At 48.0% G+C, this 72,089-nt stretch overlaps 1 protein-coding gene across 5 annotated transcripts; it reads right to left on the bottom strand.

The window, feature by feature from the left end:
- Nucleotides 1–19,329: 19,329 nt before the first annotated feature.
- Nucleotides 19,330–58,891, bottom strand: FGFR4 (fibroblast growth factor receptor 4). 5 transcript variants are annotated; one of them, XM_086931775.1, is made up of 18 exons: nt 58,264–58,891; nt 51,994–52,139; nt 43,008–43,259; nt 41,906–42,004; nt 41,037–41,203; nt 38,257–38,380; nt 30,916–31,106; nt 30,257–30,395; nt 29,611–29,804; nt 28,722–28,867; nt 28,486–28,607; nt 27,215–27,325; nt 25,916–26,106; nt 24,523–24,645; nt 24,126–24,196; nt 21,967–22,104; nt 21,495–21,600; nt 19,330–20,402 (listed from the first exon to the last, which is right to left on the bottom strand). In XM_086931775.1, the coding sequence occupies exons 2-18, from the start codon at nt 52,127–52,129 to the stop codon at nt 20,250–20,252; spliced, it is 2,463 nt and encodes an 820-aa protein (XP_086787901.1). In that variant the 5' UTR covers nt 52,130–52,139; nt 58,264–58,891; the 3' UTR covers nt 19,330–20,249. The 5 variants fall into 5 exon arrangements, with proteins under 5 accessions (XP_086787901.1, XP_086787903.1, XP_086787899.1 ...); XM_086931777.1 differs by having other exon boundaries at nt 29,611–29,801; nt 58,264–58,859; XM_086931773.1 differs by lacking the exon at nt 58,264–58,891 and adding an exon at nt 53,262–53,683.
- Between the last annotated feature and the right edge of the window lie 13,198 nt (nt 58,892–72,089).

The raw sequence follows: 72,089 nt of genomic DNA, 5'->3' as shown, positions 1-72,089 counted from the left end.
TATGGGAATCAGATACGAGTCAGGTAGCAACCATTTGTCTGTGTCTTTTGTCCGCCAGCAGCCTTCGTCATCTTTCAATCCCACCCGTGTCCATTCAGTCAGTTCGTGTTGTGTGCTAGCCATTTGAATGTCTCTGATAGTGTCCCTCGCGTCAGTCCATTTTTCTGCTTGTGACCTGGTCACGTACATGCGTGTTGTCGTCCTATTTTCAGCTGTCGCTCGGGCAGTGAGGTCGGCTAGTGCATTTCCCTGTCCAATAATGTCTGTCACCTTTTTGTGTGCCTGGCATTTGATGACTGCAAGCTTTTTGGGGAGAAGGACGGCTTCGATCAAGGCGGAGACTAGGTCCCCGTGCAAAATGGGGGTGCCGTGTGAGTTCAAGAATCCCCTCTCCCTCCAAAGGAGCCCGAAATGGTGAACCACCCCGAAGGCATACTGGCTGTCGGTGTAAATGTTTGCTGTGGTACCTGCTGCTAGAATACAGGCTCGTGTCAGGGCAATCAGTTCCGCTGCCTGGGCAGATCGTTGCGTTATGCGGGCTGTCTCGACTACAGTTCGAGCCGTGGTGACTGCATAGGCGGCCGAAGTGGTGCCATCGGGGAGCTTGATGCAAGAACCGTCCACCCACAGCTCTCCGTCGGGGTCGGGGAAAGCCGTGTCTCTGAGGTCAACCCTACTTCTGGTCTGTTCGTCTGTGAGGGTCACACAGTCGTGTACAGGGTGCGCATTGGGATCGTTTTCTGGTAAGGGCAGCAGGGTTGCTGGGTTCAGTGTGGTGCATCTCTTCAGTGTGATGTGGGGTGCGAGCAGAGTCAGTTCGTACCCTGTCAGTCGTGCACTTGTCAGGTGTTGCGTTTTGGTTTGGTTTAGGAGGGTGTCAACTGCATGGGGTACCAGTACTGTGAGGGGATTCGAGAGCACGATCCCCTCACTCTGTCGGATAGAGATCGCGGCAGCAGCTACGGCTCGAAGGCAAGCAGGCAGGGCTCTGGCTACGGGGTCAAGAGTGGCTGAGAAGTAAGCGCATGGTCGTTGCTTTGGGCCAATGGACTGGGTCAGGACAGATAAAGCGCACCCCTCCCTCTCATGGGTGTAAAGGGAGAAGGGTTTTGTGTAATCGGGGGTACCCAACACAGGGGCTGAGCAGAGGGCATCTCGTAGTTGCACGAAAGAAGCCTGACACTCAGGGGTCCAAGGGAGTGGGAGAGGGACGTCCTTTGCTAACAATGAAAGCAGTGGTTTTACTACGAGGCTAAAGTTGGGCAGCCACTGTCGGCAGAAGGAGGTGAGGCCTAGTAGGGAGCGGACCTGTTTCTGGGTCTTAGGGACGGGGGTGTCGAGAATGGTTTGGATCCGGTCAGGAGTTAGTTTCCTTCCGTCTTTGGACAAAAGGTGGCCTAGGTAAGTGACCTGGGGTTGGCAGAATTGCAACTTCTTCTTAGAGACCTTGTGGCCATTTCCTGCAAGGAAATGCAGGAGTTGAATGGTGGCTGTGACAGCTAGTGGAGTGGTGTCGGCTGCCAAGAGGATGTCGTCGACATATTGTACTAATACCACTCCATCGGGTAACTGGACTTGATCCAGTTGTCTCTTGAGGGCCTGGCTGTAGATGCTAGGGCTTTCTGTGTAGCCCTGGGGTGCTCGGCAGAACCTATATGAGCGGGCTTTTAGGGTGAAGCCGAAGAGATATCGGCTGTCTGGGTGGATGGGGATAGAAAAGAATGCATTTTTGAGGTCAATGACAGTGAAGGTGGTGGCAGTGGAGGGAATCAAAGTCAGGATGGTGGTAATGTCTGAGACCACAGGGTACTGGGGTACCACCACTTTGTTGATCTCTCGAAGGTCAATGATGAAGCGGTATGCTTTCTCATCTCCTTCTCCCTGTTTCTTAATGATGGGCAAGATTGGGCTGTTGCAAATGTTGCTAACTACTTCCTCTACCACTCCAGCGTCTATCAGTGATTGGATGATTTCTACCAATGCCTTCTCGCCCTCGGGTGATATTCGATATTGTGGAAGTTTTGGGAGTGTTGCATCTGGTCGAACAGTGATGTGTACTGGGTCGATCATCATGCGCCCTACATCCGAATCCGTTTTGGCCCACAGATACGGAGGCAGAGTGTCGAGCAGGGAAGTGTCGGCGTCGGTGATGGAAAACATGTGTCTGGGGGGGCACTGTCTAAGCAGAACAGGATTGTCGTAAAGAAAAACTCGGACTCCATCTTGAGAACATCTAATCGTTGCTCGGAAGTGTTTCAATAGGTCGAGTCCCATAATTGCGTCAGGGCTATTGGAGGAGAGTAAAAACGTGGTGTCAGTGGTGTTGTTTTCTAAGTCAAAGAGGATTGGGGCGGACAAAGGGTTAGTGGAGGGCGTCCCATCGAAACCTGTCGATGTTATTAGTAAGCCAGACAAGGGTGCCCTTGGAATCAGTCGTTTAGATAATGCACTACGTGTTGCGCCAGTGTCTACCAGGAATGGTGACTTTGTACCCAAGACCTTAGCAGTGACATAAGGGCCTTGCTGGTCAACATGGAGCTCGACTGGATCCCTCCCTTGCCCTAGGCAGTCCTATGCAAAGTCATGAACGTCATCGTAGTCAGATTGCTGGCATTGGTTTTGTCGGGGTCGATCAAATGTGTTTGGTCTACTGGATCTATCATTAGTTGCGTTGTTTGGGGGCCCTCGCTGTGGTCCCCTATTTCTTGGTTCGTTTGCTGAATCTCTAGGATCCCTATTTCTGGTAAGTTCCAAAAGAACCGGGCACTGTGATTTCCAGTGGCCCGATCCTTTACAGAAGGCACACTGGTCTTCCCTAATGTCTGTACGTCCAATGTGGGGAGTTGAAGCACGGTCTTTGGGAGGTGCCGTTTTAGGGACGTTCATCTGATGGTTTCCCCGGTATTGGTCTCGTCCCAGAGTAACCCCTTGCAGTTGTGCTATCATCACCCTCTCCTTTAATTCTTTCTTCTTTCTCTCTGTAGTTCTGTCGTTTTCGTTTTTCTGATGTTCATAATATTGGGCCATCTGAAGGATAGCCGTAGGTTTGGAGGCTGCCCAACTACTTTCACTGGCCTGCAGTTTCTGCGAGACCTCAGGTGATAAGCCCTTAACGTAATTCTGGACAAACAGATGGTGTCCGGTTGCAGTGGTCAGGTCCTGGCCGCTGTAATCGGAGAACACCGTTTCAAACCGGGAGAAGTATTCCGATACATCTTCCTGGGGTTTCTGGCGACAAGCCGTTACTATCGACCAGTCCACTTTCTTTTCTGGGATCATGGTTTTTAATTTCTGCACAATTTTATCCGGGAGGTCCAAAATGGCTTTTAAAGGCTTTTGTCCGGGTTCTCGTTGTCTATCTATGCCATCAAGTTGTGACCAGTTATGTCCAAACAGCTCAGTGTGGTCGACTTTCCGGATTTGCTTCCACACATCAGCTGGCAGACATAACCCGAAAAACAAGTCGATGTCGGCTAGAGTCATAATCGTCGATCCTAGGGCCGTACCCAACTCAGTATAGAAGGCGGTGGGGTTTTTACGTAGGTCTGGCAGAGATTTCCGGAAGGTCAGAATCTCTTGCCGGTCCCATGGTTGGTAGACCCAATTGTACACTACCCTTCCCTTTGCGTCTTTGTTGTTTGCATCATCGTGAGTCCCTTCACCTCGTGGAGGAACCCAGTAAGGGGCAGCCTCTCGTATCGGCATCATAGTGTTAGGTCGTTCAGTTTGTGGGTTGATTGCTACGGAGGTAGTGGATTCGGTTTTTGGCTTTTGTTCAGTGAGGTGGCGGAAAACCTCAAGCGTACGCGTAAGGAGGTCCGTCACATCACTCTCACTCTCATCCCCGATATCAACCTTCCGGTACAGAGTCGTTAGGCTCTGTGGACCTTTCTCTTGATATCGGTCCTCGTATGCGTTTAAGACGTGGTAACACAGTTGTACAGTAAAGTGTCGTCTGTGACTCCCAGTATAAGAATTAAACACATCCATGACGGATTCTTCATCCTCCCTCTTCTCTACCAGTATCTTCGCTATCTTATCGACCCCTGCTCGTTCATGTTTGCTTAGTCTATATGCTCTAACAGGACCAACCCTTCGGGCTTCTGGGTCGCCCGGCGTTGTCGTTTGCGTAACATTTAATACGAGGAGTTCAGCCGGCACGGAGGCCATGGGGGCTGAAGCCGCGGGGCTGCTCTCGCTGGTACCTGGGGATAGTGGGTGTTGGGCTGAGGGTTGGGAAGGGGCATATGGAGGGGGCATGTGGATGATCGGAGGACCTAGCAGCAGATCATCGTTGGTTCGCTGTTTCGAGTGCAAATCAGGGTAGAGCGTGGAGGGAGTTCTAACCAGGCACTGGCTTGATGTTTCTATTTCTAGCTTCTGTTTGGTATCCTCTCTTTCTTTTATCTCTTTCTCTAATTTCTGGGCTGCTAGGTGGGCTGCTTTCCGCAGCTCTTTTCCCAACCTACTCTCAGTTCTCTTTTTGCGTTGTTCGGCTTCTTTTCGCCACATGCCGAAGCTGTCAAGCATAGTGGACGTCGTCTTGTTTTTACCAAGAGCTGTTTCTAGTGTGATTATTCTATCGTCTTCGAAGGATCCTATCAGTGGCCACTGACTTTCTCGATCCTTTTTCGTGTATTTATGCCACAGTTGGCTATAGGCTATAGCGACTAATCCATGCTTTGTGAACATGTCCTTATTAGGGGTGCCTTCCAGCGGAGCCGGATGGTTCATCTCTAATAAGCGGTCCGGGTTAAACAGGCTACTGACCAGTGGGGAGAAGACAGGCATGACGGATCACAATGGGATAATAATCAGCACTACCTATCTTATCACTGCGCGCAAAGACTAGACAGAATATTTCTATTCTACGTTGTTTGCACGTAGTGAATACCTCATGAACCAATTCTGAGCAATCGATCAACGTTAGGTCAAAAATAAAAAAATCAATATGGTCAATGGGGAGAATAAGTAGGCTCGCAAAGGTTCGCGTCACCTACCCTTTCACTATCTGCAAAGAGGGGACCTAATCTTCCCTGTTTTCAGACAGAGAATCTCCAGAAAACAATCTATAACAGTTAATCAATGTTAGGTCAAAAATAAAAAATCAATATGGTCAATGGGGAGAATAAGTAGGCTCGCAAAGGTTCGCGTCACCTACCCTTTCACTATCTGCAAAGAGGGGACCTAATCTTCCCTGTTTGTAGACAGAGAATCTCCAGAAAACGATCTATAACAATTAATCAATGGGGGGGGGGGGCAATTGTTCAATGGGGAGGGGGAAAATAGGTCCGACGGGTGCGTACCTATCCTTCGCTGTTTATAAAGGGAGAGCCTGTTGTTTCTCCGTTTGCAGACAGCGAATCTCCAATAAATTAACAAAGAGTAATACTAGTATTTTCACAACAATTATCAATTACTTCCAATTATCTATCACTATCGCAATTTCGTCGTGTTTACACGACCTTACCCGGACCGCATGGACAGTTTCTCGTCTTCCGAATCCAGCGCCCGATCGTCCTCTTCTCTTCGTACTTCTCGTGGCACTCCTGATGGTTCCCAGTCAGGACCGCAGATCACTCGAGAGAGGTCTGTTCGGAACTAGTGAAGTTCGGATGATCGGCTGTCAGACGAGGGTCTATCGGACAGGGTACCTTCCGATCGTTGCAGTCGTTCACTCTGTCGTCAGGACCTCTCCCACTGGATCCACGAGTCGCTGATGGGCCCCACGTTTGGGACGCCAATTGTTAAAAAGGGTTCCAAAGACAACCGGTAACCAAAGACCCTTTTATGTTGCCCGGCGGTATCGCCTCTATGACCCACCAATATTAATCAATGAAGAAGCAGGCGCTGGAGACTGGAAGGCGGGAAACGAGGATTTTATTCTCTCCGGAGGAGAACACATCAATTCAGACAGCAAGTATCGTCACGAGGTGCTCTAACCACATCTCTGAGGCCGGGCCTCTTATACTAGATTTTACGACCTTTATTGCACATAACACATTCTCGTAATATTTTAATACTTGAAAGAACATCCTCGGAATCTCCCCTTCAGACCCGTTCCCACATACATTTACAGTTGGATTCCCCACCCCGGTCACAACAGGTGATGGTTGTCGCACAGCAGGGCATTCCGCCGATTCACGGAATGCATGGGGTTTGGTCGGATCTCATGGGGTGGGGGCTTTGATCGGTTCGGGGGTCTTTTGATGGGGAGGGGAAACTTCCTACTGTACGAGGTAATAAACAGTATCCGCAGAGCCAGGTGGCGGCCTGGGAACAGGGAAGACAAACGGGGACACAGGAAAAGGGTTTTGCATAAAAAAGGGATTGAGGCCATGAAAGGAATGAGGGGAGGTGTCGCGCTGGGAACAGGATGGGATTCAGTGGTGGAGCTGCGCTGAAGAGGGGTTTATGACCCAAGGCATGAGAGAGCGGGGGTTTGTCAGTGTGCGGGGGATGCTTGCGAGGTTAAAGGGAGAGAGAGACGCGCTGGCTATCAGTGAGGGGCAGGGAGGCCATGGTGCTCAAAATGGCTGCCGCTTACGCGCACGAATGGGCCTGGAAAGGGGCAAGATGGCGCCGATAATGTTGACGTTTTGCAGTCTAATCTTTAACACGCTAACCCTGGAACCGCTGGCTAATCGCATAAGACACACTCCCTTGCTCAAGGGGATACAATGGAAGGAGGGATGGGAAGACCGCCTGTCCCTCTATGCGGACGACATGCTGGTGTATTTAACGGATCCCGAGCATGGAATACCAGCTCTTTTGAACTTGTGCGACGAGCATGGCAAGGTTTCTGGTTACACCATAAATTGGAGCAAATCGGAGATGTACGTACTGACAGGCCAGATCCCGACGCTCGGACCGGACTGCCCTTTGAGACTGGCTGGTTCCTCCTTTAAATATTTAGGGATCTATGTTACGAGGGACCCACTAGAATATAAGAGACAAAATTTAGTGCCACCACTGGAGCGCCTCAAGCAAGACGCCAACTTCTGGGCGGGGTTGCCACGGACTATGCTGGGGAAAGCAGCATTGTACAAAATGAAATCGCTGCCCCGTTTTCTGTATATCCTGGATAATACGCCCTTTTCGGTGGCAGCGGGATACTTCAAGAAGGTTGCAGCGGTGGTTTCGGGGCTATTGTGGGGCAATCGGCCGGCACGTATAGCTCAAGCTAAACTCTGTAGGGGCTGGTATGACGGGGGCATTGCACTGCCGAATCTGCACTTGTACTACTGGGCAGCACAACTTAGGCCCATTAACCAATGGCTGCACGCCCCGCAGTCTGATCCGGCATTTCAAGCAGACAGGGCGCAGCTGGGCACTAACAACATACTTGCCCCACTCTATGACCGGAGAAAACTGAGACTCCTCTCAGGGCCCACTAAACTCACTGTCGAAACCTGGCACGCGGCGACAGCTGCGTTAGGCTGGAAGGGGAAAATCACCAAACTCACCCCGCTCTGGGATGCACGCGCCTTGGGCACCTTGAGAAATAGCAAGGGTTTCTCCCTCTGGGATTCCATCGGCATATCCACGGTGGGTGACATGTGGGAACGGGGTGACGTTATTTCATTCACCCGCCTGAGGGAAATATATGACTTGGGGCCACACGAATCATACCGATACGTGCAGATCCGTCATGCCCTGCTCTCGGCCATCCCCTCTGGGTCGACTCTTCCTGAGTCCTCCCCGCTAGAGGATCGCCTCCTGACTGACTTTATGGTGGAAAGAGCAACTTCACGGACATACCGTAAGCTCATGAACAACTCGCCAGATCCTTTGGCTCCCCTGAAGGAGAGGTGGGAACAGGAGGTGGGCGCCCTAGATGAACACGAGTGGAATGAGGCTCTGGCGTCTCCAAAGGAGGTGGGCATCTCGGCTAGACTGAGACTTGTCCAGCTGAAGGTTCTTCATAGGGTATACTACACAAGAACACTGCTATACCGCATCCACAGAACACCACACCCTTTTTGTCTGCGTGGCTGTGGGGAAGAGGGCACCTTTTTCCATACGTTTTGGGACTGCCCACACATACAAAATTACTGGCGGCAGGTTCTGCGTACTGTATCCCAGGCACTAGAGATCTCGATCCTCCCAGAGCCAAGGCGGTGTCTCCTAAACGTGTGGGAACCGACAGATCTGCCCAGACATGGTCGACTTTGGGTAACGTTGGGAATGATTGTGGCAAAGCGGGATATTGCACAGCGTTGGGGGGCGGTGGAACTTCCAACAAAGTCACAGTGGTGCATGAATATGGACAGAACAATGATAACTGAAAGGGCGGTGTACTTGAGCCGTGCATGTCCAGGCAAGTGGAATAAGGTGTGGTCCCCATGGAATGTGTACCGTGGCGACATCTGCGATCCGCTGCCAGAAGATGATCCGTTGGAATCGGATGATGAGGGAGGGTTGGAATGAAGGGGGGAAGAAGAGATGGGGACAACATTTGGATAGAGGTGTGGGGGGTGGAAAGCCCTTCCCAGTTACGCATGAGATCCCTAGATAACACATGTCAACCTATACTGTCCTAAGGATCTTTCATACAGCTAACCTGCAATGTTATCTCAATGATCGCAATGTGATTTCCTGTTTGTTTTTTTGGTTCTTTTAAAAAAAAAAAAAAATGAAAACCTCATTTATTTTGAAATGTGATTTTGACTAATGACCTTCAATTAGTTTCGTGATGAGCCTTTTCACTACTGTAGCTTCTTTAATGTATGGACTTCATTTCCGCATGGCTGTCACTGCTATTTCTTCTATTTTAGCGGCCGGCCCCTCGGGGTTGTAGGCGACTTGCTGTGTAATTGTATTAAAGGTACAATAAAGGTTTTAAAAAAAAAAAAAAAAAGAGAAGGGACGTTCATGTAGCCTCTTTGCAGGAGACCCATTTGATTGGCAGTGAGGTTGACAAATTGCGTTGGAGATGGAGGGGTCGAATATACACTACTACCTTTTTGGCGTATGCCAGAGGGGCGTTGATATGGGTACCTTTGACCACATCTGCACCAAGATTGATAGTGAGGTTAGATACGTATTAGTAACTGGGAGACTGGCAGGGAGAGAGGTGATGCTGGGCAGTATATATACACCCAACATAGAGCAGGTGATGTTTCTTAATGCCCTTTCGACTCGGATGGCGGGCATTCAGTGATTGGGGGGGATTTCAATTGCATTGCGGATGTCGTGATGGACCGCTCCCACACGCCTCTCCCAGGAGCACAGGCCCACCGTGTAGCAGCATGGTTCTGGGGTTGGATAGAACACTGAGACCTTGTAGATGTTTGGAGGGTACAACAAGGAATGGATCGCAAGACCTCTGCAACTCTCTCGCCACGTTTTTTCACTGTAAGATCATCAACATACACGACAGCTTCGGCGCCCAGAACCCTTACCCTGCCACCAAACCTACGCCCCCCACCACTACCCTTTGTGCCTGGACCTAGGTCAGCACGGAAGACACCACCCACACGATGAACTCCATCCACTCGGGCTCCCCTACCGACCCCTGCCCACACCACATCTTCAACAAGGCCGACTCCATCATCGCACCCAAAGTCCGGGACATCATCAACTCCTTCGCATCCTCCACCTTCCTGGAGAGCTGGAAGCATGCAGAGATCAGCGCCCTCCTGAAGAAATCCACCGCAGACCCCACAGACCTCAAGAACTTCCGCCCCATCTCGCTTCTCCCCTTCCCCGCTAGTCATCGAGAAAACCGTCAACACACAGCTGACAGCCTTCCTCGAGACGACTGGCTCCCTCGACCCATCGCAATCCGGATTCTGAGCGAACCACAGCACTGAGACCGCCCTCATCGCAGCCACCGACGACATCAGGACCCTGCTTGACAACGGAGAAACTGCCGCCCTCATCCTCCTCGACCTCCCGGCTGCTTTCGACACGGTCAGCCACCGCACCCTAGCAACCCGCCTCCACCACGCCGGGATCCAAGGAAAGGCCCTGGAAAGGATCACCTCCTTCCTCGCCGACAGAACCTAAAGAGTATGTCTCACGCCCTTCCTCGCAGAAGCCACCAAGATCATCTGCGGCGTACCGCAAGGCTCCTCGCTCAGCCCCACCCTCTTCAATGTCTACATGAGCCCCCTCGCAGCCATCGCACGTAAGCACAACCTCAACATCATCTCCTACGCCGATGATACCCAGCTGATCCTTTCCCTCACCAACGATCCCGCCTCCACCAAAGCCAGCTTTCAGGACGGCATGAAAGACATCGCGGACTGGATGAAGCTCAACCGTCTGAAACTGAACTCAGACAAGACAGAAGTCCTCATCCTCTGCCCGTCCACCTCCGCCTGGGACGACTCCTGGTGGACCCCTGCCCTGGGCTCCCCACCCAAGCCCACGGACCATGCACGCAACCTGGGCTTCATCAAGTCAACGCTGTTACTTCCTCCTGCTTCAACACCCTCCGCATGCTCCGTAAAATTTTCTGCTGGATCCCCACTGAAAGCAGGAAAACGGTCACCCAGGCCCTCGTCACGAGCCATCTGGACTACGGGAACGCCCTCTACACGGGGACCACGGCCAAACTACAGAAAATACTCCAGCGCATCCAGAATGCTTCAGCTCGACTCGTCCTGGACATCCCCCGACACAGCCACATCTCCGCCCACCTGAGGGACCTGCACTGGCTCCCAGTCAGCAAGAGGATCACGTTCAAACTCCTCACCCACGCACACAAGGCTCTCCACGACTTAGGCCCCGAGTACCTCAACAAACGCCTCACGTTCTACACGCCAACCCGCCAGCTCCGCTCCGCTCCGCTAGCCTCGCCCTCGCCACCGTCCCACGGGTCCGCAGAGCCACCACCGGAGGAAGATCCTTCTCCTACCTGGCGGAAAAGACTTGGAACACCCTCCCCACCCACCTGCGACTCACCCAGGACCATCTCTCCTTCAGGAAGCTCCTCAAGACCTGGCTTTTCGAGCAGTAGCGGCCCCCCCTTCCCAGCGCCTTGAGACCCTAGCGAGTGAGTAGCGCGCTTTATAAATATGATTGATTGATTGATGACAAGGAATACTCATTCTTCTCCCCAATGCACCAGGTCCACACCAGATTAGACACTTTCCTGTGTGCACCGGACTTTAGCGCCTCTGTTACACAAACACAATATCTGGGTAGGACCATTTCGGACCACAGTCCCCTGTTTACAATGCATCAGCCCCTAGGGAAACGTCCCCAATCCCACTATGGAGATTGAACCCCCAGACACTGGAGGCTGCACCTTTCCGAGATTCTCTTGGGACCCTTATTGACACATACGTTCCGATAAATGCCAACTCAGCGTCCTCAGTGTTAATGGAATGGGAGTCTTTTAAGATGGTGGTGAGGGTGCACTGCCTAGGTCAGTCAATTGGAGCTCAGAGGAAAATTAGGCAGGAGCTATTGGATCTAGAGTCCAATTAGATAATGCCCAAGGACGGGATGCCACCTCTGCAGCGCAATTTCAGGAGGCTCATGTGAGCTACAAAGATATACTAGAAATGCTGAGGTGCCACAGCTACAGGGAATATTTAGATTAAGTACAGAGGGAGGAAGGGAAGGTGGTTGCCTGCTGGCATGGCTGATCAAGCCTGAGAGTAGGGGGTCGCCGATCACACAGATTCGGATGACTACAGGTGAACTGGTTTACGACCCTGATGCCATCAATAACCTGTTTCAGGTGTAATATGAACGGCTGTATACCGGCAGAATTTTATGTGACATACGTGGACCACGCCTAGTGACCCTGTATGCAGCCTTCCCAAATCCACTCAGAGTGCGCTGGTGATTCCCCTTCTCAAGACTAAAGAAAACGTTGCTCCAGTTACAGAGTATAGACCACTGTCCATGCTTAATCTGGATTTTAATATTCTTAGCAAAATATTAGTGCTCCAACTACTCCTGCATAAGCACTCCATCATACACCCTGACCAAAACAGTTTTATTCCCTCCTGGAACACATCATACAACCTCCGCAGGCTGTTCTCAGTTCTTCTCCACAACTAAACGAAAGCTACGCCTTCGGCAGCAGTGCTCTCGGTCGATTTGGAGAAGGCCTTTGATACGGTCGGATGGGACTACCTCTTTGAGGCAATGATACTGCTCGGACTGGGGGAGGATTGGCAGAAATGGGTGGAACTCCTTTACTCATCCCCCACGGCAAGGGTTCATACCTGGAAGACCGTGTCTTCTCAATACTCTATACAATGAGGAACCCGTCAGGGGTGTCCTCATTCGCCCCTATTGATCGCCATGGCATTTAAACCACTTGCAGCGTTGATACGGAAGTGCTGGAAGGGTATAGATCTCCAACTAGATAGACGGATGCACACTATCTCCTTGTATGCGGACGACCTGTTGGTTTATCTGAGGACAGGGGTAACGGGCACTGTGACAGCCCTTTCACTCTTCAAGCGGTTTGAGGCTATCTCGGGCCAGCGGGTTAATAAGAAGAAAATGTATCTCTTTCCATTGACTGGACAGTCCCCTCGTCCGGTTGGGTTATTGGCTGACATTTACGGGGCTCCACATTCACTTAAATATCTGGGTATTCATGTCTTCCATTCTGTGGAAGACCTGAAAGAAGGGAATTTGGGAAGGGCGCTGAGGTCCCTCCGAGCTTTCTGGCGCACCCTCCAGCTACCCATTATGGCGCAGATCTCCTTGACTAAGATGGTTATGTTGCCAACACTATTATTTTTTTGTGTGAATTTGCCGACCATGACGCCCCGAGGATGGTTCAGATCGGTAAACTCGCTATTGCGAGACCTAATATAGGGGGGGATGACAGACGAAGTTTCCCTTCGGACGTTACAGCATCCCATGACAGAAGGCGGGCTGGGTGTGCCTGATTTTAAGCTGTATATGTTGGTCGCCCAACTGCAATGGCTAGCACAATGGGTGGAGGGGTTGATGGAACCAAACGATAGGCCTGAAATACTGATATCAAAATTGTTGAGACCGACAGTGGTCGCTCCATACCGGTCTGCGCTACAGCTCACAGCCCTGAAAACTTGGAGGTGCTGCGAGCACTGATTGGGCGTGGTACACCCCCAAGCTGCCCATGGTTGGGCTCCCACATGGGCATCCTGTGACTACATTCACGGCTGAGAAATTGACAACATAGAGGGAGGTAGGCCTAGACACCGTGGGCGACTGTTACCAAGATGGCTCCCTGGTCCCGTTTGCTGATTTGATAGTTGTGGTCTTCCCCTGGGACAGTTTGTACACTATGAGGCCTTGGTCCGTACCTTTGAACAGCTGTGGGGCAGGGACAGGGAGGAGCTGGTGACACACCCAGTACTATACACGCTGAATATTATGGGTACCGTGTGCACCAAGTGAAATGGCACCATGAGGCCCTGGTCTCTGCGTCCGTCACTCCACTGGGGGAGCTCCGGGGGAAGTGGGAGAGGGAGATAGGTAGAGTGTTTACCAAAGCAGAATGGAGTATGTTCCTTCGGTCCCCAAGACGATATCCTGGAACACTAGGCTCAAGTACACGCAATTCAATTAAATACATATGGTCTGTATGACTCTCCACCGACTCAACGTTATGTATGGGGGAGAAGTGAGGAACTGCCCGAGGTGTAAGCAGGCAGACGCGCGCTTCCTGCACATGACTTGGAGCTGCAACATCATCCGTACGTACTGGGAGGGGATTCTAGCCAAGATCAAGGAGGTACTGGGGAGGGTTTTGGACCCCACAATAGAAACCTGCTTACTTGGCCTTTTCCCACGACCAACTAAACGTAAGGTGTTTGCCTATCTCATGTGTTCCCCTAGTACTTCTATCTACATGAAAGATTTTTGGAAAGACCAAACCAACATAGCATGTCCCGTACCAGTGATCTGGCAGCTTATAATAAGCCTTATTCCCACATATAAAATATTTCCCAGGAAAAATTGGATCTTTACCACCTTTAAATCCCCAACCCCCTATTATATGATATGTGACTTCACATTGACTCGCTCCCACAAAATAATTATCATACAAAGTATTATCTCAAAAAATACAGAATTTCCCTAAAGATGGAGTGTCTATGTTTATAGCAACATTCATATTCTGACCATTCAATTTTCATCCTCAAATTGCCAAAACTTCGATTTAGTATGTTTCATCCTCTCATTTCTTTTCTACATGGCCCTCCTTTCTTCAACCATATCTAAAAATGCTTTTTTTTTCATTCCTCATTCTACAAGTCAGATTATGACTAAAGACATACTCATGTGTTAATTCGTGTGTTACTAAGAAAAATTCTCCCATTACCTTGGCTGGCCTAACCTTATTTAGCGCATTATCAACTTTCAGTTTTGCAAAAATATCATCAGAATTTGAATAATAATATTCTAATTTCCCTGTATTATAAAACAAACTTGCTATTACACTACAAGTCGCCTCATATGTATCTCTATATGCTCCATCGCATATCCCATTCCTACTCGTGCACTCAGGTTGTATTGAGCTGTTGTGTTTGTACTAGTTGATTCAATGCCCATTAGATTCCCCATGTTCTGATTTGTTATCTTTGCCTCAAATTGTAAAGCGCTCTGATATCCTTCGGGATCAAGTTTGCGCTAAATAAAAGTTTATAAATAAAAATAAATAAATTGAGTTGGGCGGTGGTGGAGAGCAGATCCTTAAGTTGGGAGGATGCGAAGTGCATTCAGAAGAGACCTATAGCAAACCTTTGCAGAGAGGCTCTGTCGACCTGGGAGAATTCAGAGCAGGAGACAGGAGAGGACACCGAGAGAGACAGTGGGTGACCCTTGTTTTATTATAATAGATGGCCCACCTTGGATAGGAAAGGACACGCGCAAATGCATACTAAAGGGACTATACAGACCCTTGATTGAGAAGCGGCAATGGAGCTAGAAAGGGATTAATAAGAGAAAAGAGATCCCCCCTGGGAAGTAAACAAGGTCTGGCATTTGTAGCTCACAGTTATCATTGAGTGATAACATCCCTGGAGTGTGATGCTCCAAGAACCTCCTACGCACAAAGTTTTGTTATCTGTTTAAGTGTTTTAACCCCTCCCATGCTGATGACGAGCTCAGCTCGTCATGAGCCACGGTTCTCGTGTGCTCATGACGAGCTCAGCTCGTCATGACCGTTAGAACGCTCAGGTGCGGGGCTAAAACCCCTGCTGTGGTGGGCGTTCTAAGGAACGGGCGTGGTCATGACGAGCTCAGCTCGTCATGAGCACACGAGAAGCATGGCTCATGACGAGCTGAGCTTGTCATGAGCACCGGGGCGCTGTGCGCGCCCCCTCTCCCCCCCAGCACAGCGGGGAATCGGCCCGCAGCCAAGGGGTTAAAATAGGAACTGGAATTGATGACATTACCAAGCCCAGTCTACGGCTGGAAGCCACTTACCTAAATGGGACCGGGAAGTAGAGATAAACATTTCCCATAGTACTGGATGTAATGAGCGATAATTGGTAGATATGAGCCAGGGAAGGTGAAATACACCTGGAACAATAATGACTTGTGCTACGATGTATTACCTAACATATTTGGAAAAAGCCTCAGTGACAATTACAAAACACATAGTAAATAACTGAGTACCGAATAAAGCTTCATGAATTGAGTTATATATATGAGCAAATGTCTTAAACATAAAATGTCAATAAAAATGTTTTTAAAAAACAACAAAGGACACCACCCCCTCCCAGACCAGATAGCCGGTCTCTCCTGCAATTTAGTGTACTCTCTATTGTTTGGTAATGTAGGTGCATTACCTTATAGGATAGATTGAGCCTATTCTTTACATTTAGGGATCCTAGAGCCCTGATGAATGCCCCAGACCAGGTAGGTTAGTTACTGTAGGCAGAAACATTTTGGCTAATATAAGACGGGTTTAAGTCACTGTTCTGTTTCCCCACCTGATACACTGGTTTTAGACATACCTAGAGTCCTCTCTAAACAAGCATTTACAATGCAATGGTCTCTGCATTCTTAAAGTTAGAGCTATTAGCATTGCTCATGACATTATTTTTATTTATGTTTTTGTTTTTAAAACATAAATAAATGGCATTGTCATTTACAATGCTAATAGCAGGGCAGGAGAGCAAGCACAATGAACGAGGGGGCAGGACAGCAAGCACAAGCAACGAGGGGGCAGGACAGCAAGCACAAGCAACGAGGGGGCAGGACAGCAAGCACAAGCAACAAGGGGGCAGGACAGCAAGCACAAGCAACGGGGGGGGCAGGAAAGCAAGCACAAGCAACGAGGGGGCAGGACAGCAAGCACAAGCAATGAGGGGGCAAGACAGCAAGCACAAGCAACAAGGGGGCAAGACAGTAAGCACAAGCAACGAGGGGGCAAGACAGCAAGCACAAGCAACAAGGGGGCAAGACAGCAAGCACAAGCAACGAGGGGGCAAGACAGCAAGCACAAGCAACAAGGGGGCAGGACATCAAGCACAAGCAACGAGGGGGGCAGGAGAGCAAACACAGGCAATGAGGGGGGAGCAGAACAGCAAGCACAAGCAACGAGGGGGGCAGGACAGCAAGCACAAGCAACGAGGGGGCAGGACACCAAGCACGAGGTGGCAGGAGAGCAAGCACAACAAGCGAGGGGGGGGCAGGAGAGCAAGCACAACCAGCGAGGGGGGGGGGGCAGGAGAGAAAGCACAACCAGCGAAGGGGGGGCAGGAGAGCAAGCACAACCAACGAGGGGGGGGCAGGAGAGCAAGCACAAGCAATGAGGGGGGGCAGGAGAGCAAGCACAACCAACGAGGGGGGCAGGAGAGCAAGCACAACCAGCGAGGGGGGGGGGGGGCAGGTGAGCAAGCACAAGCAACGAGGGGTGGGGGCAGGAGAGCAAACACAAGCAACGAGGGGGGGCTGGACAGCAAGCTCAAGCAACGGGGGGGGCAGGAGAGCAAGCACGAGCAACGAGGGGGGCAGGACAGCAAGCACAAGCAACGAGGGGGCAGGACAGCAAGCACGAGCAACGAGGGGCAAGGACAGCAAGCACTCACCGGAGGACTCGGCAGCTTCTCGACTTCTTGCGGCGGCGGTCAGGCAGAAATGGCGTCAGAAAAGCTCTGACATTTTCACATTTGCGGGCGTGGTTTTTGCTGTTGAGTGCCGGATTACGTCACAGAGTTAAAAACTGCAAAAAACACGCCCCCGAATCCGAAAAAGACGGGGCTTAAATGGAGTGATGCCCCTCTCCTCCAATGGCTGCCCTCCGTTTAGGAAGCCAGCCAATGGAGAAGAGGGGCGGGTTCAAGCCCCCATACTGGTAAACATAAAATCTCGGCTGCGCAGTGTACGCTAGGCCGAGACCTAAAAAGGTGATAACTGAAGAATTCTAAGGTATTTTTTGATTATCTGGATCCCGCTCTGTACATAAGTTTTATTCAAGAACTCCCTCTTCCTGCCAAGTCTTGAAGGAGGTTGAGTCCGCCCAGGTAATACCATCTTACAGGGTGGGGAGAGGATGCTGGTGATGAAGCATGACACAATAATATGTATTGTATTGTAATTGCATTTATATACCCCTGACGAGGCGTTGAAGCACTTTTTTAGCGAGAAGCACGCTACTCCGGGACCCATAGGGGATTAGTGTTGAATTAGTATAGTAAAACATGCAAGTACATTTTAAGTGGTGGATAGGTTAGTCAGTTATTTGGATTCAGAAGGAATAGCAGAAGGATAGAAGAGGGAAAAAAAGGTATTTATATAGCGCTTGTTACCCATGTGTGAGGCATCCTCTTCCATAAAGGATGGCTTTCCCTCTTAGTCAAAATCCTGCATTGTAAAATTGTGTGCAAGTGCTGAGCACTTTCCTAAAATCTAGGAAACTGCCTGGCCCTTCCTTCACTCAAGTAAAAAGTTCAAACATACCAACAGAACAGCACAGTTCGCAATAGAGAGGCACTCCTGCTAACAAACCAACCAGGTAAGCTCCTTTTCAGCACAAGAAGCAAAACTATGGCTCAAGGCAGAGACAAGAAGCATCCATATCTAAGGCCATGAATGCCTGGCCCTTCCCGAATATAATACTATGGTTTATATTGTTCAAGAAGCAGAACTATTCACCCCAAGAAGGTTTGTAGGTGTAAACACATGCACAGCTATCTCTCACTCCCAAGTTCATTCCTGGCAAAAGTGAGATATAAAGTTGCAGCAGCACAATTAGACAAAGGTGCTTGTCATCATGCACCACAGCAAAACTCTCTGCACTAAGGCCGTACCCACACCCTTCCAGCCAAGCTTAAGCATTTTATCTCTTCTCTTTACTCTGCTACATGCATGTGCAACTATCAATGATATAGCGAGAGAACCAAACAGATAATATTGTTTAACAAAAAACTTTCCATTTAGGTGTCACTACAAACCACACACTTCCAACCAAGCACAATCTAAGGATAGTACCCTGAAAGTAGTCGTTTGGAACCTCATCAGGGGTATGGCATACAATATAAATCCAACTACAGTACACCACAGTACAACCTCTGAACAAGGCCTCCCAAGTTTCCCATTTATTTAAGTAGACCACAATTCTTGATTCTAAACTGGTGTTTCCAGTCCAGGGAGGACGTGGCCGGGCAGTTCGTGCTGGACTGTTCCCATGAGCCACAAGGTCAAGACTGATTTGCATATGGCTGGGTTCAAACTGGAATGGCATGATGAGCAAAAAACGATGGATTTAGGTCCAGATCTCTGTACTGGGGTGAATGTTTGATATTGTTCTGCAATCTGTCTATCAATTGTTCTTTTTGTGTTTTTCCTGATCAGTCGAACCAGCAGTGAGACCAGATTTATTTTGATGGTTGGAAAACCCAGAATAAATCCTGAAACCACCTCTGAACACTGGTTCATAGGCTTTTCAGATCTTGTATATCTATGTATTGGATTTCAGAAAAAATAAACCTAGCTCAGGAGCAACAGAGCACTGCATGAGAAACAGGGACCTTTCTATGGATTTAAAACTAAGTACTGTGTTTACCCACCTTTACAGTTTTTTTTTGGTGATGTTATCTGCCCATTAATGTATGTTGCATTAACTGTTCTGTCCCCTCATGTCTTAGAAAAAAAGGCAAGGAAAAAAGATTCTAACCAATATGCTCTAAATTCTGGCATGAGAACCTCTGAAAAAGGCTACATGAACCATCAAGATGAAGGTGTTTTGTTATGATTTTCTCATCAGACTGTGGCGTTTTGAAACCATTTCTACTTAACTGATGTTGCACTATGTTGGTTAATTGTTTTAAAAAAAGATTAGTTGCTGACCTGACCTCCTCCCCCCAAAATGCGCAATATGTTTTTTTCTAAGAAAGAAGACAATATTCAATGCAAATGTAAATATAGAGATATAAATATATTGTGTATAAAAATATTCAACATTCAGCAATTCCTTCATTATGCCATCTGTGTCAGGCACACAGACTGGTGTGGTGTTCCCCTAAACCGTGGTGCGGTAAAAGGAAACTCCTCAAAGTCTGACATTTGCAAAAATCAACAAAAAAAAAGGAATAATTTATAAAGCACATTTCATCTGCATTTTAAAGGCTACAAACATAAATATTTATATGTATACATTTGTACAAGATGCAAAACATTCTACCACTGGGTGACCCTGGTAAGGGTCCGATGGCATGGAGGTTAATTCCTTCATACGTGGTTCTGAGGGAGAGACAGTTCGGTCACTGACCATCCCATTAACAGATGCCACTAAGGCAGAGCAAGGTCTGCCCACAGACAATCTATTGATCAATGGCACTTTGGAAGTTCTATCAATGGTAATCTGTTTATCTGTGGCACTTAAGGGAAAAGGGTTTGTGGCAAGTTAAACATGGCACTGGCCAGGGTAAAGGCCAGGCATCTGCGATCCCACATTCGTGGCACAGAAGAGAAAAAATAGGTATGGCACTGAAGATCCCTTTGTATATGACACTGTACGAGCCACCCTCTCCAAAACTTGGCATGCCTTGGCACCAAAGGGTCAGAAAAGTCAGTGAAGTTTTGAATCTTTCGAAGGATCTTTGCTCGGTCGCCATTGTGGGTGGAGCTTGCACTTAGTTCTGGCCTAGTGAAGTTCTGGCCAAGTGATTCCTGTCCACGCTGGTCTGGTGCAAGCTGCTGATACTGTTCTTCATCGAAGTGGAGAGGGAAGGGGCCAGGTGAGACGTTACCTACTTTCAGAAGGTCCATTTCTCTACCCAAGCTACTCCCTTTATATCCTTCAGCCTCTTTTTTTTCGTGTGCCCCCAGCCTTCACTTCAGGTGCCCACCCTGGAGGTGGTTGTGTGATGGGTGAAGAGACTTGGCACTGCAGGCTCATGCGTGAAGACAGAGTCGTCAGAGGAACAGGTGCTGGTGGTGTCTTCGCAGGCTGGCGAGTACTGCTCAAAGGGCATGGATAGGTCCAGATACTGTGGGCAGAGACAACGAGGAGTGAGACGAGTACAGGTCCAACCAAAAAAAAGCTGAACAGAGCAAATCAAGGCAAGACTCACAGGTAGCCTAACACAGACATTCCACAGACAGAAACATCCAAGAAAGAAGTGGGATTATGAGGTGCATGGCCCACTGTGTGTATATGTAAAGTAAAACTGGGCCCTCTAGTCTAGGAAAAACCATTGCACACTTGCCAGGAAACCATTTCCAACTGTTAACCACTGTTACCCATGACAACCTTATACCCCTTTATTCTCTCATCCTTTTGCGACAGAAAGGTGCCAGGGTGCGGTTATGGGGCTGAAGAACCTTTCCCCTAAGACAGAGACTGAGGTTACACAATACCAGTTTTATCTTTGTCTCTGATAAAGCACCAAGAAAAGCACTTTGTTGATCTTTTGACCAGATCAAGCATGGTAAGGTGGGACCAACTACCAAGGAGTGGGTGGTGTTCGGGGTCCTGATTGACAAGTGGCTGCCAAGATTCACATCCTTACATGCCCATAGTAAAGGAACCCATAGCCCTCGGATGGACTGCAAGCGCTTCCCAGAACCTTTCTGGGAAACAAGTCTAGCAACTGACTAATAAAGTTCAGTGAGTATAACCACTAGGTCAGTGAAAAAGTGCACACACCTCAACCAGAGAGAATGAGAGATGCTTGGGGAAAACAGTTTCTTTTCAGGGCAGCATTTTTTAACCAACTTCCATACAGATACCAGATAGCGGTCAATTTACGCTGAATCTATAAGGAGTGTGCGAATTGGAGTAATTTTTTTCATGGAAAATTATGGGGCAATTCTGTAAAATTATGTGTATAGCATAAAGTGTGGCATGCCAGCATCTTGTGTGAATATTTCACGCAAGGATATTGTTTGCAGAAAGAATTCACATGAGATACCGGCATGGTGTTCGAAAAGATGTCCATATACGTTAATCAGACACCTAAAAAGGAACCTTGCCACCCTGGTCACCCAACATTGAAGGCTGTGCCATCAAACACAGAGCTACCTGGAGACACCGAAAGAAACAGGAATAGAGGAAGAGAAGTTTCACAAAGCCAACTCACCTCTTCAGCCACAGTCACAAGGATCCTGTCTAGTGTCTCCACTAGTTGTTTGAAGGTGGGTCTTTGTGAGGGAGCCGCATGCCAGCATTCCCTCATGAGCATGTACCTGCAAATATAAGGAACTACTTTCAAAATGTATCCATGAATGTGACATATCTACAGCTCATGACAAAGCATGCTTTGGAACCCCCCACCCTCTGATTACCTCCCGATCATTTATGAGGACCATACCTTAACTTAACTGGGCCTATTTGCAGGCAATGGTTGCACGGCACTCACCATCCAGAGTTCAGCTGGTGTGCCATATTTACAGCCTATCTTTTAATGAACAGGCTCTTATAGAATCTGAGGTAAAGTCCATCTAACCCTTCTGCCATGCATGTCCTCACCCGACCAGGAGTCTGGTATGTAGGCCAACTAGCTCCCCTTCCCTCCCTTCCTGGTTTATCATCCTATGTAGTGGGGTACTCACAGTTCATGCGTGCAGTTGGAGGGTTTGTCCATTCGGTGCCCCTCTCGCAGAAGCTTGAAGAGTTCCTCTACGGGGATACCAGGGTATGGGGACCCCCCAAGGGTAAATATTTCCCACGTCAAGACCCCAAAAGACCACCTGAAAAACAAGATACAAGGAATGGTTACTACTGCAGAGCTTAGTGGCATAAGTGGCAAAGCCCAGAGGCACAGAACGCAAATGACAGGCACCGGGGTAGACACCAAAGAAAGAGGAGGGTAGCTCCCACCCATGTGCTAGTTCTATGGAGATGAGAGCAAGCAGCAGGATTCACATATCTGGGGCCATAAGGGAAATAGAAAGCAGAAAGCTAATTACTACACAAATCCGTACAAAATAAACAAGAGCAAAAGTCCCTTGGTTACTAAGTAAACCGTTAAAGAGAAGCCAAGAAGGAAGCGCTGATACATTAAATCTCAGGATGATCTTCTTGTCTTAAAACCAGAACCGATGGGAGGAGAATGCGCAAAGAGAAGATTCATGGTGAAGCAATGATTAACTTGCATGCCCATTTCTTGAGCTAATGTTCAATTGAGCTAACCAACCATGTCCCGCTTTTCTTCCAGAAATTGTTATCTGGCCCTTTCTCCCAAACATTTAAGTGCTGTGAAAACATATCCCAGATAGGCACCGGGGACCCATATTACATACACAGAGCGCCCTGAGTGTAACAGCGTGTGCACCCATTTTCTGCACTCCTGGGGCACTGTAATATTACAGAAACTTTTGAGGCCCTTCTTTAATACAAGTTCAACTGGCACACATATGCTGCCAGCCCTATGTTAAGGGTAGGCCTGGGTGGAGTTCCTCATAGCGGAATGCCGTGAAGTGAAAAAAAAACCTCTGCTGCGCTATGCGGAGCTCTGGGAGCGGCGGAGTGCTTACGATAAATGCAGTTTTGCTGTGATTTCAGTACCAGATGCTTCTCGCACTGTGCAATCATCGCAAACTGACTGTGCACCACAGCGGTAGTGCACAATCTTAAATAGCGTGAAAGGGATCCCATAGACTACCCTATTTACCTCCTGCGGGCCGGTGCAGTCACTCACTGCACCCGTCTGCAGGCAGATCGCTATTCCCCTTTTAAGTGCAAGCCAGGAGCCGCATGCGGACTTGGCTGCTTCTATCAGCTGGTCTGTCTTTCACTAATATGTTGCCCCCAGGACAGTACAGGATGGTGGCTGCCCTGGGGCAGTGAACAGTGGGTAATAGGGAGCTCTGTACCCTTTTTTGCATCTGGCAGACCTAGTCAAAGGTGCACAGCAGTGAAAATAAGGGCAATGCATCCTACTATAAAATGGCCCCAGGTCCAATAGTTCAGCAGCATTTCGAGCCTGCCATAAACACACACAGCACAAGGATTTCATGGACTGCAGCAGTGGAAATTCTCTCTTACAGAGAAATGGTAATCTTCTGATTGCTAAGACAGTGAATTAACTCACAAAAAAGGAAGTCATAAATAATGTAAATTAACATCCGACCTCTAGTCCCCAAGCATTCAGGGGGTTAACTTGATTTCTGTAGATGCAGTTCTTCTAATAAGGCTGCCAAACGGCTCCATGCCATGAGGTATGTATGCAATACTCCACACCCAAGCTTTTCTTTTTTTAGAAATCTTATTTTTAAGTTGTGTTAATTTATTTGACTCAAACCAGAGTTTAAGTCAAATAAACTAAAAAAGTATCTAAGACCAATGTCTTATTATTAAGGGCTTCCTGACTTGAAACTCACTCAGCTGGTGCCACAGGCCACCAAGAACCCCAGCAGCAATAAGAATTTGTTTTTTTCTCTAACGCTAAGTACCTAACATGCTGTTTGTAAATTGCAACTTTTACTATCACTCAAATTAGGGTACTCAATTTGCCTACTTTGGCAGTGTGGAAGACTGAGTATGCCTTGATTCATTCAGACTTGTGACCTTCAGATCACAGGAGCTGTTAGCTGCAAGCATTCAACTCACTGAGCCATTCTGGACACATGCTACTGATGCTGGTGGATGCGTTGTAAGTGTCATTAGTTAGTCAGTCAGTCAGTCTCAGCTCATGGATTAGTTTATTTTGCTTCCAGATTATTCCTACTGTTTCCCATCCTGCCGCCCCCCCCAATGTCCTTTTACTTACACATCGCTCTGGTGAGTGTACACTCGGTCAAACAAGGCTTCGGGTGCCATCCACTTCACTGGCAGGCGGCCCTGTGGGACAAACAGACAAAGTGTCACGACCCGATCCACCGCAAAGCGACTCCTCCCTGGAGTGTTAGTCCAGTACCAAAAATGCCACCCTCTTTCTTCGAGTCACTGTCACCTCCCAAGAGTTGCAGAGAAGAAAGGGGTGTGGGAGTGAAAGTGATGCAGGATGCTGGGAGTTAAATGGACACATGCATGGCGCCAACATCACCTCTGGGTGGGTCCTTGTTGAAGGGCTGGTATGGAGACTATAGTATAGGGATTGTATACAATGGTAGAGGAGGGGCTGGCAGGGAGGCAGATGTGGACAGTTCCCCGGATGCATCACTCACGTTGCTCGTCTTCTTGTAGTAATCGATGTCATGCACTCCTCTAGCCAGTCCGAAGTCAGCGATCTTCATGACGTTCTCGCCAGTCACCAGCACGTTGCGCGCTGCCAGGTCCCTGTGGATGCACTGCAGAGGGAACAGAAGTCCCTTTAAAGGCCATTCAGCAAGCATCCAATCTCCCAGCACGCACACTTTAGTGGCTTTGGGTACCCCCCCACGCCCCCCCTCTCCACCACGCACTCTACTCTTAACGCCTAATCGAAGCATCCCCTTTTCCAGCATCTGTGCACACCTGGAGCAGCCTCTATGGCTGCTGTGCTGCCCTCTCACCTTACCTCCTCCGCACAAAGACTTTACTTTGAACTCTGACCTTTTCCCACGGGTCCCATCCCAGTGTTCACGGTGCGCACATCCACCCCAGGGCCCACACTTCCCACCCTCTCCGGGCTCAGGCACTCCGGTTGAGCAACAATGCAGGGCTAAGGAGCTCAGCCAGTCAGAGCTGCCCCACGTGTCTGCGGCTGCAATAAGCAGGCCTCTTGAACATGGCACTGTCACTCCAGCTATCTCCACCCCCACACCCCGGAACAGGTTGATAGTACTGTACACAAGAATAACACGAGCCCTCGAGCCCTTCCCCCAGTGCCCTCCCAAATGTCACCTTGCATGAGCCCGAGAACTCTCCCATATTAATCTCCCAGAACCCACACCACGCCAGCCCAAGACATGTTTCTTCATATCCTCCGAGACTTGCCTTAAAGTAGGCTTAAGGAATGCATCCTACTAGTGCCCATGGGGAAATGTACTCTAGACCACATATGTCACTTTTGACTAGCTGTGAAAGCGGCTAGCCACTGCAGACCCCAATTTGGGTGTCAAAGCTGCTAGCCACTACAGACCCGAATTCCCTGTCAAAGCTGCTAGCCACTACAGACCCCGATTTCCATGTTAAAGCTGCTAGCCACTAAAGACCCGAATTCCTGGTCACACTAGTCTCAGCACTGCCTCAATCTTCAACTATTAAGTCTGCTTCTTATTGCCCCCCAGGCCCACCTTATATCAACTACCAAGGTCCAGTTCCCACTAGACCCCATGGCCTGCCTCTTGTTGAGGCTACCTCAAATTGTCAAGAGGCACGCCTCACACTAGTTTCTGAGGCGATCTTCCCTCTGAGGCGATCTTCCCACCCGTCACTAAAGTCCACCTTCTAATAGTTCACAAGACCCACCTCAGGCCAAGTCGGCGTGTTTCGCCAAACACTAGGCCCAACGCTCCTCTTCACACAGATCTCTGAGGTTCTAGTACCTAAACCTGCCACAAACTAGAATAAAACTCAGTAAGACGTTCTTCCAGACATCTGCCCTGTTCAGTTAATCATGACTTGATGGTCTCTTACCCTCTTTGACTCCAGGTATGCCATGCCCCGTGCCACTTGGTAAGAGCAAGACACCAAGTCCTGGAAGGACAACTGTTCCTCTGGCACCTTGGTCATTTCGAATGTGTAATCCGGGCTTGGCGGCCGGCGGGCACGCAGGTATTCTCGCAGATTTCCTTTGGAGGCGTACTCCACAACCATGTACAGCGGCCCTGTGTGCACAGTTCCAGAGGGTTTAGACATTTTCACAAGTATGGATTTTCATATTCAACAGAGTGCAATTCAAGAGCAACAAACACATTACAAGTCTGGCCTGCAGATGCCTCATCCAACATCCCTTTGATAGTCCAACTGGAAGTGTCAGGAGCAATCTAAAAGCAACCACCGCATACACTGCTCCAAACACTAGGTGTCCTACCAATTATTCACCTTAGCGGGTACCTTGGTTTCTGTCTTGCCCGTCCCTGTCATTCATGTATCTGTGTTCCCTATATGCGGTCACCTGGACGCATCTCAGATAGTCACTCACCATCCAGACCGCACTCACATACTATACTGCCCCATTCCAGTGTTCTGGATGCTCCCTAGTCATTATTTTGAGGAACTCAATCACTCCCCTATCACTGATTTCCTTTCCCCATGTAACTGGTTGCTATAGGTGAATCTCTGACGCTCACCATACTGGATACCCTCTGTGTCGTTTTAAATCTTGGAGCCCCTGTTACCCACCTACTTGCCAAACTTGTCACTTCCTCTTCCCTGCTCCCAATTTTTAAAAAACAAATGTTATTGAGTTTTATGGTACATAGCGGGCAGTGCCCGTGCATATATTTTGGATACAGTATGTATGAGATGATACAAAGTATACCCAAACAACAGTATCGCTAGTGAACATACAGTCCAACAACTAAACTTGGCACAGGTTACAACATGTTCCACCATAAGAAATGTCCAGAAGAACATATGTAGGTGACAGAAGTGGCTCCTCGTGTAATAGTATGGTCTTCCTTAATTTAATTACCTGATTTAAGGAGGGTCTATGGACGGTAGGGGAGGCAGGTCTATACCCCGGTATATTTCCCAACGAGACCATATTTTTCTGTTTTTGTGGACAGCCATACGCCTGGTACACAACAATCTCAGCCCCCCCTGCTCCTATTTTACTGGTAAATGCTCCCTGCCCGTCACACAGTCCTGGGTGTCAGCATCTTCTCACACACACACTCCCCAATGAGTGTCCCTGTCTTCACCACTCACTTGACATCTCAACCATTCACCATAATTTGCTGTCTTTGGTACCCTGCCACGCCCACCACTCACCGTCCTGGGTGCAGACCCCCAGCAGGTTGATGATATTCTTGTGCTTCCCCATTAATTTCATCAGCTCCATCTCCGAGATCAGGTCTGACAGCTCCTTGTCCGTACCCTTCTCTGCGAGGTAAAGAGGGTGGTATTAGCATGGGTGCCAGGGCGAGGAACTTCATGGTAAGGTGTAAACTGGGACAAGAGTGGGCTAGGATAGCATAGGAAGGATAGATGAAGAGTTTGGTGGAGTTATGGAAGAAAGCCAGATGACCTGAGGCTGGGCAGTATTAGGAGTCAGGTGGAGAGTTAAGTTCAGGTTGTGTTGGGTCAAGGAGAGTTCATGTTGTGTTGTGTGAAGGCAAGTTCACGTTGTGTTGCGTCAAGGTGAGTTCAACTTGTGTTGTGTCAAGGTGAGTTCAACTTGTGTTGTGTGATGGTGAGTCCAGGTTGTGTTGTGCCAAGGTGATTTCACGTTGTTTTGTGTCAAGGTGAGTTCAAGTTGGCACACAGCTTAATTACGCCCTTGCATATTATTACTCCAGTGAAAGAACATCTCTCCCTCTCCAAAACCCATTCACCACTACCAAGGAATAAACAGCTAGAGCAAAAGAAGGAACTGCGTTTAGTAATAATGTACTGATCATGATTTCAAGTTTGCAGATAAAACCTAAGCTGTGGCAGCAGAAAAGGAAGTTCTACTTTACTGTAATTGGAGGGGCATCATAGCTAGAAGGCACAATTTTAGCTTTAAGTAGTCTTCAATAGTAGAGCAATCAGACAGTTCTTTATGACTCCACAGACACACCAGAACACCTAATAAACTGTACAGAAACGGATTACTATTTCAAAGAAACTGAGAATCTCTTCAAAGTTTAGTGTGTGTCTACCTAGAAACAAGCTATGCTAATTCCTTTAATTAACTGGTGGGATGTTGCCATGTTCATTTGCTGTTTCTGTACTGCGAGTTCTTTACTCTTACAGATCAGGCTTCTTTTTTGTTGCTCAAAATGGTAGTAATATGCGGTTTTGTGACTTAGGCAAACTTCAATTTTAAGCTATAGATATAAGGACAGTTAGGGAGGTAAAGCTTTTTGTCTAGGCGGCTATGCACTAGGAAGGCTGCAGTCTGAAAATGTGTAAAGTCGTGTCCATACATGTTTTACCAGAGGTGAGAACCTATAGCCAACAGGGGAGGTTTACTGAGACATGGACGAGAGGTCACAAGGTACCTTAGCAAAGGAAGAAAGGTGGTTTGAAAGGGGAAATGGAAGAGAAGGCAAACCTACCTTTCAGCATCTTGATGGCCACAGTGATGGCTTTATCAGGTTGATCCTTGTTGATACCGTAGGCTTCAGCTCGAACGACTTGACCGAAGCAACCCTCCCCAAGTGGCTTTCCCAACACTAATCTGCAAGAGAGCAAATAAAGAGTGAGATTTTATTGGATACCCCATGAATATCAAATCTGAGGTCCCCAACCTATATAGAACAAATACCCCACAGAGACCAATCCAGGCAATTACCTCTCTCTGGGAAACTCCCACTTGGAATCCAGAGGTAAGTCGAACTCCAGAACTCCGGGCAACATAGGGGTGCAGCTGGATGAAAGGCGGGTGACCCTCACCAGGGAGGTGCTAGACTTTCCCGAGGAACTTGACTCCAAGGAAAACTGCAAATAAAAGGCAAAGCAGGTAAGGTAACGTATGAGAGAAACATGCATGAAAGGATCAAGAAAGTGAAGAAATGAAAGAGAGGGGCGAGATGAAGAGGAAAAAAGAACACTATAAGAAATATAGAGGAACCTAGGGATAGATTGAGAGCAATTGAAGAAGAGGGGAAAAACAGAAGAGTAACCAAGAGAAGAGAGGTGAGGAGAGAGGAACAGAAAGGAAAGAGGAAAAGAGGGACTTGAATGATGAAACAGAAATAGCCAGAAAGCATTAAAAATTGGAGGGAAGAACGGGTATCAAAGAGAATTATGAAAGAAACCAGTGACTTGGGAGGAACAGAAGGTAGTGATGGTTAGTGGGACGGGAACTGTGGAGAAAACAACAGAGGAGAAAGAGCAGTAAAGGGAACATTGAAGAAAAAAGGCGAACGGAAAGAGGAGAACACTGGCAGAGAACATGTCAAGAAGCAGAGGTAAGAGGATCACGATAGAGGAACAAGGGAGAGAATAGAATGGATACAAGAGGAAAGGGTGGAGAGAACTGGAGTAAGGGGAACAGAGAAGAGAGAGTAATGGGAGAGAGACAAACAGAAGGATGGACATGGGAGATACTAAAGGTATAAACAGGTAATTCAACATGAATCCAGAGACAGGAATGGCCAAGAGCAGTGAAGGATATACAAACAGGTTGAATGGAAATAGGATAGAAGAAAGAGAACAGAAAGGAAAAAGAAACCACACACCTGTCTCATGAGAGGGAACCTGGAGAGCTTGTGTACAGTAGCCGGCTCCAGGTGAGTCTTGGTTGGTGGCAGCTGCATCCTACAGAGTACGACGATCACAGCCGCCATCACGAGTGCTAGTGAGCCAGAGGTGTATATAATGATGTCTGTGTACCGTGTTTCCGGGCCATCAGCTTCCTTAGCAAAGTCTTCTTCTGACGAAGAGAAGGATATATCAGCCTGTGTTCCCTGTCTCATGCCAGACCCCTGAAGCCCCCCACTCAACTACCAGTGATGCCCTCCACCTACTGGCACATCCCCCACCTACTAACATCTCGTACTTTTTCACTTTGATGGTTTTTCCAAAATACTCCCATCCTAGCATCACCCTTTTCAGCCCTCAGAGCTTCTACCTGTTCTTGCGGTGTCCATACCCACAATATCTCTTCCATACTCCTTTGTCAACTTGTTTTAGCATTGCCCCATCAAAGCTCACATGTGGCAGCATCCTAGGCGCAGCTTCACCCTGCAGTATGCCCCCACTGTGTCTTGGTCTGTTTCGTCTAGCACCGTCTCCTGCTTCACCCACAGCCCTCCGCCCCAACTTGTTACTGCCGCCTGCCTCACCTGACATAAACCCATTCCCTACAAAGGTCTACTGTCTCACCTGGCAGCACAGTCAACCAGGCAGACTGGTAGGAAAGACCAATGGAGTTGCCAGCGAGGCAGGTGTATTCACCGGCATCTTCAAACGACACGTTGTGCAGATAAAGCACCTCCACCTCAGAGCTGTTGATGTCCGCAGTCTTGAAAATAAAGAGAGAGTAGTGAGAAATTGTTCATACACTTGAAACAGCTAAAGAAAATCACTGACATAGAGTAATCATTCAGAAAATGGAATGCAGCCACAACAGTGTCTTTCAACACTAGAAGTCAACGCAAGACCGGAACTAATTGTACATCATGCAGTGGTACTGAGCTTGCATGTTTTGACCATGATTTGTAATTTAATGATGTGAATTGCTGATCTCAGAATGTTGCTGTTGCTGCTCTATGGTGTTGTGTTGTGCATTCTCACTGATCGACTATTGTGATGCGTTGTTGCAGAGTTCATAGTAATGTGCACTGTTGAAGATCTCTTGGCTTTTTGTTGCACAGTTATTCTGATCTCTTGCTGTGGTGTAATTGCCAGCTGTTGCTAATCTTTGGGGTTTTTGCATTACTGATTTCATAGTGTTGTGTTTTGCAGTGTTCCTGATCTACGGTTCCTATGTTCCTTCTGAGTTAAATCGCAGAAAATGGACTCTGTATGTCAGGGCGCCTCACCTTGAGAACCTGCACGAAGGGGACCCCATCTGGCCCATAACGGCTGCCGTTCACCTCGATGTGCTTCAGCCACTGGATATGTGGCTGGGCATCGCTGTACACCTTACAGAAGAACTGCACGTCGCTGCCCAGCATGGCTGTAGTGTTTGCCGGTAACCCTGCCTGAAGAATTGGTCGGTGAGGGGACCTCTCTGTGAATGGAAAACACAACCGCAAACGTTAGAGGACAACAGAACGCAGTTGGGTTAATTCTCGACAAACAGTGAGGCATGGGCGGGCTCATCTGAGTTCATGGATCTTAAGAGAAGAGCAACAAGATCAGAAAAATGTCATAATTTGTAATACCAGTCTCTCATCGCTGTATTTTCATGGAACACGTGTCAAAAGATGCAAAAATGCATTAACAACCCACGTTTCATGATATAAAGATGTGCCATTCTGGAGATTTTTTAATGTATAAAAAACCTCATATTAAAGATATATGAGCGTATCAATGAACAGATCCTGGAGATACCCAAGACTATAAAAGCTCCAATGCTGAAGATTAATTAATATATTCAAGATTCCATACTGGAGATTTGTAATTAAATCAATGTGAATATACTGACGGTTGCATGCTGGATATTTGTGGATCACACAACACAAATATCTGAATAACAGGTCCAGTGTTGGATATTGCTGAGCAGGGGCATCAGCTTCAGAAAATAATAAGTGTTCAAAAATCCTGGTATTACAGAACCGGTGCATGCAGCAAATGAGCAAAAAAGTTTAAGTGGGGAGTGTGTGTTTGTAGGGTGGCAGGAGATGGATGAGCTGGTAGTCCAAGGATTCTTGGAAAATGTTGGTTCAATGGCCCCTTTATGATCCAACTTTCTTAAATGAATGAATAAATTGTGTCAACTGTTACTTGAAAAATTAGACATGTAAGAGCCCATTAATAAATGTGAGAAATGTTAGCTATGTGTGCACACAAGTGAAACAAAAGTATATTGCTTTGTTTTCTCACTGTACTTCAAAACTTGCATGGCACCTCATTCCACAATCAAAACGCCCAAATGAAAACGAGCCTCGTTTTTAATATGTGTCTTTCACATTTGTTATTCTTCCGTTCTCCATAGAACCCCTTCACAAGAGTGACAAACGTTTGTTAGCATCTAATCAACTCTTAAAAGTCGCATGATGAAAACTTAAGATATGTATGAAAAGCAAAAGTACACTAGTTTGTTGAAAGTTATTCTATATTCACTCCTTAGCCATTGACCTGTCACTGCACTGGAACAGACAGCTGATGCTGCATGAAATGAAAACGGATTTAAAGACCTTGTTTTTTTCCCCATTATCATTCTGATTGGTCTTCAGATCTGGGGTGCTGCTGCACCTGCCACACCCCAGTTCCAGAGTCTCTGGGAGGCTGGCACCTCTGAAAAGGCAGCAGCACCGATGTAAAAAGTAAAATGCCTGAGAAATGCACTCTTGTACCCAAAGGCAACATATATTAAGTTTTGCTTATAGCTGACATGTGTACCCTTGCCCATCTCTTTTTTATATGCTCTCAACATATCTGGGGAAAAAATACCGGCACGATTTATGAAAGTCGCAATGAGTGCTCTCTGATTTGGCACCATAATTAAAGACCCACATCATCATTGTGACAAAGGGATGGCTATTTCCAGCCTATCCGCTTCAATAAAATACTGTCGCTCCTCACAATGGGTGTAAAGCACCCAGAACAAAAGCTAACTGCCTAGACAAACTGGACGGCCACAAAACTGATTTACAGGCAAACCAACAAAAGCCCAGAGAACAGCTAAAAGTGGTCCAACCCAGGCCCATCAAACTCATAATGAGCTTAGGAGGTCTGACCACCCTAAACAGTCTCTCTGGGTCTAACAGTGAATAACATGTTGGCTACTCCCTACATAAAAGGATTGCTGGTCAACTTGTAAACAAGCACTGCCGACCAACTGTCCTGCAAAGCCATTATGTTTTGGGAAATGGCAGCCAAAGAACTAGATAATACACAAGAATCAACTCGAGTGCCTCTTACAATATAGACTGGTCTCTCCTCACCCGCTCCTGAACAGTTTTCTGATTTCTCCTCAATGAATATCACAGAGTTTTTATCAATTGTATTGATTATATAGTTAATACTTCTTATTTCAACTGTTGGTGAGGATTGAGTAATGACAGCACAATGTTTTTATTCATTGCACTTCTTAAATCACCAATTTTAAAGCATTGTGCATAACAAGCTAGTACAATCTTTTACCATTTTTAACGAAATCAAATAAAAGTATTATTGACTTGACACTGCCAATCAACAGCTGCAATTGTCTCTGCAAACTGTTATGGCTAGGCACTACGCCCTAAAGCACGGTTTCTGGTGTAGCTGCTTTCCAAATAAAAACTGGACACATACTTACTATAATCCTACTGCTAAAATGGTGAACTACAAACACAAAGAAACCTCCTGAAGTTGAGAAAAGAGCTCTAACAGTGGGGGCGGGATACAGAGAAACTGTGAGCTTTTGTGGCCTGTGACGGACTGTTCCCTAGCGGTATTTCATAACTGCAAACCTTCCAATTTAAAGGCAGGCCAATCATTGACTAGTCTCACGTCAACCCTTTTAAACTAGGCCTTTAAACAGGGGGTGCCCTACCTGACCTTAGGTACTATGTCACCTGAAATGGTCACCTGTTGCGGAACACCACGTGCTTGTAATGTTCCTTCAGTTCACCATGTGCCATCCAATGCCTGCTTTGCCTGTAGCTCATCACGCCACTCTCACGCGGCCAGTGACGTCACGAGATCGATGCACCGGAAATGGACATGTGGAGTCCTTCAGTGAAAGTCCAGAGCAGAGCACTGCCCAGAACAAAGTCTGCAAAGGCAGCTTACAGAATGATGATTGTTGTGCCGTGTAAAGGTCCTCTCCGTGTATTTACTTTGCAAATACCTGTCTGGGCGCAGTACTTTGCATTCTGTGTACGGAGCCGAGTCTCCGGGGCGGAAGGGGGGAGGGGAGAGGGATTTATGTCGGCTTGGGGGAGGGGCACTGTCCGTCCACTGGTCAGGCGCCCTCCCCAGGTACAGGGCGGCTGGACTGGGCACGGTGTATCTGGGGCTGCGGCAGGTTAATGACAGGCTGCCCGAAGCAAGGAGACAAGACAGTGCGGCGAGGAGGGGGAGGCTGGTTACTAATTACTCCCAGTTTATGGCTCCTCCATGTCTGTGTTCTTTGAAGCCTCGCGGTGGAGAGAGGTGACCTCTGAGAGTCCCGGCCTGGTCCAGGGGAATGGGCCTGTGAGGCAACACTGACTGGCCTCTGCCTGCACAAGCCCACCAGGGCACCTCCTGCCCCCTACCACCCCAGGTGGAAATTCCAGTTAACCAGTTACAATTTGTTTCAACGGACTTCAGCCGCCGTATGAGGCCTTTTGGGCACTGGACGTACGTAATATCACTTGAGGAACCTACTTTTAAGTATATAGTTTCTGAAATGATGTTTCGCCCCTCAGTTGAATAATTTTGGTGCCTTACTTCATTGCTGTTTGGAATGTAATGTAATGTAACCAATGCTTATATAGCGCACTGTGACCCAGCGGGTATCCTGGCGCTGTGAGACGATGGGCCTGTGACAAGGGAAAACAATATGCATTACTCTCTGGGGTAAAGCCATGTCTTAATTTTCCTTCTAAACGGCAGTAGATCTTTCTTCATCAGTTTAATGTGGAAAAGTTCAGCTCGGACAATACAGTTCATTGAAGTGATATTTGATCTGTTAAATCACTAACCATGCTGTATTGCCCCAAATTTGCTTGATGTGGCAATACCTCAGCTCTGGTAATAGGAGTTTATGAATCCTGGTTTTAAGATGCTAGGAGGATAACCACTGATGTCTTTTCTTGGGCTGAACTGACGTCAAACCTCGCCGTTTCCCAATTTATTATCACTCACTCCTGTTAAGTATTGTATTCCTAATGATTCTCTACGGCTTCCAAACATTGTATTTTTGTATTAAATATTATGTAAATCTTGTCAATTGAGTGAGGTGCTCTGAGGGCCCCAGGTGCCTGGTTTACAACAATAAAGTCCTTTCTAAAAAAAATAGGGAAAATGCTACTATTCACATAAAAAACAAACTATAGGCAACTACACACTGATAATCGTGAATTTCCCCAGCAAAGTTCAGTAGAAAACTCTCTCAGTTCCTGGAGGTCAACAATAAGCTAAAAAGTTCCCAGACTGGCTTTCGACCAGGGCAGGGCACTGACATCGCCCTCCTGGCAGCGGTAGAGGAGGCCAGAGCACTATTGGACGGAGGAGGATCAGTGGCAGTGATCCTCCTCGACCTAAGTGCGGCATTCGATACCGTCAACCACCAACTTCTCATCAAAAGACTTAAGAGAGTTGGTGTGGAAGGCTCGGCCCTACCCTGGCTCTCATCCTTTCTGGCCCAACGGACCTATCAGATCTGGGGGAAGAACGCCTGCTCCTCCGAAATTCCCCTCCAGTGTGGTGTGCCTCAGGGCTCCTCCCTGAGCCCCACATTATTTAATATCTACATGTCCACACTGGAGGAGGTCATCACCCCATTCGGAGTGAGCGTCGTCAGCTATGCTGACGACACACAACTAGTGGTGTCCCTATCTCACCCCAGACAACAATCAGCAGACCTATTTAACTGCCTTACGCAGGTCCACTGTTGGATGAACAATTCAGCCCTAAAGCTAAACGGGACGAAAACTGAAGTCCTGCTCCTCGGCCCGAAAGGGCTCACACTATCCCCGAACATCTGGCCAGCTTGCCGGCCCCCCCCCCCCTGATCCAAAGGAAGAGGTAAAAAGTCTGGGTGTGTGGATCGACACCGACCTCTCATTCACGGTGCAGGCAAAGAAAGTAGCCGGGACCTGCTTCGGGCTCCTGAAATCTCTGAGGAAAGTCCTGCCCCTCTTGTCCTTCAACTCCCAAAAATTGCTAATTCAAGGCCTAATACTATCGAGGCTTGATTATAGCAATGTGATTTATCTGGGCGCTCCTGAAGCGACCCTCAACAAGCTTCAGAGAATCCAGAATACTGCGGCCCGGATTATCACAAATACCCCTGCCAGAACTTCCTCTAAACCTGCTCTAAAACTCCTCCACTGGCTTCCCATCAGGGAGCGAGTCAAATTCAAGGCCTTATGCCTAGCCCACAAACTGCTACAAAACCAAGGCCCCCCAGTTCTTAGCAAACTCATCACACCCTATAAAGCCACAAGATCCCTCCGTTCGGACACAGAAAATTTCATCACCACCCCTAGATTCAAGAAAGTCCGCTCAGGAGGAAGACGTTTCTCAATCCAAACTGCACGCCTTTGCAACTCGCTCCCCCGCAACCTGCGACTCGAACCACAATACCTTCGGTTCAGGAAGCGGCTAAAGACTCATCTTTTTCCCCAATGACTCATGCTTACCCATAACACCTATCTTCTGCCCCCCCCCCCCCCCTTTTGCTTTGCCCTCGGCCCGCTGAACTGAAGAGATAGGGTTCCTAGCGCTGGGATACCTAAGGGTGACTATGCGCTCTACAAAAACAAATAATAATAATAATAATAAGATATACCAGCGGAGATAATTTCTGAGCTCTCAAATTAATTTCCATCAGGATAGGGAGAAGGCCTAGAGGTGGAGGAGTCTAGGGGGGGGTGGGAGGGCAAAGTAACTTGAAATAGGTCACCCTGGTGTGAGGTCTGACTATAGTGAGACTAACAACAAGGTGTATAGGAGGCAATATCTACCTTCTGTGTAGGGCCGGGGTAACGCTGGTGGTAAAGCTCATAGAGGGTGAGTCCGGAGAGTGGCTGGACCAAGAAGGCTGGTAACAACTCCTGGTGGGAGGGCTATTTCTATGAAACTGAGTCCCAGCGAGAAACTCTGCATGTGTTATGTTATGTTATGTTAAAAAAATTTAATACCGCGCTCATACACCAATTGGTTTCTTGGCGCTCGAAGACAGTGGAATAGGACGCAGGGGGTGTGGACAGCTAACCGTGAGCAAGACGGAACAAATGAGTTTTTAAAGATTTGCGAAAAGTGGGATAGTCAGGGGTGAGCCGAATAGGGAGGGGAAGGGAGTTCCAAGTGAATGGGGCAAGGAAGGAGAAGCCAGCACCACCGTGCTTCTTACGTCTGAACCTAGGGGTGACCAGCAGATTGTGGGCAGAGGATCTAAGGTGTCGGGGAGGAGTGTAAGGGTGTAGGCAGAGAGAAATGAAAGCAGGAGCAGAAACAAAGAGAGATTTGAAAACGATGCAACCAAGTTTGAAAATGCATCGTTGCGCAACCGGGAGCCAGTGCAAGGTTTTTAACAGCGGGGTGACATGTTGATGTTTAGGTTGCTGGAAGATTAATCTGGCAGCCTGGTTTTGCACCAGTTGAAGTCGTTGAAGATGGTAGGCTGGAATCCCCACGTATAGACAGTTGGCATAGTCTAAGCGTGAGGTAACCAGGGCCAAGATGACAAGAATAAGAGCCTCTGGGGACAGGTACCTTCGGATCTTCCCGATCCTGCGGAGATGGAAAAAGCAGGCCGAGGTAACAGCATTAATATGCGGCCGCATCGAGAGATCGCTGGAGATGACAACACCTAGGCTCTTCACGGAGTCAACTGGGCAAGGGGGGGGGCCGAGGGCAGGAGGCCAGAAGTTGGAAGTCCAAGGATGAGGGGGCCCACCTATCAGGACCAGCTCTGTCTTACTAGGATTGAGCTTCAGCTGGCTGAAGTTCATCCAGTCATAGATGGAAAGCATGGTGGTTTGGAAATTAGAGCGGGAGAGAGGAGAAGAGTCGATAGGAAAGATAAGTTGCAGATCATCTGCATAATTAAAAGTGGTAACAGAAAAGTGACGGAGGGAGACCAGAAGAGGCTGCATATAAAGATTGAACAAAAGGGGGGATAAGGCAGAACCCTGGGGGACACCGCAAGAAAGTGAAGTGGAAGGGGCAGAAAAAGAGGATAGGTGTACAGATTGGGTCCGAAGTTGGAGAAAGGAGACAATCCAAGACAGGACCAGGCCCAGGCCCGAGATCCCAGCATTTCTGACACGGTCGACCAAAATGTCGTGGTCGACCGTGTCGAAAGCGGCCGAAAGATCACGTAGCACCAGGGCCTGGGCATGAAAGGTCCAGAGAGTGAGAGAGGTTGGGTGGATGAATAGGACAGGGCTGCTGGGTAGAAATGTTTGAGACAGGGTGGGTGAAGGTAAAAAGCAGGGGTGATGGTCCACAGGGATATTGGAGGTAGGCCTGGAGGAGTGAGGCTGAGGTAAGGGATGGTTTCATGAAAATCAGGTACTCACCAAGCACATCTAGGAGGTAACTGTAGCTAATGCTGCCAAACTTGTTCTCCACTAGGCAGGTATAATTGCCCCGGTCCGAGGGTACAACACTCTCCATGACCAGGCTCCAGTGCTGGTGGCGCAGCTAGAAGGATGACACAAGGAAACTTAAGACATGGAGGAGGCACTGCACACTCCTCAGTACCCCCTCAACTTGTTCACACTGCTAATAGGCACATCAGCTCAGCTTACACTGCTAATAGGCACATCAGCCCAGCTCACACTGCTAATAGGCACATCAGCCCAGCTCACACTGCCGACGAAAAGACACATCACCCCAGCTCACACTGCTGACGAATAGACACATCACCCCAGCTCACACTGCTAATAGGCACATCAACCCAGCTCACCATGCTAATAGCCACATCAGCCCAGCTCACACTGCTAATACATGCATCAGCCCAGCTCCCACAGCTAACTCATAGACACATCACCCCAGCTCAGAGTGCTGACTAATAAACACATCAGCCCAGCTCACACTGCTATTAGACACGTAAGCCCAGCTCACACTGCTAATAGGCACATCAGCCCAGATCCCCCTGCTAATAGCCACATCAGCCCAGCTCACACTGCTAATAGACACAACAGCCCAGCTCACACTGCTGACTAACAGACACACCAGCCCAGCTCACACTGATAATAGACACATCATCAGCCCAGCTCACACTGATAATAGACACAACAGCCCAGCTCACACTGCTAATAGACACATCAGCCCAGCTCACACTGCTAATAGACACATCAGCCCAGCTCACACTGATAATAGACACATCAGCCCAGCTCACACTGCTGACTAATAGACACATCAGCCCAGCTCACACTGTTGACAAATAGACACATCACCAAGTTTCACACTAATAGACACATCATCCCAGCTCACACTACTGATTAATAGACGTATCAGTTCCGACTGCATCTGCCCAGCGCAAGGCTCGACAAGCGCGCCTCTAAGGCCCGGCCCCCACCACGCCCCTTAGCCAGGTAGGCGGCCGGCTCGCTCAATGGGTGACCAGCCCTTTTTTACTTCCGGGGCATGACGCAGCCTCATCCGGTGGGGGAGAGGAAGAGGCGGAGTCGGGGACCTATTTAGAGGCTGGGAGCCGTAGTCCCGGTCTTTTCTTCCTCGCCTACAATGGATCGGCCTGTCGTCAGTTAGGAGCTTCGTCCACCCCTCCCTTTTTAACCTTAAAGTAACTCCCACCCACCCGTCCCTTAGCTTAGTAGTTTGGGGGGCGTGTTGCAGTAAAGAGACCTAAGAACAGTGACATGGACTTGCAAAATGGACGGGAGTCCGCCTTGCGTACTCCCTAGGCCAGCACTGAGGGGCGAGACAGTAAGCTCTTCGCAGGGAGAAGAGAATGTGGCCACCGGCTGGGGAGGCTAGGGCGACAGGTTACGAGCCTCCTGGGTTTCTGGGCAGCCGGGTGGTCGAGGGGTGGGCCCCGGAGATGGCAGACAAGGACCAGAGGGTTGGGGACCACCACTCATGGGCGCAGGTGGGTTGCGCCTTGCGTGGAATGCCAGATGGCCCCTTAGTGCTGGGGGGGGGGATTAGGATCTTACAGAAGAATTTTGGAATGTCATTATTAAAAGTGTCAATGATTTCCCTAATAATGAATATGAAATGTTTGTCATGTTTATGAAAAATGGTTATTAAACATGGCCGTTTTACACCCACTCAATCTCTGTTGATGATTTGCATGTGGGTTGTAGGGTGTCTGGGCTGACGGGGAGCATGCTGGGGGATCCGGGCCCAATGAACAAACCCCAACCTTAGTTGAGGATGAACAGCGCTAGGCCCAGGGCTCCCGTGGATCCATACCCTGCCCAGCTCTCGTGACTCTTTCGGCCCTAGCAGGGAAATGGGAGAGGTCACAAGGATCGAGCTGAGGTGTTTTTCCAGCAGCCCACCTTATGTGAGACTTGCGAGACTGGTGCGCAGAAAAGGTCACCACAATGCACACATCACTACTCATCTTGTCTTGGGAGAAGGTATTAAGGGCAGCAGCTCCCTGTGCTCCTGGTCCTGTGACCACAGGACCAGGAGTAACTGGGATGGGTGCCTCCTGCGTGGATACCCACACTCTAAGATATGGTTCAGTCAAGTCATTGATTCGGTTTAGTTGGAGGCGGGAGGGGGTCCATAAATGGGAATCTCCAGGGCCTACGCACCCAGGCTGTGAGAGGGAAGTGTGGACTCAGGGTGGTACGATAAGGGGGTGGTAAACAGACAGAAGCTCTCAGTGTCCCACCGCAGAAAGGAGAGGACCCCATTTTGGAGAAGCCAGCAGACAATAGTATCCTCATTGTGGCTCAGAAGAGCAGTAGCCGCAACTGATTTGCAACCAAGAACCTTGCACCCAGCAGAGGCTGTATTTTAAACTACCCTGCCCGGTAAACAGTTTGTCCTCAACCCCCTAAAACCCAGCTTACTGTACCATCATACCACATGGCAGCCCACACTAAATCACTATGGAAGCCCTGCTAATACTGTAGCTTCAGATCCCTTCTGTCCAACACACATGCACAATAAAATATTCAGAAGTCCTTGTCTGACTCCTACTGAATCTAGGCCTCCGCCAGTCTCATACTACTCCTTTCTCCCAAGAGCTGAGCAAACCAGCACAATCCACATGGTGTGCAAATACTACACATCACAAGCAGTGCAGACACCACATAACACCAAGAGTGTGGACTTTCAAATTTCACCTCTACACTCTCTATGAACCTAATGGTCTTACCCGGATACCCCCAATGCGATGCTCTCCACCAAACTCTCGCCCATTCTTGAGCCAGCGAATGCCTGGGGTGGGATTGCCTGCAGATGGGCATCGGAACTTGACGGTGTTACCGGCAGGGACTGCGTACAGTTTCTTGTCCATGCGCTGCGGCTGGCTCCAAAAGGGCGCTGAAAGAGAAGAATCTTAAGTTTGTCTTGAGCCCCATATCAATGAAGCCGGATGCGGAAACATACATTGGCATACTCATTTTCCATGGAGGCTTTCCCCGCTACAACATTCACTGCCTCAACTCCTGTCCAAAACTGAAGCATCCTCTTTGCAACATTCACTATCCCTCCGACTGGCTTACCACTAACTTTCTCCACCCACCATTGCCTTAACATTAACATTCACTGTATTTCTCACTGTCCAAACCACAAGTAACTTGTCCAATATAGTCTCACTCTCATCTGCTCTTGTACATGAATCCCATCTAACAATCACCCTCTCACCCGCTAATCAACCCCAAAGTAATATTCGCCATCTCATTTGAATGCCCAGACTTCTCCCCACAAGCCTCATCCACTGTCAGAGCAGAACATCTCCCACTGCATGTCCCACAGACAGGGCTCACCCTCTTATGCCTCCACTGCTATGTAGTACAGTTTACATGGAGAGTGGTCAGGGCTACTTATGGGACAGGATCAGATCTTGTGGTGAGACTTAGCTCGGGTACTGGATGCCCCTCCCACCTTCCAGCTCCGCAAGCCCTGTACAGGCCCATCTCTGAAGTCAGGCACTGAATTCCACAGTCAAACCTGTCATTATCTTTTATGGCCCTTTTACCTGTGTCTGTGTAGGCTGTGCCTGTGTAAAGTTCAAACACTCACCCCGGTGAGAAGTAGAGTAAGGAGGTTCTTCTCCCAGATCGCCTGCAGAGTCCTCCCTTCCGTGATCCTCATCATCGTCATCCCCTGAGGCCAAAGAGTCTGCATAGAAAATACCACAGAAAATGCATTTAGTGGTTAGAGTGAGCACCTCTCTCCATGTCATTAAGAACGCTGTTTCCAATTTGGGACTTTTACAGCCCAAGACATTCTATGGGCGTTTTAGACTTGTTTTTTTGCTTCCACTGAACTAATTAGACTAACACACCTGAAAGTAATGATTCGGAGGTGAAAATGTCAAGACAGGAGACAGACTCCCTACTGACCTGTACTGAGTTGGCCAACCTCTTAGCGAGCCCTTAGAATCTGAACTCTGATACCAGCACTGCCTGTCTACACAGGATTCTTCACGACCCTTTTTTAGTTGACCAGTTCCAAGTGGCGTTTTTTGGATCCAATGGCTGGCATACGAGTTTATATACCTGAGACTCTGCCACACGGTAAACTGCGCCGTAGGGACCCAAAAACATTTCTGTGTGATATTTCACATAGATGGTGGGTAGAGAGCACACCAAAAGAAATACCAGCCATAATAGTGAATAACATCAACCTCCAACAGACAAGACAACAGTCTCTGGTATGTTAATGAATTCTTTAGACTTGGGTGAAAAGGTACTCAACAGCGCTGCAAGGCCATACTAATGGCACAACAATGCTGTACAGATCTCTGATAACATAAGCTAACATATTGACAACCCCTGATTGCTGTGTATTGAGTCCCACCTCAAGATTATCTCCCAGTAAACTCTAGACTCAGACTGCTCCCTACTAAACAGGCCCAGATTACCACCCAGGTTAGTCTGGCTCCAAATTTCCGTCCAGTAAACTTCTGCCCCCGGCTGCTGCCAGGCGATCCCTATCTAAATGTTCCTGGAGGTAAACTCTAGCCCTTTTTCTCACTCAATCACCTGAGTCTCCAGATTACTGCCATTTAAAACTCAGTCCATGTTTCCCTCTCAGAAAGCTTAGACCCAGTGCCAAATTTACCTTCTAGGCGGGCTAATACCTCAAAGCCTAACCAGATATGTTTTCGCCACTTTCTTACCTACGACAGAGATGGTGAAGTTGCGCAAGATGTGGCCTGTACCGGGAACGACGCACAAGTAGAGCCCCGAGTCCTCATAGGTCACATCAGCGATCTCCAGTATTGTGTCGGTGAGCCGAATTCGGCCCCCATGTTGCAGGCGGGTGCTCTCTTTGTACCAGTTTACAATGGCAGTTCGGTTGGTGTCACAGAAGAGCCGCAGAGCATTACCAGGGTCCAACAGGAAGTGTTCCTCTTCTTCAGGTACCAACTCTGCTCAAGTGAAAGACACGGAGTGACCTTTTAGTGAACATCGACCTTAATCGTGTGGGACATTCAGTGTGGCCAAAGCCTCTGGCCATGGCAAAGGAGAAGGCTAGGTAGGTTTTCAGAAATAGACAATCAGGAAAGGGATATTACTTCCATAATAGGAATATTGTTACAAATATTGACATTTTATACAGAACACATCACAAAAGCCACAGCACCATGGCATTTAACCAAAAGCTGTGATTATCACCAAGATCAAATGCATTTTCAGTGGTGCCCTTACATGGACATGTGCCTGACCTTCCAATAAACAGAGTAAGAGAAACCGTTGCTTCTCTGCAAACTTTAAAGAAGTATTGACAAACCCAACAGGTCTCGCCTATGAGAGAGCTATTAGCTTTATCAATGTTTTATTGTCCAGGCATGGACGACATCGGCTCAACAGCCTATGATTCTGGACTAATCACTTAATCTCCCCATACCCTAAAAAAAAGATGACGCAAACTGGTGTAATGTAACTGGTGTGCATGTAAAGCACTACAAACCTTCGGGCTGGGTCACGTTTGCCCATATAAAAATGCCCAAAAAAGAATAAATAGTACATCAATCTCAGCACGATCAGCAGACGGACCCTAATTAAGGTAAATAAATCTGTACTTGGTTCATTTGCCACAGAAAGTGACGCCTGGCACAAGCTGTCGAATTAGAAGGCAGCAAAAAAGAGTGATAATGATACCAACCAATTTGAAGTAATGGATGGGCTAAAAAACCCTTTTTAGAGGTTTTATAAAAGACACTATAGATTGCCAAGCGGCATCGGCAGCATATGCGCGCAGCAGCGGCCCGTGCAGGTAAGAGCGGTGGGGCCAGGTGGGTGGGGATTTCAACAGACGACAGGTGAAAATTAAGTATTTATTTCATTTTCCCTCGTCATCATCTGTCGAAATTGTTCTGCTTGTGAACCAGCTTAGCACAAAGACCCTCAGCATGATTTTACTCATATCGGAGACTTACCCTAGCTCTGGAGAGGGGCATTCTTTGCACAGTAACAGCAGCAACCAGATTTGATTTGGAATCCTTTTGATTTCGGACTAGTTTACTTACCTATTTTGCCCATTTACCCCAAAATGTACCCATTCTAAATAAAATGATCTGAAACCGCAACATAGATTGCTGTATGATTCTCAAAGGCACTGTACCTATAGACCTATTCATCTTAGTTTAAATGACTTGCATTTGCATGCTATCTACCCCTGGTGCCGTCTGTATATGCTCAGAAGAAATATAGCTTTATCTAAAAACTGCACTAGTTGGTATGGTGTTTGCATATTTCGTTTCCCACAAAGGTGACACAAGCCCCGAATGCTGTCTTGGATAGACAGTGCGCCCTTAGAACAAACTTGTATTGTTGCAACACTCCACGGTGCGGAGGCAAGTACCTAATGCTCACTCACTATGCTGTTTCTACGCTGTTTCAGAAATATAATCTACGCTAGACGTCTGTGTTACTGTTAGGATATCTAGTCTAGTGGTGTAGCAAGAAAACCACGAGCCCTGAGAAAAATCAAGAAAGTGTGACTTCTACTGAACAGACACTAGGGTGGCTGCAGGGCCAAGTTAAGTGACACAAATTTAGAACGGGTCCACAGCCAAATAAGTGACACAAAGTTAGAACAGGTCCATGGCCAAGTTATGTGACACAAAGTTAGAACAGGTCCACGGCGAAATAAGAGACACAAAGTTAGAACAGGTCCACAGCCAAATAAGAGACACAAAGTTAGAACAGTTCAGCGGCCAAGTTAAGGGACACAAAGAACAGGTTCACGGCAAATAGGAGACACAAAGTTAGAACAGGTCCACGGCCAGGTTAAGAGACACAAAGTTAGAACAGGTCCATGGCCAAGTTAAGTGACACTAAGTTAGAACAGGTCCACGGCCAAGTTAAGTGACACAAAGAACAGGTCCACGGCCAAATAAGAGACACAAAGTTAGAACAGGTCCACGGGCAAGTTAAGTGACACAAAATTGGAACAGGTCCACGGCCACAAACAGTTAGAACAGGTCCATGGCCAAATAAGAGACACAAAGTTAGAATAGGTCCACGGCCAAATAAGAGACACAAAGTTACAACAGGTCAGCGGCCAAGTTAAGTGACACAAAGAACAGGTCCACGGCCAAATAGAGACACAAAGTTAGAACAGGTCCACGGCCAAGTTAAGAGACACAAAGTTAGAACAGGCTCATGGCCAAGTTAAGTGACACAAAGTTAGAACAGGTCCACGGCCAAGTTAAGTGACACAAAGTTGGAACAGGTCCACGGCCAAATAAGAGACACAAAGGTAGAACAGGTCCACCGCCAAGTAAGAGACACAAAGTTAGAACAGGTCCACGGCCAAGTTCAGTGACACAAAGTTGGAACAGGTCCACGGCCAAATAAGAGACACAAAGGTAGAACAGGTCCACCGCCAAATAAGAGACACAAAGTTAGAACAGGTCCACCTCCAAATAAGAGACACAAAGTTAGAACAGGTCAGCGGCCAAGTTAAGTGACACAAAGAACAGGTCCAAGGCCAAATAGGAGACGCAAAGTTAGAACAGGTCCACGGCCAGGTTAAGAGACACAAAGTTAGAACACGTCCACGGCCAAGTTAAGTGACACAAAGTTAGAACAGGTCCACGGCCAAGTTAAGTGACACAGATTGAACAGGTCCACGGCCAAGTTAAGTGACACAAAGTTAGAACAGGTCCATGGCCAAGTTAAGTGACACAAAGTTAGAACAGGTCCACGGCCAAATAAGAGACACAAAATTGGAATAGCTCCACTGACAAGTTAAGTGGCACAAACTTAAGAGGGAGAAGTGTGGCTCAGCAGCCAGGTCGGCTGACTCCGGAGCTTAGGGCTCATGGTTCAATCCCCGGCTCCGGCGGCAGCTCAGCCTAGCACCATGTGACTCTGGCAATAGCTCGCTTAATCTTCCCGACAGCCCCCAGTGCCTCGAGACCCTGAGGGGTTATTAGTCCGCGCTATACAAATACCGGATTATTATTAAACTTAGAACAGGTCCACGGCCAAGTTAAGTGACACACAGTTACAACAGGTCCAGGCTTCAGAGGCTCACTACAGCAAAGAGGGGGCTGCAAGACTACAAAGGGTCGCAGATCAGAGACAAGCAGCACTTCAGGCACTAAGTGCTCCTGCACAGTATGTACAGCAGCAGTTACAGGAAGGACAGGCACAGAGATGAGTCTTAGTACAGAGAAACTGCCCTGAAGCAGGTACAGGCAAGACAATGGCTAAACACAGGCCTAGAGACCAGACCCTCAGTGCAGGGGAGTGACACTGCTGCAGGTACAGAACTAAAGGTAAGAGAAATAAACCTTCCCCCTGCGCCTCTGCCCCCATCACCTGGATAAGCATTTGTTGGTGACACACTACTCCTTCTTCAGACCAAGACCCAGACAGCGAACCATGCAGAGAATGAGTGTTCACATGTGTGATTGGTTTATGCTCTTTTTAATCTCATATATTTGTAGGGTGGGTATAATCCCAAAATGCTGTGTTGAACGCATATGACCATAGGCTGTTCTTTGTTTTGTACACGGCTTCAAATAAAGAAGAAAAGACTATCAGAACTGAGTTCTCAACTTCTTATATTCATACGACGTTCAACACAACATTTTGGGATTATACCCACCCTACAAATATATGAGATTAAAAAGAGCACAAGCCAATCACACATGTGAATACTTACTTTGGAACAGGTGGCTTCTGGGTGAAACCACCGTTTTGGTATGTGCCACAGCTCAAATTGGGTCCTGACAAATATTGTGTGTGAATCCTGGTAACACCCACCAGCTACAAAGAACATGCAGAGGATGAAACTGACGGAGAGAGCGCAAGAGGGACATACAGAGGAAGAAAAACAAAGTCAGAGACAAAAAAAGAAAGACGGGAAGAGACATGCAGACACAGAAGAAAATTAAAGAGAAGGATAGAGGCTGAGGCCTACACACGGCGGATAGAGATGGAAAGAAAGGATAGGAGAGAGGATGGAGAGGCTGGGATAATAATCTAGATAACCACACGAAGAATAACGGAGAGAGAGAAATAGTGAGTTGAAAAGTTAAAGACACGTTTATTCCATGTATTTAGATTGTCGATAAATTCATCCAGTGGTCTGGGATGGAGGAACTCACAACAGCGTGCACCAAGAAGGATATAACACCTCCCAAACTAGACAACAGGCAGCATCTGCCAGGCCTTGGTCAAGGACACGTGAGGTAAGGCTGGGGTGTGCACATTTCGCATGATTTGTGAGGGGTGACACGGTACACATTGGAGGGGTTGAGGTCTTATGTATATGTAAGGGGCGACTGAGGGAGTGATGGCAGCTTCCCATTGGGTTAGAACGAAACAAGACACATAACGAGCGACTTGTGACGCAGTAAGTGCTTGGGGTGGGAGACAGGCTAATTAAGGTTTGCATTCTCTTCTCCCCACCCAGAGCCCTGCGTTCCCACTGAAAAGACAGTGTGAGCCACTCACTCTCTTCCCTTGCCCATTCCGCCTGCAGATGGACAACCTTTGAACTTTGCCCCCCTTTCAGAGAGTGAACCCATTCAGCAGGGGGCGCAGGATTGAGAAGTCACACAGAAAGGCCCGTGACAGCCTGACAGATGCTGGAATGAACCTGTCACAGGCTGGTGACCTCCCCGTGACAGGTCTACGAGGTTCCACCATTGTTTGAACTCACGCTTAAGGCCCGCCATCTTAACCGAAGTTGGGGGGCATCTAACCCCCAGTTTCTGCGCTATTTCTCCTGGCCCCACCAACTCCTCCGCCTTCTTCCTATTACTAGCCCGCTCGCCCCTCACTCCTCGTGCCTCTGCCCCGTTCTACTCTCTTCTGTGAGTTCTTTGAGTCCGTCTTCTACTTTCAAACCCCATCTTTTCCGTGTGACCTACGTATGTGGATCGAAGGGTCAGAAGACTAGTCTCAGGGAGTCTGACACGTGACCTCTTCAGCCCCACGCGCGTGCAGCCTCACCGTGGCACCAGTCTTTAAACTGAGCGACTATAACCTAGCCATATCGGCATTTCCGAGGCAGCCGACCGGCGTATGACTGACTCTGCACCATCCTGACTGGCGTTCACATCTGGGACAGGCAAGTAAAAAATAATTGGTATTTGTAAAGCGCGAACTAATCACCCGTAATGGTCTCAATGCGCTGGGGGCCGTTGGGGAGATTAAGTGAGCTATTGGCCAGAGTCACGTGATGCTGAGCTGAACTGCCTCTGGCGCTGGTGATCTAACAGTGATCCCCGCGCACCGGAGTCAGCCTCTCTGGCCGCTGCGCCACACCTATGCCCACTCCACCAGTCTCTAGCGGACTTTCAGAAGCCCAGGCACGGCAAACTCGCTCCCGTGAGGGCAAGGACTAGGCGGGTGGCTATGTGCCAGGGGGGAGTAACAGGCCCACCGGAGTATCCCAAACTTCTAGCCTGCAGCTGCCCATTCTAACCTTGTCCTTATGCCCTCCTCTGTCCCTTAACTTGACTTCTGCCTGACCCCACAACCCCCTAGGGCGCCATTCTTGCTGTTGACTTTGCTCCCTGTGGGGGGTATGGGCGAGGAGGAGGGTATGGGAGGGGTACTTTATGCCCAGCTATTTAAGTGCGGGGACCACGCCTCCGTGTGCGGCTCCCAGTCCTATATTAGTGGACTGCAACTCCCCGGGGGTCTGATAAACCAAAGCAAAGCAGCTGGGCTAAGTGTGGGGGTGCCATGTGGCCGACCCCACAGCTCCTCAAAACGTCTAGGGTGAAGGAAGCCGGGAAGGTCCTTAACAAACCCGCTCATTGCCCCTCCCAGCCTCCAGCAGTGAGGGAATGAGAAATGCCATTCAACAAGCACCCCCTCCCGCTAACAAACTCACCAACAACCCCCCAACCATGTGTTGGAGGCAAGAAGGGCCCTGTGTGCGGAGATCTCGAGTTTGTCCCTCGGCAGGTGGGAGTAGCTACTCCGACCCTGTGCTGTCCCGAAGTGATTCTGGGACGATACTGTGAAAGCACGGGATGTCACTAGGCAGCACTGGGGTGTCACAATGCAGCCAGGTGACGTCTGTATGAGGTCTCTCTGTGTTGCTATGGGGACGAAGAATTATGTTTTAATACCTTGGGATGTCACAATACATTCAGAAGTCCTAAGATGTTACCAGGCAGGTCTGGGATGTCACAATGTGGCCAACGGACGTCAGATCTGGGATTTCCCTAAGAGGCCCTAAATGGTGCTAATATGAGGTTCTTTGGTACAGTTTCCACCATAATTCTTGATCACTCCCACCGCACCTTTCTAGATGATTTCTACATCTGGTTGATCATATGAACATGCTTTCAACCCACTAGATAATACAGAATAACCGGCTAAATCTTCCAGCTCCTTTGCCTTCTCATTGTAGAGCCCCCTCTATAATTCCATGGGGCATAGGGTGAGATGTTAGCCATGAAGTTAAACATTCTAGTCTCATTTAACTACAAGTCAACCATGCGCCTGCAGACTACAACAAGTTCACGTATAAAAGGAATCTTAAAAGACAGTCTTCAAGCAATCCTATCTTATCCGATACCACCAAAAGCTCACCAGACTCTGGACTCCTTTAAAAAAAATCTGCAGCATCACTTGTCACCTATTCTCCTGGAAAACACTGAAAGCGTGCCTATTTCCACAACCCAAACGCTAAAAAACCTACATTGTTATTCTCAGAACATATTAGGCTTACATAAACTACCAGGCAGGAAGTGACTGATTATTCTTGACCAGGAGGGTACAGAACTCTTATGATTTATAGCATGCAACACAAGAAACATGTCTGTTTTGCCATTAAAACCCATGCTGGCTGCCTTAAGAGGTGAGGTGTCCAGGGCCCTCAACACTTTCCAGGTTGTGAAATCTGCCTGGTGCCAGTACAAAAGACTATGTGATCAACACTTTCCTCATGCAAAAGGACAGGAAATAAGCCAAGTGGGTATATTGTAACATTTTATTGCAGTTTAATCTCCCAATCATACATTTCTGCACTCAGTACTAGCAATACAACAATGTACACTCGACACACCAATACTACACCCTCGTACAGCCATTGCAACGTCAAGAAGGTGTAGTGTAAGTGGGACCTGCCTATTCCCATCACACACTGATGCAACGCACAGACATACAGGAGCATGTCTCTCCAACATTCAATCAGTTTGCCTCAACAGATCCAAGCAATCGGCAAGAAATAAGGCACACCACTGGGCCTGGGCCTGGGCCTCAACAGCTATTGCAGAAAATGCGGCTGACCACACAAGATAAACATCACACCAAAAGAAATATAGATGGCAACGTGTTGCTCTGCAACAGCGTTTAGCACACAGAATACCAACGAATCCATGGAGGTCTTGATCCACAAACCACTGCGCATAAAAAGACAGCTTTTTGGGCACACTACCCAGTAGCAGGAGACGAGCAACTAACCACAACAGCAAATATCCATAAGTACGTTCTTATGAAATCCTAGAGATATGTGGGAATGCAGTTACTTGATAATCCACACTACTACAGGCCATACCAATGGCAGACATATGCGACACACAAATAATGGTAATGTGGCATGTTGCTTCATTCCAGGTCGTGAAACAAGTGGTCCCTCATCCAATTGCTTACAGTACCCACTATCAATACCTGTCAATACATCAGTCATGTGTGGAAGACTGACTTCCTTCATTGGGATCCCTCTAGTGAGGCCCACCCTCCTTTCATGAACTCAAGGATGGTGTCCTGCGCATCTTCACCACTGAAGACCCCATCTTGCCATCAAGATATTGCTTTATCATTCAATTCTTGTTCCCTTTCTTACCACCAGTTACTCTCAATGCTCCCCTGGTATGGTATGTATGTTACATTCGATGCTTTACACCCTCGTCAGCATCCCCTGGATAAGCAAACCTAAGAACACATAAGACCACTGTGCACAAAAGTGCTCCGAATGCTGGCCCAGGATACCCGTGTCAAGAGGGCCACTCCCTTGCACCCCCTTGTCCCAGTGCCACCTAATACTCCATAAACCCCCAAAGATCCATGCATGCCCCTTGCCCTGTAAGTAACACACTTCAACCAGATACGACTCGTTGTGCACCCACTCTTACATTCCTCCACTTTCCTGCCCTCGGATAGAATCCTGGCAGAGAAGAGGGCAGAAGGCACAAAGAGTACACAGAGAACCAGGAGCACAGGTCTCGTCATCCTCTACATCCGTCAGCCCCCTCCATCCCTGCGTTACAGAAGCCAGGGTACCCGGCTTCCTGGACTCCCCCTAGTTCGCTGCATCCAATGCCCCCTCTTCGCTGTGTTACAGAAGCCAAGGTACCCGGCTTCCGAGACTACCCCCTAGCTCGCTGCATCCAATGCCCCCTCTCTTGGCTGTGCTGCCTTCCCATTCACCTGCGCCTTAGAGACCTGTCCTGTGTACAGACAGGACACTGGTCTACACAGGCCTGGGTACAGAGGACTAACCCTCCCGGCCCCTCACTACCTCGCCCATCCTTGTATGACCCTCAGCCTTCACCCGCTCTCTTGCCTTCGGATGTTGTCCCATACAGGTGAATGCAGGCAGGACAAGGAGTGCACCCGGAAGCCTTGGCACAGTCATCTTGGCCAGGCGCTCTGAAGCCCCCATCTCTCCTCCATTGATCTTACCTTGGTCTGCTTGCCTTCCCTCGGGTAGGGTCCTGGCACAGGAGAGTGCAGAGAAGGCCAGGAGCCCACAGAGCAGCAGGGGCAGAGGCCTCGTCCTGCTCCACCGGATGCCCCTAGAAGCCGTCAGCGCCCCCATCTCTAGGTCACTGGGGAGAGAAGGAGAGGAGGGTGATGAAGATTATTTTGTGGGGGAGGGGGTTTAACTTTTAGTTTGTAAAGGGAATCGGAAGAGAAGCGCTACTCTTTTTTTTCTAATGCATTCTTCCCAAAAAGTCACAGATACTCTACTAACCATATCATTCCAAAATCAAAAGTACAGAACGAAAAGCAGCCTAAAAGTCTAAAAGCGAGTTTTCATTGTATAGGGAGAAAAAAAATTGTTTGAAACCTAACCATCACACATATAGAACTTAGCAGTAAAACGTTTTCCTTTGGTTAGGAGTGTTAGGGGACACGAACTCTTTTTCGTGTCACCCGCCTCCCCTTCTGCCAAAACCTTAGTCCGATAACATTCTCACCCGATATGGACTCCATTCTCTTCCTATCAGTCTCGGGGTCCGATTGTTACACAATCAGTGACAAAGCTGCGTGTGGAGATTGTACAAACAGGGACCACCCAAAATGCCTTCTGTGTACCTGACACACCCCTTCTCGGATACCTACGGCCCCTCTCACAACCAGCCACTGGAGGTTCAGCTGTGCCACTCGCCCTAGAGTCCCCCATTAGTCATAGCTGCACTCCCATGCCAAATGTCCTCAAAACGCCTGGCTTCCCTTCCTCCTCAGATCATCCACTTTATACTCCAATGTTGCTCTCTGTCCCAGAATCTACACCTCCCCCACAAGACGTGTATTTGTAAAGCCTTTGCACGTGTATCTCGGCGCTGAATGACAGATGTTTATTATTACCCAACTCAATGGTACCCATTTTATCGATCTCAGAAGGATGAAAGGCTGAGTGGACCCGCCGGGATTTTTTTTATCACAATTAAAAAAAAAAAATGATCAAAAGTCCATAGGCATTAAGTAACTTTCACAAATCAGTCCAAAAACGGAAAAAACATTATGTTCATGAATAAGATATGCAATAAAATAAAAGATGGAGAAAAGGAAAAGAAAAAAGATCTCGAAGAGCAGGATTTCAACCTGCGACCAAAGGCCCCTAGAGTGGGCGCATAAATGCACCAAGCCACCAGACCCGCATACCCTGGCCCCTGCTCTCCTGCCCTGGGGCCTACAAGCCTCTGTCCACCAAGGTTCTTACTCACCCCCCTCCCGGGCTCTTTTCCTTCAGATCCACAGAGGGAGACAGACCCCTCTGCCTTCCCAGATACCTGCTGCAGGACTCCAGGCAACACACATGCATCAACCCCCACGGCACACAAAGGCAGAGCCTGCAGCCAGGCCCTGGTTACAGATTGACAGCATTCCTGGGAAGCCAGCTGAGCCCGGGCTCCGGCGGGAGTCCTGCTGCAGTGATCTGGCGCAGAGGGGCCTGGCACGGGCGGGCAGGCCCTGATCACAGACACATCAGCTATCAGAAGCCGCCTTGGTCTCGGCTCCGGGGAGATATGTGTGCAGGCAGAGGGCTGCTGCGGGGCGCAGACGGGGCCAGTAGAAGTCCCTGTGGTGACAGGCTCTGTAGATCTGGGCAAACGACACTCCCACGAGCTGAAATGCCTTGATGTGAAAGGGTTTTCTCTGAACCATGTGCCCATGAGATGAGAGGTAGTTACTGGTCACCCGATGAAACACCACTGAGCCGTCCTGCCCCAGGGGTGTCACACAGTTTTAGGAGACGGGCTCTGTAACCCTGAATCGAGCAGTCCTAGAGGACAGAATCGAACTGCACACCAAAATAAGCCCTGGCAGAAACCACCAGACAGACCAGCCCCACCGCAATAGACCCCGACTAGAGTGCCGCCACTTACCCCGTCTCCCTGGCCATGCCCCCTTTCGGTAACCTGGAGCCAGGCAGAGCCATGCCGTCGAGAGGACAGACTCTGTACCCCTAGCTGCTGCCAAGGAAATGACATACCTGTGATTACACAATCTTTGTTTTCACTACGATTGATTATAAACTCGGGTAATGTTTGTTTGTGACCTCTGATAATTGAGTTCTGCCATTAAAAAAACACGAGGGGCATTCAGTCCACGTGGGGAGGTGGGGCAGGGTCACTTTTTTGGGACAATGATTCCTTGGGAGTTTTTCGGCTGCTTAGGCAGCAGGATATGGTACAGGTGGGAGAGTAGAGAATGGAGGGCATCGAATGCTGATAATGTTAGAACTCCCGGTAGCGCCTAGAATTGGCCTGGTCTGCCCGTTATTGTAGCGCACCATATCATATATGGAGCTTTTGCCCATGACCCTTGCGGTCCCAGGAATTCGGGCGGGGCGTTCTAGCCCAGTGCGTCCTGCTTTGGACGGTTGCACTGAACCCTAAGAAGGGCTAGTAGGGGTGGAGCTCACCAGCTAACTAAACTTGAGGGGGGTCTCCTGCACACTACACGCCTCCCCACCCCCATTCCAGACTCACTCGGGAGCTTTCAGGCCAGGATACTGAGCTGAGGGCCCACCCCCTGAGCTCGCCCCCCCCCCCCTCACGCAGGAGCTCTCAGGCCAGAGTACTGTCCTAAGCGCCCCCCCCCCCCCCGCACCGCCTATGTAAGGCCACTGTTTTGAACACAAATCTTTATAAGGAATTAGAATTATCAGTATTTCGGGCAGCTTGGCTTGGAATCTTGAATCCTGTGTGAGCTGTCAATGTTGACACGCCATTTAATATGTGTGATTTCTGTACACAATTTTCAATTTGACTCTTATCAAGTATGACCTAATGGACATGGCAGTTATTTAGGGGTCACCAGGGGTCGCAGCTGCGACCCTTGGCTTGTCCCTAGACCCCAAGCGCTACCGTTGCATCATTGGCCCAGAGGTGGCAAAATCAGTGCCCGGAACAAATAGGCAGCTTGTCCTTGCGGGCACTGGTTGGGGCTCCACTTTCCTTATTTTCTGTTACTTTTTTTATTACATTAATAGTGAACAATGCTACAATTTCTCTATTAGTGTATTCAATAATGAGTATGATTTGCTGGAATATCACCGCCCCTGGCGGCTGAGTTAAGTAAAAAAAATGTTTAAATGTATGTTGCGTGCATGTTTGTGGGTGAGAGTGTGTTTATGTGAAATTTGATGAAAGTGTGTGTATGTAAGTATCTCTGTGTAAGTAAAAGTAACGGTCAAATGGCGTGAGATGTCACTTCGGCTTCCCCTGGCATTTAGGTGCCAATGTATATCGAAATGTTCTGAAATCTCGATGGGGGGCATGGGGAGGGCGCCACATTCACTATCTATTCACCATGTGCCTTTATCTCTCTCTTGCATGGTCGTTTTCACCCCTTCCTTCTCCCTGTGCTGTCGTTGTCCATCTTTCACTTCCTCTTCTTTCCCCATTTCTGCCATTCTCACTCTTATTCTGGGTGAAAGTCTGGTGTAGAAAAATAAGTCCCAGTACCTGCAACCACCGGCTCAAATTAAACACTGCCCACGCCACCTTCAAAGCCGGCTGCATCATCCTTCCAAGTTCCAACCATCACTACCATCAACCCGCACAGCTGGCTGACTAACTCACCACGTCAGAAGGATATTTGGCACACATGCAGCCAGGTCACCGGCAGACTGCAAAGAAGCAAGTGCAAGAAAGGCAAAAGCAGTGTGCCGCAGGCCGCCTCCACCTGTGCACCCAGGCTCTGGAACAACATCCCAGTATTCACCAGGACTGCCCCACCCCTACTCTAATGTAGGAAACAGCTGAAGACGCACTTCTTTCACCTCTTTAAGGAACTCTACCCTCAAAAGTCTCTCTCACACACACAAACACTCTCTCTCACTCTACTACTCTCTGCTGCCTTGGATTAGGCTCATGCTATACACATACCACATCCATACATATAGGTCCACACTGCCCCACAACAAGTGCAAGACAGGGAAAACCAGTGTACTGCAGGCCTTCTCCGCCTGTGCACCCAAGATCTGGAGCAACATCCCTGTATCCATCAAAACACGCCTCTGTGATTGTACATCTGGCCTGTACAGCGCTCCGCTGCCTTGGAGTAGGCCCAGGGTATACAGATACCATATACATACATATATAGGCCTACGCCTACCGCACTGCCCAGCAGTGTTGCCTTCTCACATTGCAGGTCTCTCACCTGCCCCACCGCTGCTTTCCCTGCTCCAGAGCCCACACCTGTCCGCCCTGCACCCCTAAGTGCTATCTAAACACACACTGCACGCGGGACCTGCTGGTTAGGGACGGGGTGCGGGCGGATCACCTCCATACCATTCAAACCGTGGCCTCTTCTCACTAGTCCGCCGCTTATTCAAACCCTATAATGAGCAAGCAGCGTTCTTCAGACAAGTGAAAGATGTCCTCAGAGTGCGTAGCCAGCGTCACTAGCCCTAGTGCAAGGGCGAAAATTGGCCCTCTGACTGCTGTTTGAATGGGGGTGGGTGGAAGTACAGCAACAATCAGACTAAGATGACCCCTTCAGGCCTTTAGGCGCCGGTGCCACTGCACCTGCTGCACCAATGGAAGCGACGTCCCTGGGTGTTAAACAACAACATAGAAGAAACAGACACTCATAGCATGGCGCAGAAATCTACAGAACATAACCACGGGATTATACAACAAAGCTCGAAAAACCATAAACAGCTTATAATTAAAAAGAGCAGGACTATACAGAAAAGCGAGCATGGTTCCACATTAAACCGCGAAATTATATTTAAGAGCAGGCGACACTGTATATTAGAGCACAGAATTGAACGCGTATTCCAAAGAAAACAATCTGAATTCAATTCGAAGTGTGCACTGTAATGAGGCGCACAGATTCCGCCCACCAGTTTGCCCAAGCACACACATGTACCAACACACACTTCACGATTATGTCTAAGTTTTATACCTCACAGTATATCCCAAGCAAAATCGCGTGCTTTACATTTCCCTGTTTCTCCAAATATAGCCATTACACAAACAACTGAAATGCGAGACATTTCCATTAACGACACATGGGTCAAAAGCATCTTTGTACCTCGCTCCCTGGCGGGACAGAGGTGTGCAGTGTTACTCCCACCACGGGCAAACAAGGGACGCTCTGTGCGCCCCCTCTACCAACAGCAACACTTTCTCCAGTCCTGGCAGCCCTCCCCTCTGGTGGGGGGATTGAATTTCCTTGCAGCGAAACCTTAAAGTGGACACAGTGCGGCATGCAACAGCCAGGGCCTTGGCCCTGAATGTCAAGTTAAAACGTGATAACAAGTCGTGAACAGACCTTTCATAAAAATAAATCAAGAACATGAAATAATATCAAACACCAGACTCCGAGCCAGGGGGAGACAAGGTCAAACTCTGGCCTGCCCTGTTTGTTTGATCTGTACTCCCCCCCCCCCCCCCCATCTGCTGCGGCCTGTTTCTCTGTTCTAGGAATGCTTGCCTGCTCTGGTCTCTGTCTTCTGCGTGTTTATCTGTTCTCTGTGCCCGTCCCGGTCTGTTTTATGTGCAATTTATCTGCAGTGGGTCAGGTATGCAGTTCTCTTTTTTGGGGGTCCTATTATGTGTCCATCTCTCTGCTCTGTGTCCTTGTCTCTTGTTATCTGCCGGCCTGAGGAGGGGGAGGGGGGGGGGCTTGCATGTCTACTCTGCGCCCTTTTCTCTATCTTCTCTGTCACTTTGCGCGATATGTTAGTCTTTTCTGGTCAATGTTTCTGTTCTGTACATGATTGTAGGTTTTCTGGTTTGTTAGTGTTATAGACACATCTCCCTCTCATGCGCCTGGCTAGGGTCTGTTTCTGTGTTCTCTCTTTGGGTTTAGTTTCACTGTTAGGTGTTATTTTCTCCGTTGTTCTGCTCTCTCTGTTGGGTATGCTTCACTTGTGTAGGCTGCTTCACTAGTCTGTCAGTTCCTATATTCTTTCTGTATATATATATATATATATATATATATATATATATATATATATATATGTACACATATATACTTCTGTGTTTTGCTCTGCCTCGAGTGTCTCTCTACCCTGTGCTTCACAGGCTCAGTTCAGTCCATGCACCTAAAGGAGCAGTGCGCGTCTCGAGCCTCATCCCAGCCCCTACTTTTACCTCCAGTCGTATATCCCCACCCAGCAACTAGCCCCACCTACCTGTCCCTGACCCCCCCCCCCCCCATCACAGCATCGCCACCAGCCCTCTCTATGATATCTCTCCGTTATCTCACCTCTCCAAGGGGGCTCCTCTGGTGTTGGACGAGGGGCCCTCCACACCCTAGAATCCAGGGACCTCGGGTGGAAAACTCAATGTCCCAACAAAAAGCAGCCTCCTGCGGGTTTTGGGCGCGCTCAAGCCCCCCAGTCCATCCAAGCGGAGGGTCCCTCGTGCGCGCGCGTTTCTGGTGGGGCTCCTCGATACTGGAGGGGGCGCTAGGGGCGGGGAGCCTGTCCGGTACCCCCTGCACACCCTGGGCTCCTCTCAATCCTCGGGGCGAGTGTCCCGGCGGTAAATCCGCAGGGGTGGATGCCCGCGCACTCCTTCAGGGTATGAGAAGAGGTCGCCCCCGGGGGCGAGAGGTGCGCTCCTGCCGCTCTCCAGTCCTCAGGCGCTGATGCCAGCGGCCGGTCCGGTGCCCCCAGTGCGGCTCGTGTCCCTTCGTGCTCTTGTGCCCGCCCTCGCTCTCCTCGTGGGTGCGTGCCCGGCCCCGCGCGCTCCTCCGGGGCGAGACAAGTTACTCTTCACACGGTCCTCGGGGTGAGACAAGTTACTCTTCACACGGTCCTCCGGTGAGCCGCTGCCCTGTCTTGCGTCTCGAGGTTTCTCTCCGAACACTCCTGAGGGATCTCCCGGGTCACACCCCCCGAGGTCCCTCCCCCCTCCAGCCTTCTGTCCATGCGCCTCACCAACAATAGAGCCGCGGAGAGGGGGGAGGCAATGACCCTCCCTCCCGACACCTCCCCCAGCCCTTAATCCTCTCGGCCCTGCATAATCCCCATCCCTGCACCGGGTCCCCTCACACTCCCTGCACCGGGTGCCCTCACACACCCCGAGCCTCGCAGCGCGGGGAACCTTTATCTCTTCAGCACTAGTGCTACTGGCATCCCCGCCAAGGAGGAACGATGTATTTACAGATTTCTGTATGTATTTGTCAGTTTATGCTAATGGGGGTAGGAGGGACAGCTTGTGCTACACAACAAGGGATGGAATATAAACCGGTGTCGGGGGCTCCTAAGCAAGGGGGGCGCACATACATAAAGGGACGGCTGTTCCTGTCAAGTATCCCATCGATTCCACTGGGTCTTACTATATCTCTAGAAATATTCATTCACACGTGTCTGTTGCCTGAAAGGAGTTTTCACACATTTACTGCCCGTCCGATGGGAATATTCTTTCACATCACAATACATGCCAATAGACCCGATTCCGGCGGGAGACTACCGATTTTCAAGCCAAAAGTGGCTTTATTTGAGCGGGCTCCCGCCTGAAATTGCATTTTCTATAATAGAAGTCAATGGCCAATTTTCCTTCTCCCGATTTTTTTATTGTGAATTTCCCATGTCCCTGTCCTAAAATGTTGGTATGTATGCATCACCCTCCGACCTACATTCATTTACGTATAACCCGAGGTGGAGAATTGCCCCTGTCCTATCTGCTTCTACTGCGTAGAATACTTCCTTATTTACACGACCCTTACACCCTCCTTCCCTCACAAATCTCTCTCCTCCACTGGTTTTATAACCCCAGGGCACGCACTGTATAAAGTTAGGAACTGGAAACAGTGCTCTACATATGTGTGGCCCAAAACGTGGACACAATATGTACCCCTTAACAGGACACATGACTCACATGAGCCCTGGAGAACTGGACACCGTCGTCCAGTGTTAACCTCCACACATGTCCAACCGAGGCCCAGCCAGTAACATGCAATCAGAAACTGAACCTCATTTTCTGGGGGAGGAGGGGGGGCTCTCCCCGCGAGCACGCGGGTCAGTGAGCTCCATGTCCCGAAAACAGGGCCCCAGCGGCCTGATTGTGTTTGTAGACTCTTGGTCGGGGATCTTGGGGTGGACTTGGAGCCAGGCCTGCCTCCCCTCCCAACCACCTGCTGAGCACCAGCCATTGAGACTCGTGATTAAATCCTCCGAGCACAAAACTTTTGCTCAAACAAAGTCCACATTCCTCCCCCTCCTTTGTGCTGCCGGGTCACGTGACCGCAGCCCTCGCCCTCTGCATCTCAATGGCTCCATTAAGGGCTGCCCTCATCAGCCCCAGCGCCTTACCTGCTCCTGCAGCCCGGTGGCGAGCTGCTCATTACTGGACTCCATTGTCCGCGCAGATAAGGCCGGCCAGGGCGGGGCCTCCTGGGCAGGGGGGGGGCTCTGTGATTACAGCTAATGGGCCCAGAGGAGTGGTCACTCCCCAGATCAAGGGCGCCTCTTTAATCGGACCCCCAGGGGGGCTCGGCCAGATAGAAACATCTCCGGGTTCAGAGCAGCGTAGAGTTAAACGAGGCATCCTTCGGAAATGTAGATAATAATTCCCATGGACAGATGAGTACTTTCTGGAAGGAGAGAACAACTCAACCGAGACATGAATCTTTTATTCCCTGGCACGAATAACTGCCAGAGGTGAGCATGTTATTGTCTGACTAGAACAGCACCGAGAAATCAGTATGCTCGTCCCTCAGAATACATTTAAGAAACGCGCGTGCTATTCTGTGATTGAAAGAACTTTTTTTTTCCTGATAGGAATATCCAGCGAGCAGGCAGCATTTTATTCTCTGACAGGAATAAATCTACTCAGAAACGCGTCCTCTCTTCGTGGTGAGCGAGAACCTGCAAGTGACATTTTTTCTTGAAGACAAATAACTCTTTCAGAGACGCGCATATCTTTTCATCTTCACGATGATTTACTTAAAAACTTCAAAACTAACTTGGGAAGAGTACGCGCACCAGCGCCGGAACTTTTTCTGTCATTGTATTGATCTGGTGGGCTGGCTCCTATTCAACTGTTGCATGCTAAAAAAAACTGTTGCATGCTAAAAAAAAACACTCATAGTCATACCAATTCAAAGAACTTAAAGCACATTAAAATTATTCATGACTTCACGCATTCGCACTTTAGAAAAGGAGTCAAACTAACAATTAGGGCTCTCTAAGAAGCGATCTTAGTTAGACCACTCGCATGTTTTGTAGCTGAACTGAATTGGGAAGGGACCGTAGCATTTTAAAAATGTTAGCTGGAATATTTATTTCACTTTTTTAACTATAACCCCTTGCAAGCTGATGACGGCCCCCTTTAACCCCTTGCAAGCTGATGACGGCCCCCGTCTGTCATGCACTACGGCGCTCGTGTGCTGATGACGGCTGGGGGCTGTCATAAACCTGCCCACTTGCGATTTTGCCGCACAGGGGCAGAATCGCGGCTGCATGCAAGGGGTTAGGAACACGCTTACCCGTTTAACAGAGCGCGTACAAGTTTTATAGTATGCTGTTTTATATCATGTAATGGTTTTTAATTAACTGAATCATGAATAATAAATAAGTGACACAAATGATTTACTTTAAGAGGAGACAGGTCTTTTGTCCTGTGCTGGAATACTGAATATGTATGTAGTGAGTTTTCTAAATCTTGCACCAGAGTACCTTCCCTTTGCAAAAAAGTCTAGCCCACCCAGAGCTAGCCTTGGACTGGCACGCATTCCTTCTAATGCCCCAAAATCCTGCAAACTATTTACCTCTACCATTAACACTTAAAACCGCGTCCCATTCAATAGCCGAAGCTGTCATAAGGGTAATAGCATCCCAGTCAAGAGACACCAAAGCGGCCGGGCGATCTCGGATTGGTCTTGGTCTGATAAATGCACGTCTCCCAGTCAGTCACTGATAAAACCATACGGCCAGATATCGCCGAGGCTCAGCCCCCCATGAATGATTTCGGACCCTCCCACCTGCATCTCCACCATTCCCCATTGTTAAAGACAGCAACACACTTCACTTTTACAAAGTTTTGGGGTTAAATGTCGTAAACCCCCGGCCGTATTTATTATGATAACAAACAATTCACATTGACAGCGTAGATAGACCAAAGCTGTGGAAAAAGCTAATGAGTCTAGGGATACCCCACGACCTCCTCACAATAATCATAGCTCTGCACACAGCAACGTGGTGTAGAGTCAAAATGGGGGGAGAAAGGGGCCTAACTAGTCAAATCCCCACAATGAATGGTCTGAAACAAGGGTGCCTTCTCGCCCCTTTGCTATTTTCCGTCTATATAAGTGACCTCCCATGGTACTTTTCCCAAACTAATAACTTTCCCCCTAAGCTAGCGCAAAGTGAAATTCATAGCCTAATATATGCAGACGATATTGTTATACTCGATGTACCCATATTGGTCTACAAAGAAACTTGGAAGAATTAAATAAATATTCATAAGAGAATTTTCTGGTTCCTAATATCTCCAAAACGAAAATTTTACCTTTCAGAGGAAGAAGGAAATTACCGCCTTTTACCTGGTCCCTGGGAGGTAAACCGATAGAGATAATGAAATAATAAGTTTATTTGAGTCAAATCCTTTCATACAAATTCCAAAATGTCTCCCATTTTCAGCATCTGGGGCGGAAGGCAGACTCCCATGTTAAAGCATTACAGAGATTATGTTGCTCTACCGGGAATAGGCCTTTTAAATCTTTGCTGGAGGTTTATAGTATGAAAATTCCACCTATTTTGTCTAATGGTTTGGAATATATGGAATATATACAGATTAAAACCTGGCTACCAATGCAAGTGAAAGAAAGGACTATTCTACGAAAACTGTCCAATCAGTCCCCGTAGAAGCCTTACTCCTCAAGCTCTCTTTAACAAGTTCATACGCTTGAGCTATTTCTAATATTTTACGATGGGCCTTTAATCTTATACACGCAACTCCCGGCTCTTTAAAACACATATTAAAGCAATAGACTTTTGGAGAAGACTCAGCACTGCAAACTTTTAACAGGAATCTTAAAATAGCCCTTGAGGTATATCAATACACTGTCGCACTTTTAAAGGTTTGGTCACCAGCCCACTTAAAGATCTTTTTAAAATATACAACACCAAGAATATGTTTTTCATTAGATAGGGAGCACTGTATCCAATTAAAGCACTTTAAAAAGTTTTCAGAAACTATAGTATACAAAACTCCTGAACATTATATACAATTTTAACTAGAACATAGAGTAAGGCGTTGTATTTTTCTTTTACGACTTGGAATTCTTCCCTTAAAACTTTATTCCTCTAGATGAAAGTCCCTTGAACAGTCCTCAGGTGTTTGTGACTTGTGTAACGGAAGAGTACAAGATCTTTACCATGTACTTTTTTTTGTCCAAGCCAAATTTTAGTAGGGGCATGACAACGTTTTATAAACCCTATACGTTTTAAATAGAATGTCACTTCAACTCAAGACCTAATTATGCTGTACAAATCTCCTCCTAATGAATTTGTTTGCCACAACCTGTACAAGTTTTTAATGAGTTTCTTAGTATTGTTCTAAAAGCATGGAGCCCGATTAGATATAAACATATGTACTTTTATTCATCAATTTTTAACTTACTATGTTTATATTGAGTTTTAATGTAATCTTAAAAGTTTAAATGTAATTATCTTATATCATGTTTTTGTATTTGTTGACCTCAGTCGAGGTCTGAATCAAATAAAAATGTGACTTGACTTGACATTAAAATGCACTCAATATCATTTGACAAATTATATGCAGAAACCCCATAAAACACACAGTATTATTTACAGTTTTGATTGATGGCTAACCTTAACATAGACTCTAATACATAGAAATCCTTAACCATATCCAGCATTTTCCTGCGTATCCAGCATTGGGCCCTCAAGTGAGATCATAACTGGCCCATCTGTGTGGGTCCCTTCCTAAGGGGAGGAGCCCAACCCCTTGCATCCCCCAACAGTAAGGTTGTGCAGGGGGTCAATTTTTCCACCATGTTAGCTACCTCGGGCACCCCCACATCCCTAATTTTTCCCCTAAGGGCATGTGGTAGCTTGGCGCTCACACGCAGTGCTAGCTTTGGCCACAAGGGCCTGTTGGCATTCAGGACTCCCACTCCCGCACCCTGCACCCTGCAGCCTCTAGCCGACTTGCTGCAAGCACCCTCTGGAAGGCCCCAGTGAGACCGCTGTCCCACCTATCTCAAGTTAAAGGATGCCTTCAATGGACCCGAAGTGCCCCACAGATCATAACCTCATCCGCAGACCTGGGATACAACATAAATACAACACAAAAAAACCATTATATCTGCAAAAGAAAAGTTAACGCACATGAAACAAAAAGTAGCTCACACAACACCAACTTTACAGATCGCGGAGCTGAAAAAGAAAGTTAATGTAAACATGAGACAGAAAATTATGCCACAATGATCTGCTTTCTAAGGAGAAGGGGGGCGGGACAAACAAAAATAATTTCTCCTACCCCGGACCGGGGACCAGCAGAGTCCTTGCGGCAAAGCCGCAAGCAGAAAATAGACTGCTTTGCTGCTCCGCAGCCCCTTTTATGGGCGTGGCCTGGTGCAAATAGGAAAGCCCGCAACCCAAAAGCACTTAGACCGCTGGACTGGACTAGCCCCAACACGATTGCCATAGGAGTGGCTCGCCCGATTTGGGGGCGCCTAGTCATAGGGCCAGGTATCTCCAAAGCCCAGCCCCCCATGAATAACCGTAGACCCTCCCACTTGCACCTCCATTATCCCCCATTGTTAAAGACAGCAAAACATCATACTTTAGAAAACTTTATGGGTTCGGTGTCCGAAGCCCCTGGCCATATTTATTATGATAACAAACAATTCACATTAAAATGCATTCAATATCATTTCACAAATTATTTGCAAAAATCCCACAAAAATGCACAATATTATTTATAATTTTGATTGATGGCTAACCTTAACATAGATTCTAATACATAGAAATTCCTAAACATATCTGGCCATGTCCCTACGTATCCAACATAGGGCCTTCGAGTGAGATCATGACTGGCCAACCTGTGTTGGTCCCTCCCTAAGGCGAGGAGCTCACCCCCTTGCATCCCCCTGGAGTAAGATATTGCAGGAGACCCGTGGGAATAGTACCACAAAGAGAATTAATAGGGATGTAGGGTGAATATTCCTGCTTGCTAATTTGTTCTCTTTGATTCTCTACTTGCCCACAGTTTTGTGCCTTATCCTGACGGGTCCTGTGCCACTTGGAGTAGCGACGTGGGATTTCTTCCCCTGTCCCTTGTTTTGTTTCCCATCTTTCCCGGGTTACCATTGTCACTTTGACTTGGTTGGGTGCAATAGGTGGCTTAGGGAAGTCAAGGATCTTGCTTCATGTTCATGACGTTTCTGCAAAAACATTTTTGAACCTCAACAGAATGCGAAGCCCTAGAAAAGTTTGCTTTTCGCTCGAATGTCATGGACATGAGTCAGGTGACCCTTACAGACCTCACCCACATGATAGGTAATTTGCAGAAAGAAACACAGGCTATTTCAGCAAGTGTAGATACTATACTGCGGGGTCTGAGGTCTGAGCCTGGAATGAGTAACATGGGTGGGACTCCATTCACTCCTTCTATTCAGATTCCTAGTATTAGTTTTCCGGTAATACAAGTCACTACTCCACAGTCCATTCTATTGGCCTCCCTAAGCGTTTTTTAGGAGATCCTACCTAGTTAGCGGCCTTTATTAGCCAATGTCAACTTCACTTCATGTGTAAGGCCTCTTGCTTTCCAACGGACCAAGCGAAGGTGGCATTTATTATATCCTACTTGGGAGGGTCTGCCGCAAATTGGATGATACCTCTAATAGAAAGAAAGGATCCCCTATTACAGGATTATACTGCTTTTAAAAAAGAACTCAGGAAATTATTCAATAGATATTCCTTCATACATTCAGTGAACACTGAGCTTCTGAACTTAAAATAGTGAACAAAGGATTTAACTACGTATATCTCAACATTTAATAGGTTCGTGGCAGAAGCCTGGTGGCCCGAGGAGAAGCATAGTGCCCTGTTCTATCGGGGTTGAGAGAAGATTTAAAAGATTTATTAGCACAGGTAGTTGACCCACCCAAGTATTGCACGGCCCTTATAGATCTTGTAGTTAAATTAGATCATAGGATATCTGAAAGAAAGAGAGAGAAAGGCAGGTCAGAAGGACACGTTTTTATTTACAAAGAGAAGAAAACAGAATCCAAGAAAGCAACCGAAGAATCTGAACCAATGCAAATAGGGAGTTTAAGTTAGTGAAGAAGAAAAACAGTGAAGGCGCGAAAAGAAATTGTCGTTGTACTGTGGGAAGTAGGGCCATTTCCTTAGGGAATGTCCTGTGAAACCAAAACAGGCAAGGCGTTCGGAAAACTAGGAAGCCCAAAGTCTCACGAGACAAAGGCTTCAGGTACTTCAGGAATGATTGTCTCGCAAATAGCTTCTGTAGCAAGCCATTTTTTCCTTTCCTCACATCTTATATGGGGAAATCAAGTTACAGATGTACAAATAATGGTGGATTCTGGTGCTTCAGGCAACTTTATGGACACACAGTGGGCTCAGGAGAAGACGATTCCTTGGGTGTCTGAAGATTCGTAGGGGGCGGTCACCACTATAGATGGGAGTAAGCTAAAATCTGGTCCCCTGGCCCGGACTGGTGAGTCCGGGCACCGGGCAATCCCCCGGTCGGCTGGAGGGTTTTGGGGGCCGGTTTCCGAAAGGGGGGCCGGTTTTGTGTCTGGGGGCCGATTTTGCCCCCGGCAGCGTGCGTCACTCACTCACTTCGTTCAGGGCAGGGGCACGCACTCGCAGTCGCACTCGCACATCAATCATGTCTGACTCTATGCATGCAGCCCCCCCCCCCCAAGCGCTGCAAGCCTGATTGTATGTGCAGTGTGCAAGTTGCAACCGGGTCCGTAACCGTTACCTAACAGTACATAAACAAATGGAGGAGGAGGGGGGAGGTGCCTGTGCGCAGCGCGCAGAATTATGCCTGCCCCCTCCTCTGCCGCGTCTGCGCGCGGCGCGTCTTTCTAGGGTGCGGCACTGTGGCTTGACGAGAGGAGCAGTCTGCAGTCGGTGCGCACGGAGTCGGAGTCCCGCCAGGCCCATAAATTAATTTTATTCTAGTGGCTGGCTACATACAGGCAGTGGACTGGCTACTACTACGTCCTCACGCACCACAGCCTTCCGAGCTTCTTCTGAGGAGAGGCCTGCTGCTGCGACAGAGGTGGGCATAGCTTATCAGTAATTGTTTAATGCGCCAGCAGCAGAGTTTAATGGCCCATTACTGCAGTGCATTTCGATTTACACGCTCAGCACATCGCGGACCCCTGCAAACAAACTGTAGAGTGGAGTGAAATGTCACCATAAAATTCATATTAATGTTTTTTCGGATGTTTCCTGTTTCCCAGTCCCTTCATTCGCTCTGTCCGGGTTTTTTGTTTGTTTTTGGATTCTGGGATCTGAATGAATTACTCGTGCTGTGCATTGACCTGGAAAGCTTGAAAGATTTTTGGTTTTAAAAGCAGTTCACTCGCTCCGGATAATTTGGGGAATGTTCGAACCTCCAAATATATTGCACGGGAGTACCTTTGTTGAATGATTCAACAAAGGTACTCCCGTGCAATATATGAATGTTTCCCATCTGCTCATTCGTTGCTATGCTTTAATTAAGTCGTTTTTTTCTCCACTGCGAATTAGTACGCTGTTTTGTACTTGTACGTGGCATACTTTTGGTAAAGGGCTAAAGTACATTTACCATTTAATAAACACTGATTTAAAATATGAGGATACTAGCGCCGGCCAGGCGCCGCCTAGGCCTAGCCCGACCCCCCTGTGTCTGCCACAGGACCTGTGCCACCGTCCGTGACCGACACTGACCGACCCCACCAACAGCAGTCAGCAGACACTGGACAGCAGGCCGCCGCCTGAGTGAGGTGAGTGAGTGAGTCAGTCAGTTTTAATTTCTGCCCGGCCCCCCGAGAAAGTAAAGAAGCTGCGCTGCTTGCTCCTCCAGCCCTACGTGGCCAGGCCCTGGTGGCAGTGGACGTGACTGACTTGTACCTGATTAAGTTATAAACTCTCGGCTCAGCTCAGGCCTGTCTCGGCCCGAGACTGAGGTTATAACTTATCAGGTACATAGTCTTGTCGTCGCCGTCGGTCAGAAAGCTTGCCCTCCACGGGGAGCCCAGCCTTTCCGCCCCTACAACCAGCACCGCTCATTGGGTATCTATTACTGATGCTTGCTAGTTCTAATGCACAGTGTGGGGCATTTGATCCTGAAATTAGTTCTGATACATAGTGAGTATCTCTTTCTGGTACCAGCTCTAAAGCACATTGCAGAGTATTTGATGCTGGTACTAGTTGTAATGCAGAGAGCAGGTATCCTATGCTGTTGCTATTTCTATCGAGCGTTGCAGGATATTTGATGCTGATTCTAGCGCAATGCACAGTAGTTCTAATGCGCAGCTCAGGGTGTCTTTTGCTAATATTAGCTCTGGTCTGCAGTGTGGGGTTGCTTGCTGATGATAGACATAATAGATGTTCTAATACAGTATAGAGTTACTAATTGCGACCTACAAGTATGTAGACAGAAGAACGTTCCCTAGCTCTATATCGCCAACATAACCTAGGTAAGTGCATATTACTATTCCCTATGTTACTGATCCCTCTAAGATTAGATTTGGGCAGAAAATCAGTAAAGGATTTGGTAAGGCTTCGCCCGTTGTTATTCTGGTCCCGACTAAGAAGAACTGAGGAGCTCGCAAAGTATGCAGCAGGGCTGGATGAACTATTACTATTGGACACTTGTAAAAAAATAGGATGGTTAAATAAATTGAAAGATCTGGTTTCCAGTTTGGGTCTTAGTGAGGCATGGGAGCTGCAGTCACCACCACCGAAAGATGTCATAAAAAAACTATACTGGGACTGGGTACAGAATAACGCTATGAGGTCTATGAATTTGGGTTCTCTCACCGACCAATTCTTGTCTATTAAGTGTGTACGTAAATTGGAACCCTTTCTAGACTTAATAACCAAGCCATTGGACCGAGCACTGTACCTAAAATTGCGATTTGGGACGCTCCCGGTGCATGAGTTTACGGTGAGATGGCTGAATACAGATGCCTGCCCGTGTGCTTGCCCGGGCTGTGCAGCCCCTAAGGAATCGGTGGCTCACTTGTTCTTTGCCTGCCCAGCTTATAAAGGGGCACGGAAATTCTGGCTGAAACCCGTCTGTAGGGGATTAGGACTGAGGTGCCATAGTCAGGCATTACGCGTCCTTGCTACAGATTCCTCATCTGCCAGTATGATCTGCGGGGTGGCCAAGTTTTTAGGTAGTGCATGGTTGACACGTTCTCGCTTACTGAAACTACAAATGGGAGGTCCCACTAGCTGAGGACGATTTTATTGTTAGTAAATTGATGAATGTTGTGATCACGCTTTTACTGTATTTTATAATCTTTTATTGGGACTGAAATGTTATGTATCTGTACTCTTTTATGGTGAAAAATTGCCGAATAAAGATATTCAAAAAAAAAAAAATATTACTATTCTCAATTCAACATATATGTGTCTTGATGGTATGCACATCATCATGGTAAGTGGATGTGTGTGTGTGTGTGTGTGTACCTTCTGCTGCTGCTCATGTTATACCTGTTCAGTGTGAGGAATGCTTGCAAGAATGTTGCCAGGGCTGTGATGGGCAGCATGGGTTTCAGGGAATGTGTGAGTGCCCTCAATTGCTACTGCCTGCTCGAAATGTATACTCCGTGTTCGAAAAGTGTTTTGCTCTCCTTATGCACCCTATTAAAAAAAAAAAAGTGAATGTTCTTTTGTTCTTCACTTTGCTTATGCTGTGAGAAAGTCTGACGTCCCTGGTTGCTCCCTAAGAATGAACCTTATTCAATAACTACTGCATTAACCACTAACCCTGCTTTCCAGACGGGCGGACTCCTTTCTGTAAAACCTCTCAACACCTTGTGGGGTAATAAGTGCTATTTAAATCCAATTCCAATACTCTTAAGTTCATGCTTAATGCTGCACCCTGAAGGCCTAAATGGTCATCCCTGTGTTATCCGTGTTAGTCCTCCTTTGCAGGCAGGCATGCCTGGGGCCTAGTAGGACTGTGGTGGTTGGAGTGAATGAATTCTTGCCCTCTTCGTCATGCTACGCGCTGGACGGGGGCTGGTCTGCTACGCGCCGGACGGGGGCTGGTCTGCTACGCGCCGGACGGGGGCTGGTCTTGCAAAATTTGCCAGGGCTGCTTTCAGTTCCCAGTCCGGCCCTGCTGGTCCCTTTACACACACTATTATAGACATAACGTTAATCACTCAGGAAAGGCACCATGAACTCATTGCTTTCGATCTTATACGCCCCCCTCAGTTTCCAGCTATATTAGGGTTATCCTGGTTACGTCAACATAGTCCACTTATTAATTGCAAGTCAATGACGCTTGCTTTTAATCCAATTGCTGTAAAGAACATCTTCTTCCAAACACGATCAGTCCCGAGATGGTCGGTGCTATCATCAGTATTGAGGAACCAGAATAACCTCTCGTGTATCATGACCTCAAGGAAGTATTTGATAAGTGAAAGGCCACTAGCCTTCCGCCTCATAGGTCCTTTGATTGTGGAATAGACTTATTGCATGGAGCTCGTATACCCTGTAATAGGGTGTACTCTCTGACGGAGAAGGAAAATCTGTATTTAAGGGAATACTTGGATGAAATGCTACAAATAGGTTTTATTCGCCATTCCAGGTCACCAGCTTCTTCTTCTCTCTTTTTTATACCTAAGAGAGAGGGAGGTCTTAGGTCCTGTAAAGATTATAGGGCATTAAATGCCATTACTGTTAAGAATAGGTATACTCTACCATTGATATCCTCCCTCCTTGACCAAATAAAAGACGCCCAAGTGTTCACAAAACTGGATTTAAGAGGAGCCTACCATCTTGTGAGAATTAAAGATGGGGACGAGTGGAATACAGCCTTTTCCATTAAATATGGGTTATACGAATATTTAGTGATGCCATTCGGGCTGTGTAATGCCCCTTCGGCTTTCCCGTTCTTTATCAATGAAATCTTAAAGGATATGTTGATATGTTGGACCTGTTTGTCATTGCTTACATTGACGACCTCTTAATTTATTCCTCATCTCAGCGAGAACATGAAATCACGTTAGAAAGGTACTTGAACGTTTGTGAGACAACCATTTATATTGTAGACTAGAAAAGTGCTGTTTCCATACTAGGGAGGTAAGCTTTCTTGGATTTGTGGTGACACCACAAGGGGTCAGTATGGACCCAAAGAAAGTTGAAGCTATTACGCGTTGGCAAGCACCACAAACAGTTAAAGAGGTCCAGCGTTTTCTGGGTTTTGCCAACTTTTACAGACCTTTTATTTGCAATTTTTCTGATTTAGCTTCACCCAACTAGACTTTAAAAACTAGCATTTACAATGCAACGGTCTCGCCTTTGGAAAAGTTAGAGCTATTGGCATTGTAAATGACAAAATTTTTATTTATGTGTTGGTTTTGAAAACAGATATATAAATGGCATTGTCATTTACAATGCCAATAGCTTAATATCTGGCAAATGTGAGAGCTATTGCATTTGCACCCACACACAGAGCCACACACACACAGAGAGCCACACACACACACAGAGCCACACACACACAGAGCCACTCTGGCTTGGCATTCCCTCGCTAATCAAGCATTCCCCCTCTTGTCCTCGCCACTGTCGGGCCACTTTCAACACTGTCGGAGCATTCCACAGATGACACTGCTCCCTCCACTCTAGTTCCTTATGACTTATGGCTAGGACACTGTTGGGGGGGCAATAGCAGTCTTTGCAGAAAACTGTTTTCGCTAACCTGAAGTGGTCAGTGTACTCCCATACTCCTGCACCATAGGACGCTATCAATACCGATCTGGCTTTGTACATTTTAACAACATCAAGTGGCATGGACCCTAGTTAGACAACTAATTTGAACAGTGATGCTATGGTAGGTTTGAATTGCATTGTCCTCACACTC

Source organism: Lissotriton vulgaris, chromosome 7 (assembly GCF_964263255.1).
Source record: "Lissotriton vulgaris chromosome 7, aLisVul1.2, whole genome shotgun sequence".
In the NCBI taxonomy this organism is placed as follows: domain Eukaryota; kingdom Metazoa; phylum Chordata; class Amphibia; order Caudata; family Salamandridae; genus Lissotriton; species Lissotriton vulgaris.
Note: the sequence above shows the minus strand (reverse complement) of the source record. Positions and strands in the feature narration are given on the sequence as shown.

Bases quoted from the DNA above. Each gene is read 5' to 3' on its own strand.
- FGFR4 (XM_086931773.1), bottom strand. From the start codon at position 53,359: ATGCATGTGTGTTGCCTGGAGTCCTGCAGCAGGTATCTGGGAAGGCAG. The intron at 24,646-25,915 runs GTAAGAGACCAT...TTCCCTCTGCAG, and splicing joins CATACCTGGAGTCAAAGAGG to TGCATCCACAGGGACCTGGC. The intron at 21,601-21,966 runs GTGAGTACCCCA...TTATATTTGCAG, and splicing joins TCCAACTGCACGCATGAACT to GTACATGCTCATGAGGGAAT.